The sequence below is a fragment of the Oryzias latipes genome, chromosome 1 (genome assembly GCF_053564925.1).
Source record: "Oryzias latipes strain Hd-rR chromosome 1, Olatipes_Hd-rR_3.1".
NCBI lineage: Eukaryota > Metazoa > Chordata > Actinopteri > Beloniformes > Adrianichthyidae > Oryzias > Oryzias latipes.
This window is the reverse complement of record NC_136237.1, coordinates 6,766,276-6,838,364: the sequence shown is the minus strand read 5'-3', so window position 1 is coordinate 6,838,364 and position 72,089 is coordinate 6,766,276. Positions and strand designations below refer to the sequence as shown.

Below are 72,089 nucleotides of genomic sequence, written 5' to 3'. Positions count from 1 at the left end.
GGAGCACATGTTTGAACTGCAGCTTCCAGCTACGAGGAGGAAAATAAAAAATACATCAAAACTAACTTAGATTTGCTCCCACTGTTTTTTCTAACATACATCGAGTGTTTGTGTGTGTGCTTTAAGCTGCTCTGATCATTTTAACGTTTGAATGGTGTCTCTAGCTAAAATTGTGTGGAAGTTGTAAGGGTTGGAAGAATCAAAGGTTGTCAAAGATTGAATGCAGTACTGCTTAATGAAAGCTGAACTTGCTGATGAAATGGCTGAACTGTCCTGGAAAATCCCTAAAAGTTAAAGGATAAAAAGTCAAAACTTATGAGTAATACCACCTGAAAGAAAATTCTTCCATGTAACGAAATATATTTAAGTGAGTGGAACTGAATCTCATCAAGAAAGGCAAGGTAAAAAACCATGCAGAAAAAGTCGAATGCCAGAATCGAACTCAGAACCTCAGTATGATAAACCGTTCACCTTAGCCACTGAGCTAACACTTTAGTTACAATACAATGCAGCCGGTGTAAATAAATAAGGCTTGTCGTGTACAGTTCCAGTGGGCAAAGCCGAGTTGAAACGGTTTCATGCCACAGTTCGTATTTTACGTGGAAAAACGAACAAAAGTTTTCCCTTTTGAAAGGTAAAAGGATTTGAATGACCAAAATTGATGGTAAAAAAATTGTGGAGGTAAAAAAATTGTAGAAGGAGATGCATTTCCAGAAGAAAATACAGGATTCAATGCTGTATTGCTAGAAGAAAGTTTAATTTGTTAAAGACATGGCTGAACTGAGCTGAAAGAGCTCAACATTTTAAAAGTAAAATGGTTAAAAAGGGTAAAAACCTGTAAAAGAGGTTAAGCACAAGAATTCCCTATGTATTTTAATGGAGCAAAAATCCTGGAATATCTTAAAAAGTTCAATGATTTGAATGACCAAAAGTAATAACTGTAATAAGTTGAAAGAGTTGAACATTTTAAAAGTTGGTTGGAAGAAAATTTTAAGGGTCCAAACCGGGTGTCGAACAGGGCGCCTCGTGCACCATAACTTCCCAATGCATTTTAATAGGGCAAAAATTCCCGGAAAAACTGGAATATCTTAAAAAGTACAAGGAGTAGAAGTACCAAAAGTCATAGCAATAATGAGCTGAAAGAGCTGAACATTTTAAAAGTTGAATGGTTAAAATCGGTTAAAAATTGTAGAAGGAGTTAAGTGCCGAAAAACGGCGGAAGATGAGCGTAATAAAGAATAACTAGAAGGAGCTGCATTTCCAGAAGAAAATGCAGGGTTGAATGCTGTATTGCTGAAAGAAAGCTTAATTTGTAAAAGAAATGGCTGAACTGAGCTGAAAGAGATCAACATTTTAAAAGTAAAATGGTTAAAAAAGGTGAAAACCTGTAAAAAAGGTTAAGCACAAGAATTCCCTATGTATTTAAAGGAGCAAAAATCCTGCAAAATCTTGGAATGTCTTAAAAATTTTAATGATTTGAATGACCAAAAGTAATATCTGTAATAAGTTGAAAGAGTTGAACATTTAAAAAAGTGAATGGTAGAAAAATTTCAAGTGTCCGAACCTGGTGTCGATCCGGGAACCTCTTGCACCATAACTTTCCAATGCATTTTAATAGGGCAAAAATTCCCGGAAAAACTGGAATATCTTAAAAAGTACAAGGAGTAGAAGTACCAAAAGTCATAGCAATAATAAGCTGAAAGAGCTGAACATTTTAAAAGTTGAATGGTAAAAATAGGTTAAAAATTGTAGAAGTAGTTAAGTGTCAAAAAACGGCGGAAGATAGTATAAATAATAATAATAATAATAAATAAAGAGAAACAGGAAAACAAAGGGTTGAATGCTTTACAGCATTCAACCAAATAAAGAGAAACAGGAAAACAAAGGGTTGAATGCTTTATAGCATTCAACCAATAAAGAAATAAAGAGAAACAGGAAAACAAAGGGTTGAATGCTTTACAGCATTCAACCAATGAATGCTTTACAGCATTCAACCAATAAAGAGAAACAGGAAAACAAAGGGTTGAATGCTTTACAGCATTCAACCAATAATAATAAATAAAGAGAAACAGGAAAACAAAGGGTTGAATGCTTTACAGCATTCAACCAATAAAATAGGTAATAGTAAGATAAAAATAGTAGTTAAAATAGTAAACATGGTAAAATAAATAAATAAATAAAACATATTAATAATAAAATAGGTAATAGTAAGATAAAAAATTAGTAGTTAAAATAGTAAACATGGTAAAATAAATGAATAAATAAAACATATTAATAATAAAATAGGTAATAGTAAGATAAAAAATTAGTAGTTAAAATAGTAAACATGGTAAAATAAATAAATAAATAAAACATATTAATAATAAAATAGGTAATAGTAAGATAAAATATTAGTTAAAATAGTAAACATGGTAAAATAAATAAATAAATAAAACATATTAATAATAAAATAGGTAATAGTAAGATAAAAATAGTAGTTAAAATAGAAAACATGGTAAAAAAAATTCCAGGGCGGCTGTTCCACGGCGAGCCCCACGGTGCTGAAATGAGGCCTCGTCGTGGGTTTTTGTCCTGACTTTTGGGACCACCAGCAGACCTGCACTTGCGGACTTGAGGGCTCTTGGAGAGTCACAAATTAAAAGTAAATCTAATAAAAATGAGGGGCCAGTTTCATTTAAATTATTTAAAAAATCATTAAAGTCATAAACGTTGTGGAATGGAAGACCAGCAAATAGAGATAACATTCATGTCCTCAAATAACAAATACAAACAATAACCTCACAAATTGGTTAAAGCTTGTGGATTCGAGAAAATTTCCCCGATAGTCATATTCTACAGCACTGTGATGTTGGAAGGCGACTCAAACCCTTAGAGAAGAAAGATTTAGCAGGATGATATGTCAGCACACAGTGTGACATTTGAACCTTCCAGTGGAATTCGGGAAAATGCCAATGATTTTTCAGCAACAGAAAACCAACTTGTCAACGGCTTCATGAGAAAGTTTGGACTTGATTGATGAAGCGTTTTAGCCTTTGCGAGAGTCAAAGTCCATGAATCCAAGAATTGTCGAAACAGCCCGAGGAAGTGCAGCAAAAACAGATTACTGCCCTTTGTTTCTCTGATGCTGTTTTTTCTCCTTTTGAATGAATCCCGTCACTTTTTCTTTTTCATCCATGGCCCTGGAACAAAATGACCTTAACCACTTGTGCTTTATTACATTTCTAAAGGTAAATGAAAAAAATAATAATAATATTGAAATAAGGATACTTACATCCTAAAATACAGCTTTTGTTATGCTGTCAATAAAACTAAAAGCTTCTTGAGAACTTGTTTTACAAACACTATTTTGTTACATTTGTCTTTTTGTAATAAAAAGCTTCAAACTTCTTTGTGTTGAGGTAAGAGTGTTGGGTGCGGAGTTGCTGTCAGTAGCCGCGGTTACGTGTGCAAAACATCTTGACTGAATCAAAGATCGGATTAAAATTTAACCGTGTACATGGGCGCAGAAAAACATTTTCCTATTAGAAGAAACGTTTACATGCGCAGCACTTTCGGTCGGAATCAATCGTTTTGACATGTGCAGAACTGTTTAATAAACTGGAAATGGGCGTGGAATAAGAACAAGCGGATATCTGTTGCCGTTAAACAAACATGGCTGTGGTTGGCCTGGAGCGTGACGAGCTGCTGAGCGTTCTTTTGGTTTTTCTGGACATAATTTAACATGCTCAAGCTAAACATTATTCATTTTAGCATTTTTTGATTTGGGCAAGAGGATAATTTAAGTCCTATTTTTTTACTTGTCCTGTCCAACAGCTGAGCAGACAGATGAGAGCTGAAAGCCTCTTGTGGTGGACATATGTTATGTTATTGGACCAAAGAAAGGAGGGGAAGAAGATAGAGGGATGCCCGGGGGGGGGGGGGTAGGAGGGTGATTAAAGAGGAGGCGGGGTAGAACCGTGAAACAGCATAAAGCAACAAGTTGCTGGATGTTTACAAACATTACAGTCAGGCTTTTAAGCAATGTAAATCCAAAAGGGGGCGGGGCCCGTGCACACATACACCCAAATGCCTCATCCATACCTGTGGGCTCCAGGAGAGCACCGCCAGCCCCAGACAAGCAACCCACCACCACCCAGGAGTTCTGGGCATCCCCCGACCCCTGTTATGTCCAGACCCCCCCAAGAGAGACCCGCCCCACACTCCGGACAATCACCCACCCAGTCCACGGTTGGTCCAGGTGAGAGCAAGGCAGGGGCCAGCCACCCCTGCCCAGGAGGAAGACGCCCCAGAGCGGTGGGGTCCACAAGGAGTGTTGTTACCATGGCCCAACCAGGCTCACCCATCGATGGAACTTGGAGAAGGCCAGCGCTTGAGAGTTAGGACCAGAACCCACACCACAGAGACACGGACACCCCCAGGCTCAGATGTAATTTGAACTCCGGCCCCCTGTCTTGCCAGAGAGCACAGGGATCCCTGTCCCCACGTGGGGTGAGGGTCGCCGGGCTCAGGAAGCCAACACCCAAGGAACACGGCCGCCGTTGCCCAGGGCCTGGTACCCCTTACCAGGGATGAGGTAGAGGACAGATGGTCCAAGGGCCCACCTCCCTTGTATAATGTATATGTGTGTGTTTGTAAGCATGTGTGTGTGCTCGCATGTATGTGTGTTGGACGGTATTAAAATTCGGATAATTTAATCCACCTGCTATCACTTTAGTCCACCCTCCTCTGCCACAGACAAGGATCAACTGGATGAAGGTGAGGAGTAAAGACTGGTGGGAGGGGGTGGTACTTCTAGAGATCAACAATGAAGAATGGAAGCAGAATTTCCGCATGACACGGCTGTTGTTCATGAAGCTTTGCTCATTAATGGAGAGTCATTTGGCCCCAGAAGACTTGACCGTGCGAGCTCCAGTTCCTCTCATCATGCGGGTTGCAGTATGGCTGCATAAACTGGGCAGCTGTGCAGAATATAGAGTTGTGGCAAACCAATTCAGAATAAGCAGAAGTAGCGTCAAGAAGTTTGTTTTTCTGGTAAAAAAAAGACTTTATATATATATATATATATATATATATATATATATATATATATATATATATATATATATATATATATATATATATATATATATATATATATATATATATATATATATATATATATGTATATGTATATATATATATATACATATATATATATGTATATATATAAAGTCTTATATATAATATTATTATGTATGACTATGCAAATTGTAGATTCACATTGAAGGCATCAAGACTATGAATTATCACATGTGGAATTATATACATAACAAAAAAGTGTAAAACAACTGAAAATATGTCATATTGTAGGTTCTTTAAAGTTGCCAGCTTTTGATTTGATTACTGCGTTGCACACTCTTGGCATTCTCTTGATGAGCGGTAGTCATCTGAAATGGATCTTCCAACAGTCTTGAAGGAGTTCCCAGAGATGCTTAGCACTTGTTGGCCCTTTTGCCTTCACAATGCGGTCCAGCTCACCCCAAACCATCTCGATGGTGCAGCCCCCCATCACTCTCTTTCTTGGTCAAATAGCCCTTACACAGCCTGGAGGTGTGTTCGGGACCATTGTCCTGTTGAAAAATAAATGATGGTCCAACTAAACACGTACCGATGAAATAGCATGCCGCTGCAAGATGCTGTGGTAGCCATACTGGTTCAGTATGCCTTCAATTTGGAATAAATCCCCAACAGCATCACCAGCACAGCACCCCCACACCATCACACCTCCTCCTCCATGCTTCACGGTGGGAACCAGGAATGTAGAGTCATCCGTTCACCTTTTCTGTGTCGCACAAAGACACGGTGGTTGGAACCAAAAATCTCTTTGGACTCATCAGACCAAAGCACAGATTTCCACTGATCTAATGTCCATTCCTTGTGTTCTTTAGCCCAAACAAGTCTCTTCTGCTTGTTGCCTTTCTTTAGCAGTGGTTTCCTAGCAGATATTCAACCATGAAGGCCTGATTCACACTGTCTCCTTTGAACAGCTGTTGTAGAGATGTGTCTGCTGCTAGAACTCTGTGTCCCATTGACCTGCTCTCTAATCTGAGCTGCTGTTAACCTGCCATTTCTGAGGCTGGTGACTCGGATGAACTTATCCTCTGCAGCAGAGGTGACTCTTGGTCTTCCTTTACTGGGGCGGTCCGCATGTGCGCCAGTTATTTGTAGCGCTTGATGGTTTTGTGACTGCACTTGGGGACACTTTCAAAGTTTTCCCAATTTTTCAGGCTGACTGACTTTCATTTCTTAAAGTAATGATGGCCACTCGTTTTTCACCTGTGAAGTGAAAAACATTTCAGGTGACTACCTCTTGAAGCTCATCAAGAGAACCTAGAATATGACATTTTTTCAGTTTTTTCACACTTTTTTGTTATGTATATAATTCCACATGTGTTACTTCACAGTTTTGATGCCTTCAGTGTGAATCTACAATTTTCATAGTCGTGAAAATAAAGAAAACTCTGAATGAGAAGGTGTGTCCAAGCTTTTGGTCTGTACTGTACATTTCCTTTTTCTAAGAACATCCCATGCTTAATAAAGCTATGTTACATTTGTTTCACCTATTTCATGCCTCTCTATATGGCCGCTGCGTTCCCACTCCAAGGCACGAGCACTAAATCTTTCTTGCTTTCACGTTCACCAAAAAAATGTTCACCTTACTTTCTTTGGAGTTCTTTTCACAAATGCAATTGAGGGTGTTAATAATCAGGTTTGTAAATATCAGCAATAAAAGAACAGAGCCTTGTTTTGTGCATCAAGGAAAGTTTAAAAAAATGAAATTCAAAGAAATGAACAATTTGATTTTTTGTAGATGTATGCAAATGTGTGGCTACAACTGTTCCACGTATGTCTTATGGACTTTTCATGCATGTACCACCAATGTGTAACTTTATATTGCGTATATGGCACACATATTCCATTAAAATGACGTAATTGAGGCATAAATCACTACTGAATTGCATACAAAAGGCGTTGAGATCACGCACACAATTCATGTTCTTTGTAGATTTGCGTGTTCTTTTCGTGGTTTATTCTAATTCTGTGGTTTTAGGGTGGTTCATTCGTGATAAATCTGAAAATTTCCTGTAAAGACAACAACTTTTGTTGCTTTTTCAACGTATATTCACATATGACTCATTTTCACCAATATGTACTGAATGTACGTAGTGGCTGTATGACACAACCTTTAGAAATGACAAAGTTTACATCAAAAATCAAAATGTTTGCAGTCTGGATGACCAGAAAACGTGTTTTAATGTTTATTGCTATACTTTAATTTACAGCAATTTAAGCACAATGATGACTTTTAAGCCAAAGTTGTCTGTTTATCTGAGCCATGCTTGCAGATGAAAGATGTGGAGCATTTTTATGAAGCTTTATTTCCAGATAGGTTTCAAAAACAAAGAAATTCTGAACCTTTTGGTGACTCAAAATCAAATTCTTGTTGGTTTAGCCAGTTTTATCGGGGTTCGGTGTCGGTAATGCGGTATTTCATATGGACTGGTTCTTTATCCTCCCTTTTCATTCAAATACCTAGAAGTCCATTTTTCATCTTAAGTCATGACCCGGTCATGTGTTGAAGAAACACCAAAGGGGAAGGAAAACAGTGTTACTACATCCCTTCCTTCAGATGAAACGTCTCGTTTCAACAAAAAACAACAAAGAGGAATGAAAATGGTCTGTTTTATTATAAGAATGTTGAAAATGCCAAAAAAGTGCTCTTACTTAGACGGAAGCATCACACAGACTTAGGTATCTTGTTTTTGGTGGAGGAAGAAAGAATTGAAGTAGACATCTGCAGGGATATTCTGACAAATATGACTGACTAATAGTTGTTCATTTCTCTACAGAATTCTAAGATTTTCCCTTCTTGGAACCAGCAGGTTCTTCCTGTTTGGAACGTGAGGGGAAGGGGTCAGTCACTCAGTCCAGGAGGACAAAACACTTCCAAATGATCAATCTTATGCCATTTCAGGGATTTGGGGTGTTAGGCGTAACAAATGAGCACTTGGAGGAAAACGACAGATATTTGATTATCATCAACAGTTCTTATCTAATAAAATACACAGATTGAAGGGCCACGACATGTTTTCATCTTTAAAAAAGAAAAGAAAACCTTTTTAACCCTTGTGCTATCCATGTCCATGGATTACATGAAATCCTTCCACCTTTATCCACCTTTGTCATGGTAGGGATAACACGTCAATGTAAGGGTGGGGTCATCTAAGATAGCACAAGGGTTAAAAATGAACTGCTTCAAAAGTACAATAATGAACCATGTTGCTTAATTCCTTGAATGACATAGTGGTGGCTGGATAGCACAGTTGGTTAAATGCAGGACTGGCATAAAGGAAATCAGGATCCTTGGGCAAGACCTAAAAATCTACTACCTATACCTCCCTATACCTATAGACCTATAAGAACAAGTAGACAACATGGAGCCAAAGCGTGGTACCCGGTGGTCATCTGACTATAGACCACGTCAGGAGGCAATAGAATGCATTCTCTGCCCTTCTCTGCCCTTTTCACTTTCTAAAGCTCATCTCGACAGGCCGGCTATGACAACCTAAACCAATCCTTGTCTTCGCTGGCTTTTTTTTCTCCCACAGATGTTCTAACCACCTATGTTGAGTCTTTGCAGAGTTTAGGAACGGTTCCTTCTAAACACGTTCCTCTCAGATCCCTTTACCCAAAAAGGAAACTAAGATACTTTTTGAGGAAAGATGATGTGAAGTACAGCCTTGTCATTTTGCTCAGTTCTCTGTTCTCACCAACACTCGGCCTGCGTGTTCTGCTGCTCAACGGGAAGTGGGCATCCTAACCTCCTCTGACTCCCAGGGATGAGGTTTAATTTAGAAACTGCCAAATGGATGACTGGACTATGAAGGAGATTTGGTTGTGGGTAAAATCCTTTGCTTTGTAAAAAGCTCTCCGACATGAATGGACTTTTCTATCTAACGAAATATGACCATCTGGACATGACAGAAAAGAGACGTTTTAACTGTATGTGTGTTGTTTTCCAAGCAGATTTTTTTTTAATTAAACCATTGTGATATCCTATGCGTCCCGGTGACCTGATCCTTATATTGACGTGTTCTCCCTACCATGACAAAGGTGGATAAAGGTGAAGAGGATTTCATGTAATAAATGGACACCAGTGAAGATTAAACACAAATCATTGAAGAAAAAAGGTTTAGCGCACTGTCTAGTGGGTCTAGATGACCCAACTCCCAACGTTAAAGTGCCTAGGATAGCACAAGGGTTCAAAAGAATATTCATTTCAAAGATTTTTGATGAATTTCACACAACAGATAAATTATTTCATGTTAAAGGCAGTGATTGTGTTCCAGGAACAAAACAATTTTTATTTTGGCTTAAGTTTAACAAATAATTTTTCCTCCATTTGAGAGTTGTAGCATCATTTTTTTATTTTATTTTATTTACGTCTTTACAATGTTTTAATTTGGTTTTATGCTTTGAATTCTTTTATGTTTTGTTCTTCATGTGTACAGCACTTTGGGTCTCCTTGGCTGGTGGTGGAAGGTGGTTTTTTAAATAAATAAATAATGGTGACGATTAAAATATATATATTTTTTAATATAGCTACTTTTTCACACACACTAGAATGAAGGAGGGAAGAAGAGGATGAATATAAATTGTAAGGTAATATAAACCAAGTGGCCTCATGTTTTAAATCACAGTTGCATTTCTCCACTAGATGGTGGTAGAATCCAGTTTTTAAAGGAGCAGCTGCAGGTCGTGTTGATGGGCTGCCAGAAGAGGGTGAGTCACTACCATGATGCTGACCTTCATAAGATTTTGCCACGAGAAAAAAAAACTGACTTCAAGAGAGAGCATAGAGCTCATAAGTGTGACTTTTTTTAAGTTTTTTTTAAAGATCACACATTCAGTTTCATCACACAAAAACAAAACGAAACTAAACAGCAGAAATATATATCCAAACACAGATATATAAGGATAATTAGTCATTAGAAAATACATATACATACGCATATACTTGTAAATAATTGCTACTCTTAAACATAAAAAGACGCGATAAATGTTAATATTAATATTTTATATTAATATTATAATAATATTAAATATAAAGTTTCTCAAAAGGAGTTTCATTACAGTATAATTGCTTGAAAAGAGGTGGGAGGAAGCAAATTAATATAAATACACCCCAATTGTTGCTTTATTGATTATAAAGGTTGTTTAATCAATTATTTTTCTGTATTTGTCTTTCTTTTTCTCTGAGTGTTATTCATTTTATAAATCTATTGTATTGTCTTGCTATTCAAGCCCCGTCTATACGTGTATACACAGTCATCGGCATTACCAATGAAGCATGCAGTCCGGTTCCTCATGCTTTAAAATTCCTATTACACTGAAACATCAGCCTGATGGTGTGTTTGCATCTTGACCTAAAATCTGTGGCGTTTCATGCACATCGCCATGTTTATACAGCGGAAACCACATGATGTGAATCAATTTGTACCAGAAAAAGACGAATTTCATTAACATTAGCCGACTGAATGGCTCTGAAGCGGTGCTGCTTCTTTCCCCGCTCCCTGGGCCGGTGCCATCCCATAACAGATTTAATTCCATCTCCAAAATCCCAAACTCATTAAAATGAAGATCACCCAACCAGCTTACCCTGCTTCTCCATAAACTCTGACTCCAAGCACGTGTGTTTGGTTGTGGACGTTGGTCTGCACGCGTGTGCTTGAATGTGTTTCTGTGCTCGTGGCGTTATTTTTTATTAATTCACCTTCCACTCATTTTTTAACTTTAGGCTTAATGAAGAAAATTACACTTTTCTCTGTTTTTTTTAGCTGTCATGTAAATACAGTGTTCTTTAAATTCTATTGACCTGTTCCACTTTACACCTTTCTTAAAAACAAATGGAGCGGGTGAATTTTAGAAAAGGAGTCAGCTGTGCTCCTCTTCCTCATGTCTCTGCCCAACTTGTCAGCCTCCTCCCCTCCTCTCTTTCTGTCTCACGTGGATGCAGCATTAGCCACATGAGGAGGAACGTAAAGGAGGCTCATCTCTTCTGTTCTGGGGCATTCGCTCCCGCTTGCTCTGCCCCATTTGTCTCCGTCCTGCATTCTTTCCTTCATACATCTCTGTTCTTGGTTTTTCTTTTTTCTTTTAAATCAGTGTCTTCTTGCTCTTTCCCTCCCCATTTAGAGGCATCTCCTGTTCTTTATTTTCATTTCTTTTGACCGTAAAACAGATGAAATCATATATTTCTGGGAAATGATTGTATCATACTGTTTATTACTGTAACTACTTTGTTTCTCTTTTCCATTATATCAGCGCTGCAGTAAGTTATGATCCATGTTTTTCAGGTTGTAGCAAGATTTTGTGCTTTTGTGCTTCCCTTCCCAGTTGTTGCCACAGAGCTTGAAGACATTTACAAAGACGGTTATCCTCTCCTGATATTTGGACATTACATTTCTCTGAGAAACACAGCAAAGCTGCTGAACCTTTCTTTGGAAAGACTGTTGTCGTGCAATAGGAGCAGCAGCAAATCTGGCTCCCACTCAGTCCACCGAGAAGATGTCTGCTGTTATTCAATCCTCTCCTCTTCCTCTCTCCCCCAGTATTAAGTCCTTTGCGCTGCCAAAAATAGCAGTGGGTTCCTCTTTGGGAATTACAGCTCAGCTTTTTTGTAAGAATCTCAATGTCTGTGTGTGGTTAGGAGCGTCTCTCCATTACATGACTTCACAAAAATCAATTTTAGTCTAAACCTGAAACTATATCTTTCCTTTGATGCTTTGCTGCAACAGTAAGAACAGGTGTGTCCTGCACCCGGAGACATCTTTAATCCTTATGGAATATGAATGAAAATGTTTGAGTCCCAGACTGTTAGAAATGAATGAAATGTATTTCTGAGCCCAGCGTGGAGCAAAGAGATAGCTCCGTGTTCTGTGGTGTGTACCGGTGTATGTGATGTGTGCATGTGTGTGTGTGGGGGGGGGTGTTGTATGATCAACTTGCACGGGCCATGAAATAATGCTTGATCAGCAGAAGCAGAGAAAAGCCTATGGGCAGGAGAAAAAAAAAACAACCGCCGCCGCAGCAGAAAGACAAAAAATGTTGGGCCCAGCTCATGCAGGACCCAGCCTGAGAAATGCAACAACACAAAGGAAAGGAATATTTCACAAACAGAAGTCAGCATATCTAAGCTTCAGACCGTTGTGGTTCTTTAAGCAGAGGCCGAAACTGTCAAAGAAACAAGACTTTTGTCAAAACCTATTGTCTAATTTTGTCCATTGTTCTGTGATGAGAGATTGCGATTACAGTATATTCAGTCAAATCTCAACAAGTGCCCCTGACACACACACACGCAGACACAATAAAGAAGCACTTCTGCTCACAAGCCCCCACTGTCATCAGCTGCTTCGATATCAGAGAGCATGTGCCACAATCTCCCTCACTTGTTATGAGTGCGCTGTTACATTCGGTCCTTGGCTGCAACACAAGTCACATTCCCACATGAATCTCTCATCTCTCTCACTGCTGGGGGGGGGCAACCTTCATGCCTTTTCTGTGTGAACTGTGACTTATTTTGTCTCCTGAGACTGAAAAAACAAACCTGCCCACATTTGTAATGCAATAGATGAAGGACAGCGTCAGAGAAACACCCCGACACCACAAAAACCATTTAGAATCTGCTCACTGGACACAGTGTTTTCTCAAAATAACATCCATGGTTGTCTTTCTAAATTGTTACGATCTATTCTCCTTCTTTTACATCGAATCCGGCTTTCAAAAGTATGATACCTTTTTCAATTCTTTCACAAGTTTATCCAAAGAAGCATCTTTAACAAAATAATAAAAAATAAAAAAAAGCTGTGGGAGTGAACAGAACAGCAAAAAGACAGTTGGAAAGAATTCACAGAGTCAGCATGGCCGCCAGCTGTTGGAAATGAATAGACCATTATGGTGAACAGAGGGCAGCAGATGGCTAGTCAGCACACAAATGCACTTGCACACAGATACAATTTCAAAAGGTTTGCTAAGGTCAGTCATATGACCAAGCAAGGAAATAATCTGCTTGGATGATAAGCTCTCATTTCTTTCGACTGGGTAATGATGACTTCATGAGGGGGAAACCTAAATGAAACCATTTTAAGAATATTTCAGGCTTTGTTGATTATGTTTAATCCTTGTGCTATCCTATGACATTGACATGTTTATCCCTACCTTGACAAAGGTGAAGAAGATTTCATGTAATCCATGGACACCAGTGAAGATCACAAATCATTGAAGAAAAAAGGTTCAGCGCACTGTCTAGTGGGTCTAAATGACCCAACTCCCAATATTAAAGTGCCTAGGATAGCACAAGGGTCAACCATGTGCATGGATGTCTGCATGTCAAAGACATTTTTAACTTTTTTTAAAAATCTTCAGTTCTTACGACAGAGTATTAGGGCCACAAGAATAAAATATTAATAGATTTATGTGATTAAAGTCATAAATTTATAAGAAAAAAATGTGTAGTTTACAGAATAAAGTTGTATCACCAAGAATTTCCTGAATCGATTCGATTTGATTAACCAGAGCCTGGATCGATTTGATTTTTCGATTCGTTTGATCTGCTCAATTCGATTGGATTTAAGTTTGAATTTACACAGTTTATGCATTTAAAATTTATTTGTATTGAAATAAATGATTAATCTATATGTTTTGAAGATATTCATCTTTGATCAGCATAGTATTTTTAGCGCCGTCCTGTGGGAAATTCCATTATATGCCAGCATCAAGTGAGCATACTTCAGCTTTCCTGTTACTAAGCGTTAGGTCACCAGAAAAGGAAAATCAGAAAAGATCAATCTCTACTTTAATAGATCGATTGTTGATTTATTAAGCGCGGATCAATTCAGATTGATTTAAAAATTTTATCAACCCTGCCCTAAAAAGTTATGAGAAAAAGTTGCAATTTGACAAAGGCCATGCCTTTTTTAATATGCTTCATAAATGTAAGAAATTAAATTTGTAAATTCTCAACTTATAAGAAATTATAAGTTTATCATTGTAAAATATCGACTCTTATACTACAAGCTTATCTCATAAAATTAAGACTTTTTTGTCATAGTTGTATGACTCTATTCTCGTAAATTTATTATTTTTTCTATTTTTATCGGGACCCTAACTCCGTCGTAAATTCTAGTTCTGTGACTTGCTTTGAAAAAGTACATAAAATTAAAGAGCAAATATTTAAGAATATTTGCTATTATGATGTATTTTTTTAATCCACAAATGGAATACCATAGAAACCATCACAAACGCGTCACCAGGCCTTTCAACATCATTCCGTTTATTTAAATCTAAAAGATATTCAGGTCCAACAAAAACACACATTAACCTGCCCCACACAAACAACACAGGTCCCTTCAGGCATACATTTATGATGTCCTTCCACTGTTACATGAAAGGGTGTTACGCAACAATCCACGTTCAAAACAATTCTGCTAGTCAACACTGTTTGTTTTGGATCCGGTCCCTTCAATTCCTTTGTTTCAAATCACTCCTGTGTTTTGGGGCTTTAGTTAGAGCTACTTGCGATGCGCAATTTGAGATAGTAGAACAAAGGGATTTCTGTCATGATCCTGCCTCCTGTCTCTACCTGTGAGGAGCTGAAAGGTAGTCTGCACAATCAATCCTTCCCCTGTCACTGTCCATTTATGCAGGCTCTCTCCAGAGGCCCTCTGCCAACCATTTACAAAGACACCATCACCAAGTATGAATGAGGAGTGAATAAGTAATGGATACAATGGAAGCGTTTTGAGCGTCTGGAAAAGCGCAGATGAATCCAATACAATATTATTATTATTATTATTATTACTCAAGATACACTGGGATTTACTGGAACTTCCTTCCTCTCAGCCTCAGATCTGTAGACTCAGTGTTTTCTTTTGAAAAGCAGCTAAAACATATCTTTTTAAAATTGCTTTTTCAGAATCATTTTTTATATTCTGTGTTTACTGTGAAGCACTTTGTGATTTTTATCTTGAAAAGTGCTAATAAAGTTTATTATTATTATTACTATTATTATTATTATATTATGTAGTCAAGCTGCTTATGATTTTTTTATAAACAAGTTGGGCATAATTTAGGTGCAGGATTAAAAAAGGTATTATAGGGCTTAATATATTTAGGCCTAAACTCTAGTATGGGACATAGTATAGCTCTCCTGATCCTCACTCCAGACCAGGTGGTTGCCGTATCTGCACCAACCAGTTGTTTGCCAACTGCCAAATAAAAGCTAATAAAAATTCATCTGCTGCCGGTGACTCTCCAGCTGCCTGCTTTCAAGCACTTGTCGGTTTCCTGCTTTTGAGCTTTAATTCTGACTTTGAATCACGGTTATTGCCAGCCACGTCCCTGCACCTGAGATTCTTCTGAAGCTCCTCCCCTCGCTGTACACCTGACAACCTCTTTTGGATCAAAGACAGATCATACCAGATTCATTAGTTTGAGACTCTTAAATAAACCCTTGTGAACTCCTGGGATCTGTTTCTCACACCCTGACAATTTCCTTTAGACGTTTAAAAAAACCTCTTTGTCAGATTATTTTTATTTGAACTGTGTTCTCAGAAAATACCAGAATGTTCTATTTTCTTTAGCTCTACGTTCAGTAAACTGTCACAAAGGTTCTGTAACCGCTACTCTGGGGATTATTTTGATTATCATTCCTACTTTTATTCTAAATGCTAATATTTATTTTTAATATTAGAGACTGACATCATCTTTTCCAGAAATTCATATTGGCAAATTAAGGATTTGCATTTCCTAAGAATACGTTTGCAGAAGTGAAAATCGTTCAGCTAGCCCAAAAGAAAAAATGGGCGGACAAAAAATCAAATCAAAAGTCTGAAGCGCATTTGACAGACACCGGGACATTTCCAAGACAACATCTGCAAAAGGTGTTAGGTAATCATTATCTCATGCACATGTGAGTCACATCCACAGCAGAAACTGGTCATGTGCTTGAGTCTTATTTGAGTTTGAAGAGAAATAAAATGCCTTCCACAGCTTGTGTCAATAAAGCTACAGACTTTAGATGATATTGTTGGTTTGAATGGTGTGTCGTCACAAACAGCTACAGTCATGTGTCTTTGGCGTGACTTTGTTAATGTATCCCGTGTGGCTTACATGAATTTCCATCAGTTTTTGTGTTTGGTTGCACTTAAATTATTGCAAATTACATCATCGTCACTGAAATAAAGCTAAAAAAAATTAAATTCCATAGGTTGGTGAGTTTTTAAACATTATCCATATATTTGTTTTGTTTGCGGATTCAAACATTTTCACACCATAAGGATCTTGAGATGGCCTTCAAAAGAAGACAAACTCAGTGGAAAACAAGGTTTATTAACGACTCAGGGAAACTTCTCAGGGCAACTGGGAATAGACCACTGCAATAGGAGTAGGAGCAGTCAGTTAATATATGTACATCAATCCAGGGAGCATGAGGTGGACGTCCCAACGGGAGACTTAAATTAGAGCAGGAGGGCGGAATCCAACCAAATCCAGGCTCAATAAGCTTAGCAGGGGCCATAACACACATCCACCCCAAGAGGCGATTATTTGATCCATAATTCAAAAACCGGAGCAAAGTGCAGACACTTGGTCAGGACGTGAACAGGCAGGCTTGAAGACAGACAGGTGAACTAGTCTTTGACTAATAGTTTACTGAACCAATCTGGCAGAGACTGAATGAATGCAGACTCAGTATTAATCTCCCAGGTGTCTCTTATATGGCCTCAACCAGAACCAACTGATGAAGAAGAGCAGTTAATGAAACACATGGCCTTACATCAACATGGATGTCTGTTGTTTAAAATGTAGTTAGGTATTTTCTCATATATGCATGCTTAACCGAACCTCAATTGATTGGTCTTGTTTTTTTAAATTGGTACTGGTCAAAAAAGAACACTGTGTTTAAACAATATTTTATTAATAATATTTAAGTAAGGGTTAATGGCCGACAAAATATGCATTATCACTTTTTAACACACGTCGTGGAAGCCTGAACCGTCCTCCGTGTGCTTCTGCGAAGTGCGCTAACCCTTGTGTTATCTTAGATGACCCCACTCTTACATTGACGTGTTCTCCCTACCATGACAAAGGTGAATAAAGGTGGAAAAATTTAATGTAATCCATGGACACCAGTGAAGATCACAAATCATTGAAGAAAAAAAGGTTCAGCGCACCGTCTGGTGGGTCTAGATGACCCAACTCCCAATGTGAAAGTGCCTAGGATAGCACAAGGGTTACAAAGTGATGATGCATACTTCGAAGGCCATTAACCCGCTTATACCATGGTCACTTACAAAAGAAATTAATAGTAACCACTTTTTGGTCCTTAATTCTTGTAATTTTTTTTATTGCTTTTTTCACGAAAAGCAGACAATTTGTTAACGTGGTGCGTGACAAGGCACAGCACTACCGCTGCAGTCAAGATTTGGCAATATAAAGCGATGTGTATATGCTGATCTTTCTGATGGGTTGAATAAAGCATCAGTTCAGAGAGAAAGTTCACCTCTTACCGCTTGTTTTTGTCCAAATGATGAAGCAAAAGGATGTTTTAAAGAAGCTGGCACAGTGATACAGTACATAAGATTTAAGATAGGTAACCGGAACTTCTTTTTGGGGCATTCGGGTTCTCACTGTGCCTCATCACTTTTTAATGCACACCCAGCAGCCAATCAGAATCGAGTATTCCCCCGGACGATCGTATAATATTAAATATTTAATATTAACAACAAACACATCTCCTCTGTTTCAGTGGTTATTGCTTTGTCCTCCAACAGTTGCAGGACTAAGTTGAATTCAAATGAACAATACTGTGAGGATTATGAATTTTGGTTGGGTTTTGTCATCTATCTTGTGGTTTTGATCATGCTCTGTTTTAAATTGTCCTTCAGTCACACCAGTTTCAGGTTTTTCATGATTCACAGCTGTTTTCATTTCAGTTAATTACCCTCAGTCTATTTCTGGTCTGGTTTTCAGTTCTTCCTTGTCTGGTCATCTGCTCTGTTGTTGCTCCCAGGGCAATTTATTTAAAAAATTATTGTATTAAATGTTATAAGTTTCTGTCACCAAGCCTGGTCTCCTGCATTTTGGGTTCTCCAGCAGTTCCTGACAAACTTGCCCTGTTTGTCATATAACTGGTGCTATTTTCAGGTGATTATAGGATTGGGTGCTTCCTCTTTGTCATTTCCATTCATTAATTCATTCATTCATTCATTCATTCATTCATTCATTCATTCATTCATTCATTCATTCATTCATTCATTTTCTTCCGTTTTGTCCCTTACGGGGCCGAGGCCTAACCCTGGTCACTTACGGGCGAAGGCAGGGGACACCATGGACAGATCGCCAGGGCTGTCATTTCCATGGTAACTAAATTTACCTGTCTTGCTTGTAACAGATATACCTTTTCTTTCTGTTTTTGTAATGTGGCTGCAAACTCAGGAAGTCGTTCTAATTGAGAAATGGTTCTCAATCAACCTACCTAGATAAATGAGAATTCAACAACCAGTGTTTCTCAGTTTCTCTTTTTAATGGCCCCTTAGACCCCTGTCTTGTTTTTATTTCTGCTCTATTTCATCAATGAACCACCAGAGGCGGTCCTTCAAACACTGAAAAATCCGTCATGTACATGCGAAGTTTGAGAATTTACTGGCAACAAAGTCACCTGTGACCTCAGTGACCCACATGAGGCTATAAAGTCATGTGGCACCTGTGGCGTGGCCCCTAACTCTTCTCATGAGAACGCACGAAACCCAAGGAACTGGGAACTCTGGCGGTCATCTGGGATTCATGGAACTGTAGTTGTATACTGTACGTAACTCTTGTGTCCACTCTTTCCTTTTCACTGTCTAGTCTAGGGGTGGGAAAACTGGGGCCCAGTCAAACTATTTAATTTGGTCGCTAAATTAAAATAAATTACATTGAAGATCCTAATTAATGCTTTATTTTCCCTGTAATTCTAGTGTCTCCCTATAGATGGTGCACTACAGATAAATTGGCCTACGTTTAGATGCAAAAAGTTATTCTGCATTCATATGGTGTTGGAAGATTTGTTGTTTTTCTGACGTTTCCGTGTTCATCCGATAATTCCAACACCACATGAAAGGAGCATTTAACATATGCATTTTCCACTGAGGGACATCAACCCATTGGTGGAATTGGTACTATGAGAACAAAAGCCACAGTTTTCAAATTTATTTTCAATCAAAATTAAAGCATGTTTTCATCCAAATACCATGTTATTTCTTTTTATTATTAGGTGGTTCTTGGTGGTTGTTCTTGGTCCGGCCCTTCTGTCAAATTTTAGAATCCATTGTGGCCCAACGAATCAAAAAGGTGGCCCGCTTAGGTCCAGTCCAAGGTACTTTGACACATATGGGCGGGCAGAGTACAGAGTCCATCTTTGATCCCCTGACCAAAGGTGGACCGCTGTACCTCTGCGCCAAGCATTGTAATTCATTGGTCACAGCAGTCATAATTAAGCCACTCTGGCCTAGTTGGAATAATCTGGACTGAACTGAATTAGAATGAGCTGGAATGTTTGGAATCACTTGAGGATTTATAATGGCCAGACTTGATCTTTCTTTCTATGCAGCACATTGAGACCGCCTTGGATGTGAATTGGCGCTTTATGTTTAAAAAAATGGAATGGAATTGAACAGAATGAGTTCTCCTGGTTTCTGCTAAATCAGATGTACTTTGCCTTAATCTGTGAGCATTTGGGTATGACTAAAAGAGAGAGTACCTCACTCTTTTTTTTCAGGGGACCGTCAGAAAAGACATTTAGAGAATACTGGTTTACTGGTGCAGCTTTTGCATGTTTTTTTAGCCTCATTCTGCTGACTTACTTGTTGGCAGCAAAGCTTATCAATCCTGCTGTGACTTAGATTAGACTAGTTGTCTAAACTATGAAGAGAATGACCATTGGAGCCATTTAGTGCACCTAAACAGCTCAGACTTTCCCCGCCGTCTGAGGCTTTCTAGGAAAAGTGTGCTGAGGCCCCAGGCTTAACGGGACATACTTGATGGATTACAGTTGACTCGCCAGAGGACTCGTTATGAGTAACTGAAGAAAACTTAAGAGGCGTTAAAATCTGATGCTTCTCCCATATTTCAAGTGTTAAACTAAAGCCCTTTTCTCTGTTGGCTGAACTAGGTTAGCTTAGTTCCTTGCGTTGGCAGCTTGCAACCTCTGTGTGTGAGACGATTTGTTGGAACATTGAAAAATTCACATAAATCAGTAAAGTTGATGATCTTTATTCCAGGACCAAAGACTAATAACCATTAATTCATTCATCTTCTAAACCTTACAGGGTCACGGGACTGCTGGAGCCTGTCCCGGCCACTTATGGGCGATGGCTGAGGACAGGTCGCCAGTCTGTCGCAGTGCCACAATCGCACACCCACGCACTCTCACATTCACACTCACGGACAATTTAGACCAGAGTAACCTAAGCGTGTTTTTGGATGGTGGAAGGAAGCCGGCGTCCTCGGAGAAAACCCAAGCCTGCACGGGGGAGAACATGCAAACTCCACACAGAAAGTTCCCCCATTGGTGTTTTGTCCCCCAGCTTTGACTTGAACCGGGGGCCTTCTAGGCAAGAGCGCTAATCACTGTGGCACCATGCAGCCAAGTAGTACCGGTACTAGTTAAACTCTTAAAAAACCCTTGCAGCCTTAAAGAAATGAAGAAACCAAATGAATAAGTCGTACATGGCAATACAACATTAACATGACAGAAAATGAAACTAAACTATAAACTAAGTGAACGTTTGCCCTCAGGAAGGAACAGTGAACGGCTCTAGAGCAAGTTAGTTCACTCGCCTGAATTCTTGACTGTCACCCAGTCCTAAACACCGCCGCACCAGCAGCAACAATAACATCAGGGAACATAATGTGTACAGTTATGACATTCAACTTCACTAACATCAAAGCAGAGAAGACACAAAATGGGCTTTAGGAGCACTTTGTGCAAGCCTGTTTAGGTTTCCTCTGTCAGACATTAGAGCAGGAGTCCTGTGGGGAGGAATACCAATGGACTGAAATAGTAAACATTTCAGTATTTAAGGTCATAAAACAAGGTCATAAAGATGGAAAATGTGTTCTAAGATAGGTCACAGACGTGTATCTGCAGGGCTAACAGCAATGCTCTCATACACCGACTGCAAGGATCTGGGTCACTTCTATGGGAAGAGACATTCATCGCTGGCTCATGGGAAATCATTATTCACTGAGGGCTATTGCTCACACCAGTGATGTGGGCAAGGTAGAACAACTGCCACAGATGTAGAACTGCTGGGAGCATTAGATTTATTCTATAAAAAAAAAACCTTTTAGTCACAAAAGTCCAAACATTTGAAGTCATCTACAGATTTCTCTCAATGTCCTTCTTATAATTTAGTTTAATTTAGTTTAGTTTGTGTTTTGTAAATACAGACGTCACAATCACTTTTGTTCTTTTAGATTATAAGCAATAACCTTGATCATTTCACAAATCAGTTTGAGATTTTTTTCGAAAAACTAATATTTTTATTACTAGTTCTAGCCACAATAAGTTAGATCTAAAAATGTTACACAAAATTAAGAATTATTATTATTGTTTAATAAAGGTCTTGTTTAATCTGGGACAGCATTATTCTTTTCAGAAGAACAGTTTTTCTTCATATGGATCATACAGTATAAATTGAGAATCAATAAAAACACTTGTATAAATCGTTTTCTTAAATAAGTCAATGTGAGACATCACTACAGGAGTGATGCTTGAGCCTTTTAGTCCATATGACGGAAATCAGGTTTTCTTCGTCAAGCCTTTTGCTTTCTCAGCAGATCTTCTCTTTCTTGCCCTACAGATTTCTCGCAGCTTCCGCGCGGGTTTTGCACTCAGACAGGCTGTGACATCATTCCCCTTTCACCCAGTTCTCCGAGGGCTGCAGCGCGAGGTAACTCGCGGTCAAACCGTGCTGCGTTCAAAGGCTCCTACAAAGTTCCGTTACTCTAAGAACTACGGCAACATGAGAGAAAAACCGTCGGTTGGCTCTCTTTTTCTTTGAAATATTGTTACTATTCACCTTTTGATTTAACATTCAGAGTTAATCTGGGTAAAAAAAAAAAATTCTATAACGTTGTTTAATATTTTGTATTTTATTTTATAAATATCTCCGACTAGATGAACGCCACAGCAGTGTCGACGTTGCAAACTGGGTTGGAAATGTTTGCATGACACCTTGTCTGTATTCTAGAGCTTCAGTTTTTCTTTTACCGTCTTGATATTTTTATGTTGTTTTTTGACATTCAGCCAGTTCTATGCATTAATCTGTGTTTTCATATTTAGTGTTAGACTATTGAATTAGCCAAAGGAAAAATGAACCGTCACGACTCAAGAGACTGACATGGTGTTAAACCAGATGTGCCCTGAGGACAAGAACTTCAGTGTTCAGATGTAGGTCTAACACACTTTAGCAGTTAAATATAGGTGGTGTAATCTCTGCACAACCTCCCCCTCCCAGCTTGCTTTTCTCCTTCGTGCTGAGGTTACTATCGGACAAAGCTTCTCCTTCTCAGCGCGGGGTTACTCTAGGGCAAAACCATCCATGCTGCCCCCCCACATTATTCCTGCTGATCCACATCCACATTTCTCAAAAGGTGCAGTGGCCCACATATGATCACATAATACCATGAAACAGTGCTGCTGTTGTTTTACAGTTTGCTCCGACAGCTGATGCTCCTCTGCAGCTTTCAGAAATTGCTCCACATACATTTCTAGCAATAGCCAAAAAAAGTGCTGCGGCTTAATTAGCCTCGTTTCTCATTTTTACAATCTGAAAAGTCAAACCTTCTGATGTTTAAAAGGTCTCTGCAGCAGCACTGACTGAGCACAGGACCACACACAGATTAGATTCCAGTGGCAGGCTTTATCTTACGTTTCCTTTTGGCCAGCGGTAACAACTTCCTCTTTGCAAATTCTGCTTACATTTCTGCAACTCCATCTCACGATATGTTAACTCCAAAGGCAGTTCAACGATTCCATCTGAACAAATCTGTCCTCCCTCTCAGCAGCTCCGTGCTCATCAACAGGGTCAGTAAAACCAGCAGTTAATTGATGAAGACCAAATGTTCGTCTTTTCCCACACTTTTCACAAACACTTTTCAGATCCCACTATCTAATACAATATATTAAAAAATAATAATATGTTACACAATTTCTGTTGTTTGTTGTTTTGTTTCTTTGAGAGTACACAACGACACACAAAATGCATTCAACACAACCTCCAAAGCTGGCCCTGGGACAGAATGTCCTGTTGACGATGGATGGATGGATGGATGGATGGATGGATGGATGGATGGATGGATGGATGGATGGATGGATGGATGGATGGATGGATGGATGGATGGATGGATGGATGGATGGATGGATTATCAAAATGACTAGTTTCTGCAGTGAACACAACAGCATTACATTGGTTTTATAGGTTTTACCCTACACTTCTACTCAAAACTAAAACAAGGCAACATGACTGAGCAGCATGCTATTCTTATTGTGTAACTAGATAGAAAAGAGCGTGTGAAGCAATGTACCCAAAATGTGGAACAACCACCAAATGAAGGAAGGGGCTGTAACAAAGACTCCCTTTCTGCAAACAAGTGTCAGCGTTTCATCAGGAAATTTGCTGCAGAAACGACGGATGTGGAGAGTGCAGATGTACAGTTTGATTCGTGGTTGAAGTTTAAATGAAACTGTGTCTGAAAATTGCCACTTCTCTCTTACCACAATCAGATTTATGGATTGCTGTGTGGAATTAAGAAAAAACAATTTAAATAAAAACTAGACTTTGACAGACAACTAAAGACTATAAATATACAATTTATTTTACATTACGATTGGAATATTATAAAACGTTTTATATGTTTAGCTTTTTAAAAAGGCATGAAAACATTGAAATCATCGGTTTTCCCAAAGGAATCAGTGGTGCAAGAAGGCATTATTTTCCCTGGTAAAGGAAACAATCAGATAAAATATCAGCAAAAAATAAATTTGAAAGAAATGAAGATTTCAAATGAGTCATTCTCATTTTCTTAATGCTTTTAGAATTTCTCAACCAAACCCAATTTCTTCATGAACACAAGCAAACTTACTTACAGTGACCTAAAGGGTTTCAATTCCTCTTTGTTATTTGATAAAGGTTATAATCAAAGGCAAAAAATGTTGCAGCTAAAACACATAACTGAAGTTCTCTTATGGCATTTGTGGTAAATTGAAAACCTTTGAATTTTGTGTAATCGTCTTAAAACAAAAATACTGATGAGCAACATTGTTTTGTTTATTTTTGGAATTGGCAGGAATGGAGACGTTTTTTTTTTCCCCTTAAAATTCAACCTTTACTTATTTTGTAATGCCTTGTAGTTACCTGGACCAAATTAGTTGTATTCAGACTGGAAAAATGTTCTGGATCAAGTCCTGAACCTCGCATGTGGTCTGTAATCAGGCTGGGATCCAGTGGCCCATTCTGATACTGATCAAATGTTGTAAACAAAACCACGTGACTAAAGATCTCTTCAGTCATTGGCCAGGAACTATGAGGGTGGGTCAAAAGAGAAAGACAGACATAATGCACTTTGCAATCCTTATCAGGACAGGTAGCTGACCTACTTTAACTCAGAGGATGCTAGCAACTACAGTGACGATGAGGCGTCGGGGAAAGGTACACTGTTAAGTATTTATGACGTTGTCAGAAAAACGTTGTGTGGCGCAATAAAAATTGTTTTGATGAGCCCGCATTCATCCAAATTTCAATGAGTTGCTGTGTCTCATCGTTGTGATGTTATGGGATTATTTTGGAATTCTGTTGAGGAACTACAAGGTGGCTTTTACGGTGTTTTCAGCTGTGTTAAAATAAATGTTCTAACAAGTAAGGAGTTGGACTCTTTTTTTTCTGTTTGATAACACGACAATCGTTGCTTTATATTTGTCTGCGGCTCATCTCTTCCTTCATTCCTACTCTGTTTACCTCGGCTACGGTGGCCGATTTGGTTTAGTTGCTCCGCTCCGAGGACTAATTGTTCTCAGACTGAGGAATCTCAGAGCGAACCGAAGCTCAGTCCGATTGAAAAGAAACTGAGAACACCTTGAAAGATGGGTCCGAGAGTGGTTCCTGGTCCTGGACCAGGGTCCACTTGGCTGTAAAATTTGTTCCAGACTATCGGGGGAAAGGAACTCTGGTTCACTTAAAGCGGACCAAATGTGTTCCATCTGAGTCCACCCTTAGATTTTATTTTTAACTATAGAGCATTTTATCGAATGCTAATTCTAAAGTGAATGTTTTAGGAAGTTGGAAGAAAATAGTTTTCTGAGTTTTAAATTTAAATTTGAGACAGTAGACAGTAGATTAGGTCCAGATATAATGAGCTCAGTGCAGAGCTTAAGTATGCTGTGGTTGATTGAGTGAATTAGAGTCAGGTATGTGGCTAGCAGGAAGTGCATGCTGGGAGATGAAGTGCTTTCAGTACTCTGTAAACTGCTCCTGCCAGTGACCAGAGGGGGTGACAGAGTTCTGACTTCTGACAGAGCCCCCCTCTTGCGACCACCTCCGGAAAGAAAGGGCCCTCCGACGGCGAGGTCGGTTCGAGGTGCCGTACCCCTCACAATCCACCAGATACTAAAGACGGGAATTTAGGACCTCCCTAACGAGGTAGCGGCCTTGTCTTCGACCATCAAGGGAGGCGTGCCGACGTCAGAGGGCGCAGACCGCGACCCTCTATCTGAAGATCCACTGGCAGACTTCAGCAATGAGACGTAGAAGGTGGGACAGATGCGATATTAAGGGGTAACTGCAGATGGTAGGAGACAGGGGTGATCTGTTTAATTATCTGGAACGGACCCACATACCTGGGACTGAGTTTCTTGCGGGGGAGTTGTAGACGGAGGTCTCGGGTCAAAAGCCAGACCCACTGACCGTGACCTTATTGGGACCCTCTCGTCTGTGCCTATCAGCCAACTCTCGTGTTAGGCAAACGGCTTGCCGGAGCTGCTCATGAGCAGCCTCCCATGTCTTCTCACAATGACAGAACCACTTGTCCACTGCTGGCAGTGGGTTCACCTGCCCAGGGAAAGAACGGGGATTGAGCCCCCAGCACATACTGAAAGGGTGAAAGCCCCGTGGCCACCTTCTTTAAGGAATTCTGGGCATATTTGGCCCAAACTAGGAATCGGTTCCAGTCCTCCTGATGTTGACTGCATTGGGTTCGGAGGAAACGAGAGACCTCCTGGTCGAGGCGACTTAGCTATTTGGCAGGATGCACACTGGGTTACAACCTGACCTACGTCAGCCTGTAGCGTGAGCCACCAAAAAGAAGATGACGTTAGTGTTTGTGTGCTGGCCATACCTGGGTGTCTAGCTGCAGGTAAATTGTGCACAAAGTGGAGAACCCATTGCAGATAGAACAGGGGAACGTATACCCTCTCAGCCGGGCAGGACGGCGGGGATGGCTCTGTGGTAGTGATTTCAGACAACTCTATCATTATGCCCCACTGAACAGGAGCTAGGATCAATGATGAGGGCAAGACGGGTTCAGGTGCGATAGGTCGATAGGTCCTTCTGTAGAGGCAATGAGACAGGAAAATGAGACAGTGCATCAGTCTTTCTGTTCTTGGACCCTGGGCGATATGTGATCTGAAAATTGAAGTGTGAGAAAAACAGGGACCAACATGCCGGTCGTGGGTTCAACCGCTTGGCGGATTTAATGTACTCCAGGTTCTTGTGGTTTGTGAGAACCAGAAAGGGTTGAGCCGACACTTCAAGCCAAAGTCTCCACTCGGAAAATGCCCCAACCCCTGAGTTGGAGGCGTTCACCTCCACGATAAATTCTATGGGCGGGTCTGAGTGATGGAGGATGGGCGCCTGGATAAAACGGTGTTTAAGCCTCCGGATTGCTATTGTGGCTGCTGGAGTCCAAAGCAGGCATTTGGGAGTGCCCTTTAGCAGGGAGGTGAGAGGAGCCGCCACCATGCTGAAAGCCGCGAATGAAACGCAGGTAGAAATTGGCAAATCATGGAAACGGCTGAAGCTCCTTCACTGTGGTCAGCTGGTGTACTGGACCCTTGGCAACGGCGGCCGTCTCCCCTGGGTACTGGTTTCCTGGGCCCGGCGTCCCTCTCTCCACGCAGGGAGGGGGATCCCTGCGTGGGGGTGGGGCTGCTCTCCTTGTTGGGCTGGGGCAGCGCTCTCTTTCCCCCCATGCCTCCCTGCTCTCTGACTCTGGGGGCCTCGCGGCGTTCCTGCTGGCCCTGGCCTGGGTGGCGGATGTGGTCGCCCGGGGGCCGTTGTTCTCTGCCTGCTGCTGTGTTCCCTTGGGGGTTTTGGCTGCGGCGGCTGCGGCGGCTGCGGCGGCGGGGTTCTTTGTGTGGTGGTGGCTGGGCACTCTCCTTCCTTATTTTCTCATTCCACCATCCATTTTAGAAGAACATAAACAATCACTTAAGCACAGGTGTTAGCTCACCTTTGCACTAATAGTTTGCGTGATTGATTGAATAAAATATCTCACACTAGTTGTTTTGAAGGCATAAGTATGCATGTGTGGACACTATCTGAATTGTGTACATGTTGACATGTGGACATTTTTGCAGCTAGCAGGTGTGTTTATAACATTTGAGTGTATGTGTGGACAGGCCTTGCCCTTTGAGATTTGTATTACATCTGAACCTTACCGTAATGATAAACATCCAGTAGCTTGTTGCTTTATGCTGCTTCATGGTTTTATCCCCCCCCCTTCCCCCCTCCTATTATCATCCTCTTACCCCCCCCTCTCTAACATCCCTCTCTCTTCTTCCATTCTTTACTTTTCCGTCCGGTCCAACACAAAAGATTTTCAAATATGATTAAAATGAACAAAGTTTGGCCTCGAATACAAAAGGGGTTTATTCAGACATACCTTTGGTTTGTCTGAAGATTAATAACCCCTGTTGTTAAAGTAAAATATGTCCAACACAAGAGGCCTTTAGCTGTCTGCCCAGCTGTTGGACAGGACAAGTTAAAAAAAAGTATTTAAACCCGTGGTCCACAGCCAATCAGGTGCTCCAGAAGATTTGGGATCCAATCTGCACACCACTATAGGAGGGGAAGAAAAGGAAAGACAGAACCTCCCACTGCATCAGAAAACAAAAGAAAACAGACAGAAAAACATTCAAAAAATACAAACAAAACAATATTAAGGCCATAGCCGTAACATACAGTCACATCATTAAAGCTGCAGTAGTCAACACACGGCATCAGACCACCATCTTTCTTCTTGGGAAAGAAGAAGACGGCTGAGGCTGGGGATGTAGATGGTCTGATGAATCCCTTTGCTAACTCCTCTTGGATGTAGGCCTGCATGGCCTCAGACTCAGGCTGAGAAAGCGGGAACACCCGACCTCGGGTGGGCATAGCTGATGTTTTTATCTTTCTGAATACTTTTGCTTTTAAAAACATAAAAAGTCATGCAATACAAGCATAAAAAACAGTTGTTTCTAGAAATTTTAATGTTTTTAAATGTAAAAAATAGTCCAGACATTATGCAAGAGTTAACAATAGACGCTCACTGCAATTAATTAAAAGGAGTGGATAAGCTGAAAAATAAATGGTAGACTTCATAATCCTTTGCTGAACAAACATGGCAGAGGATGCAGGAAAATATTGCCTTTAGCAGGAGCCTTTTAGTGTAAATAAACTGTACCAGTTATTTGTGAAACAACTCGAAAAGAGTCATAGAAAAAAAAAGCTGTTCCAGACTTTTGCAGACAATGTTTTTGGCCATAGCAAAGCCTGGGGCAATATTTTCTTTAGTTTTTGTTAGTGTAGTAGAAACATATTTTCCAATTTGATGACTTGTCATTTTGTTGTTGCTTTCCTCTTGAAAACTTCAAATACAAAATGTATCACAGAAGTGTTGTTGTGGGCAGGTGAACATCTCTTCCAGAAATTAAACAAATTTGTTCTTTGTGGCTGGGGAAGGAAAACAAAAACAAAAAAACATTAAAAAATGAGTTACTCTGTTTGAACTTTTAAGTTGAATCAGAATTTTCTTTTGCATGTTTGCTCATATTGTAATTCAAATGCAACCATCAGACTCTTACTTGAACAGCATTAAACATTACAGTGACCTGCACAAGTGATTAAAGATGAAGAATTGTAGAGTTCTGTGTTTTCTTCCAGCGTCTGCTGCATAGAAGGGATAAAACGGAACGAAATTCGGCTCGATGGAGTATAAAACATCTCATGGTGGTCAAAGATGAACCAGTTTTATCTGCAGTGTAAATGTAGCCTTAAGCCCTTTAAGCAGATCCCATTCATTTCACTTCTCAGACCTCACAAACCAGAAAATTGTTCATTAATGGAAGAAAATGTTGCAAGACAAAACAGTCAAAATGACAAAAAAAAAAGTCGAATTTAATGAATCCAAGCAGAATACTGGGACCTTACAAATCTGTTATACAAAAACATAAATATTTGCTGAAATAAGAGTTATTTTCACAGCCAATTTTTCTACCTGGAAGTAAGATGACTTCTTTAAAAGATGGCTTCTTTTAGAGCAGGCCTCTTTGAGGCTCCAACTTTCCCTCCTTGTGGGTGCTGCCCAAATCATGACGTCAACTTAGATCCAACCTCTGCAGCGTGTCTGCGTTTTGCGAACAAAAACAAACAAAATTCAAACTTTTGCAAAGATGTTTGTGCATATAAAAGTAAAACGTTGAGCCAATCACCGTTAGGCTCGTGGAAAAATTACGTGTGTTACCCTGGGGCGGTGCTGACGACGCAGACTCTTCCTGGGTGGGGCTGTTCCTCACTTTGTGATGTCACAATGTGAGGATCCGGTAATTTTCGTGGATAGGGAGGGGCTGGTGCTCAGAGAGCAGGGTTTTAGAGGAATGCTCAGAGATGCATGAGTGGATCAAAATACCGCTTTGGGGTTGTTTGTAGTGAGAAATGAACATTAAAATACACTTAAAAGCCCTAAAAAGTTGGTTTTGCAGGACAAAGGCCCTTCAGATAAGTATGTTGTGTCTCTCTCCACATTTACTTTGTGCTGATGAACCCCACATTCACCATTTTCTTCCAATCCAGTTTTCTGTTTCATATATTTCAGTTACAACTCCTGATTTAGGAGAGTTCAAAACATTTAAACTCCCGATTGGTTTTAATCTAATCATCACATCAGGCCTAAAGACTTGAGCCGGCTCATGCTGCGCTAGCCATAACAAAAGCTTCTTCCTCACTCGGTGGGAATAATGTCTCCTGACAACTGGCTGCTCATAATTAATGTAAAAGTTCTGTCCTTCTAAATGCCATGATAAACACAGATGTTAACTTTTTACATACTTTTGCTATTCTGCTCCAAGAATGAAGCTGGTCTTTTAAAACTTTCTTTTAATTCTATCTTGGGAAATAATCAAGTTTTGAAAATGTTTCTTTGTTTAGATAATTTTCCTTCAAATAATTACTTTATTCTTGCAGTCTCAAAGTAAAGAACATTTTTAGTATGCCACTTGATGCTACAATTAGGAACCTGGAAAAGATGCTGTTAAAGTTAGAGATCACAGAAGCACATTTAATACAATGAAACATTTTTCTCCTGGCTAATTAATTGCAACCCTTTAACATGGCTCCAATGGCGTGTTTTGTTGCGTTTTTCCCCTCTCTTCATTCTTTAGTCTTAACTGAGTTAGATTAATTTTTATATGTAATCATTTAAAACATGCTTTTTTCTAAAGTAATTTTAGTTAAACCAATTTCTAACACAAACATATTGCAGTTAACTTTATCTCCCTAAAAACGTGTTTTGTAACTGATATTAATATTTCACTTTTTTCCCCTTTTAACTAAATTTGTGTCTCTATTGTCTTAATAAAAAAGTATAACTTCAAATAAGTTCACTCTCTCAAAATGAAAAAGGATTTCTCTGCTCTCAACTGACAATAAAGCTCATGGCAAAAGTGAAAATTAAACGCATTAACATTGGTAGAACACTAAAGCAGGCACTAATTGCAAGCAGTCAAAATCTGTCAAATTAACTTCTTAGGTTGGCACCAGTTAAATGATTCACTGTTCTGGTGTGGGAATTATTTGGAGAATCTTTAGAAATTCAAAAATAACTGGATGCACACTTACCAAGAATTTTATGAATAATCTTCACTGACTGTGATAATGTGCCGTCGTTTAAGTCGTAAACTCTGATTGACATAGCTTTGAAGTAATTATAAAAAAAAGAGGAAGCATCACTGCAGGTCGTATGATCGATTTACTGACTAATTCTTCTGATGACTCCTCAGTTTTAATGTGACCTCCTGCTGTGAAACTTTACTGTACATTATCTTGACTGAGCGAAAGAACAATTCTCAGTGAGCGACACTAATCTCTACATCAGTTGAAGTTAGCGCTCTTGCCTTACAGCAAGAAGGCCCCTGGTTCAAGTCCTGGCTGGGGGACCTGAACCAGAACACTAATGGGACTTTTCTGCAGGGTGTTTGCATGTTCTCCCCTTGCATGGGTGGGTTTTCTCCGGGGCATCCGGCTACATCCCACTGTCCAAAAACATGATTGATATCATAATTGGTTACTCTAAATTATCCTTAAGTGCGAATGCGAGTGTGTATGGATGTGTGAATGTGGCCCTGTGACAGACTGGCAACCTGTCCAGGATGTCCCCTGCCTTCACCCACGGGTGGCCAGGATAGTCCTGCAGCTGGACTGCAGTCCTATCTTCATCACATGAACTGGTAAATAGGAGTCTGGGAAAGATGTGATTGCACCTTTGGGTCATAAAAACGCTAATATATGGTTTTTATGTTCATATTTTTAACTCATCCAACAAATTAGCTCTGAACTCTACCAGTCAGCTGTGTAGATCTAAAAAGGATTTTGGCATTATTTGGTTGAAAAGATCAGGTTGTCTGGAGTTCTTGAGTTGGATATAAATTTCACATGCAGTACATGTGTAGTGCATATGTAATATACATATAGAAACAGCCCCCCCCCTCCCCCTCCGCAGGTGGTTACTCATACAAGCTCGGGTCCTCTACCAGAGGTCTAGGAGCTTGAGGGTCCTTCGCAGTATCTTAGCTGTTCCTAGCACTGCGCTTTTCCGGACTGAGAGGTCTGAGGTCTTTCCAGGGATCTGCTGTAGCCACTCCTCCAGCTTGGGGTTTACTGCCCTGAGTGGTTCAGTTACCACGGGCACCACTGTCACCTTCAACTTCCATGCTTTCTCCAGTTCTTCTCTGAGTTCCTGGTATTTCTCTTGTTTCTTACGTTTTCTCACCCCTTCTGTGTGGAGTACCTTACCATTCTTTGTCACCATCCGACTGCATTTCTCGAGCCCGAATGGCATCCCACTGTCAGTGCAGTAGATCCTGATGGTGTGAATCAGGGAGTCAATGTCACGCTCACGTTTAGCGTATAGCCTGATGTCATCCATGTAAAGGAGGTGACTGACGGTGGCTCCATTTCTGAGTCTGTATCCATAGCCGATCTTGTTGATTATTTGGCTGAGGGGGTTCAGACCTATGCAGAACAGCAGTGGGAACAGAGCGAGTTGGTGTTTGGCTCTCTGGTATCTACCACTGCCCATCTGTGCGTTGCTCATATTTTGATCCATGTGCCTATTTATCTTGGTTGCAATGATGCCTGACATGAGCTTGTGGAGAGACAGGTAATTGGCCGTTGAGCGCACACTTTCGCAGGTTAAGTTGCAAACAGCCTGTTTATTCGTCTGGCTTCATTGTCTCTTGTGTACTTCTCTAGGCGGCAACTCAAGGCCAGAAGCCTTTGTTTGGCAGTTTCCAGTGCTACAGGTATAGGCATCTGCCTGTATCTCTTAGGTACTTGCTTTTTCCTTGCACTTCTTTGAGCCTTTGTCAGCTGACTGACATCCCTCCAAGCTGCCTTGATTTTGGCCTCCAACCGTTGCTTCCATGGCAGGTATTGTTTTCTCCCATGGTTGCTTTTATAGCCTACCATCTTAAGGGATCACTGCTGCTGAAGTGTAGACCAGTTTATTGGTTCCTGTGATTGTTGTGGTAGGGATTGCCTTCAACGCTTCATTCACAGTTTCCAGGAGACCTTTGGGTGGTACATCACCTAATCGTTGTAGGTGGTGTCTGGGTTGCCTGGTGTTCATTCTAGACAGGATCTTGTTTTTCAGGTCAGTTGCTGCCTCGCTCAGCGTATCTGTAGTTATTGGGGCTGTATACCCAAGCTCAGGGTTGGAGTGTGGTACAGCCTCCTTTCTGACCTGGTGTTCTGGCTCTCACGTGGTGTTACAATTGTGTTGTACGGCTTCAATCTCAAGTTGTGATAGGAGTTGCCATTTGTGGATGTTAGAAGATTGAGCCACTAGTTGCTTGGGAGTTAGCCTTGACTGCGGGTTTCGAAGCATCCATTTACTACACATTCTCTGCATGTAACCTCTCTGAGTAGGATTATCTGAGTAGCATTCCAACAGAACCTTATTCTTACAACTAGTCCATTCCAGTCGTGTTGCAGTAGCTCAATTTCCATCAGGGTGGTCTGGTTCCCCAGCACCTGACACAGACCTTGTTTGGCGATGGTCTGACCCATGAGTAGGGCAAGACTATTGGCTGGACACACGTGAACCAGGTAATCACCCATGAGTAGGGCAAGACTATCTGGAAATCATGCAGACACACCGGCCCTCGAGGCCTGGAGTTGCCCATCCCTCGTGTGTGTGTGTGTATATATATATATATATATATATATATATATATATATATATATATATAATATACATATATATACATATATATATATATATATATATATATATATATATATATATATATATATATATATATATATATATATAATATACATATATATATATATATATATATATATATATATATATATATATATATATATATATATATATATATATATATATATATATATATATATATGTATATATAAAATGCCCCTCTCACCCTCCGCGGGTGGTTTCTCCTCCAAGCTCGGGTCCTCTACCAGAAGCCTGGGAGCTTGAGGGTCCTGCACAGTATGCGCTTTTCTGGACTGAGAGGTCTGAGGTCTTTCCAGGGATCTGTTGCAGCCACTCCTTTAGCTTGGGGGTTACTGCCCCAAGTGCTCCAAATACCACAGGCACCACTGTCACCTTCACTTTCCAGGCTTTCTCCAGTTCTTCTCTGATTCCCTGGTATTTCTCCAGTTTCTCATGTTCCTTCTTCCTGATGTTCCCATCGCTTGGCACTGCCACATCCACCACAACGGCTTTCCTCTGTTCTTTATCCACCACTACAATGTCTGGTTGGTTCCCCATTACCATCCTATCATTCTCTCTCCCATTTTGACCTTGGGGTTTCCAGTTCACATTCTGCACACATGTTCCTGTATATTATTCCAGCCACTTGAATACTCTCTATGATGTAAATTTAAAAATAATTCTGGCATTTTTTAGTTGAAGATATCAGACTTTCTTGAGTCGGCTATAAATGTTGCATGTGTAGTAAATATACATTTTTATATCTACATAAATACATACATGTGTGCATTGTGTTAGACTTAGAAAGGGTTTATGAAAACACTATATAGGTGATGTTTTAAGGAGCACAGTCAAGAAGCCTGCTACTAGTCTGTGATGGCTTTAGAGGACTGGGTTTTTCCAGTCAGAAAATCTACTCAAAATACTGTTTTAAATTGATCTGAAACTTTTTGAAGATCTGTAAAAGGAGGAATTGGTCTCTCACTTTTAACTGAGAATTTGCACAAATATGTTAAAGGTCATATCCATGTACATTCTTGGAAACTGAATAACTAACAACGTTATTAAGGAGGGAAAGGTCAAGACCACAACAACAGATATTTAGCACTTTGGAGATAAGACAAAAACATGTTTTTCTTTGTATTGTTTTTTCTTTTTGTTTGATTCTTCTTGCAATCCCCCCCTTTAAAATTGAGTTGGTTGTTTACACTTTACTCTGTTTCGAACTTCAAAAAAAATTGTCTGTATTTTATAACTCTTTAGTTTAATTGATAATGTTGTCACCACAAAGTGAATCAAACTTAGTAATTTGTGCTGCAAAAACGTTAGCCATTTTATTAACAAATTTTATTTTCTATGCAATTTTGTTAAGACTAGTTCTACATGTAATTTGTAAATGTGAAATATGAAAGGAAAAAACAAAACAAAAGGACAAACATGCACAATCATGAGATACCTGTTTTTTCTTGGGGTGAGGAACAGTTAGAAAATATTAAATTAAATTCAATTGACCTTATCATGACAGTATGACCCACGGGTCACTAACTAGCAGACCTCGGTCCGGATCCAGACGCTAGGTCATGTGGATCTGAACTAATACGATGGGTGCCTTTGTTTTAAATGGTGCAGCTCTTGTCATTGCAACCAGCACATTCTCTCTCTCCACTCATCATATATAGACGTATTTTTGGGGCCCCTTCCGCGCCACTTTTTGATGTTTTGGTGTCCCCAACTCCTCGTGTTTTGACGTGCTGCCTGTTCTCATTAAATTGGGGTCCCCAATCCCCGGCCCGCGAGCCAGTACTGGTCAACGGTCCGAGGGTCGCTTGTTACCGGGCTGCAGACAGGAAAAAAATGCATGTCTAACTTTGATTCTTTCCGTTTTTTTGGTTACTGATTCAGCAGGAAGATTTATTTTTGGATTCTGTTCACCACATCTGCCTGTCTTCCCGCATAGCGTGACATAAACCGGCTTCTCGCTCGGAGAGCTAGCTAAGTTATAACCCCAAAGCTAAAGGTTAACAAAATTGGGAAATCTTGTCATCACGGTCTTTGGAGAGAGGAGTTATACTCCCCAACACTGTCATATAGAAGTGGAAGCATCATGAAGAAATCATGGAGAAATTGTTTTTATAAGAACTCAATTGGTCAGAAAAGGCCAAAGAAATATTGAAAATTTCAACAAAATAACCAGATTTTTCACATGAACGTAAAAAGAGGATTCATAACTGACTCAAGATGTTATTTTTTCACTGCAAGGTTTTTTCCAACCTCTTTGGCTTCTTTTGTGACCCTGCATCTGCTGTGAATTTTGCTAAGTTGCAGAACTGAAGTACACAAAAGAGGTCTGCAAAGAAATGACAGGAGATGACTTTTTAGGATACAATAGGAATACTCTCAATAAATTAGGGATATTACTATTTGCTCATTTTCCTACATGGTCTGAATTTTAATTAAATACATAAATGTTCAATTTGAGTACTAATAATGAATGAGAATACATTTTCATTAGTTTGATTAACCCCAAAATTAAGACAATATTAAACATATTCCCAAATAGCAAAAATAGACCATGCCAATAGCAGGTATTTCCACCATTTGCTGCAGTGACAGCTTGACAACAATGCTCCTCACTAATCTCATAAGGTTGTTCTGAGGCAATGCATCTAACTCTTCCACAAGTGTCACATGCAGTTCTGCCAGGTCACTTGGGGGTCTGATCATCCAGTCTCTGCTTCAGCTGATCCCAGACGTGCTCTATGGGGTTCAGGTCAGGGGTCATTGCTGGCCGAACCAAATGAGGCACTCTGCATTCTTAAAGTCCAGCTGTGACAATTCTGGCACCATGTGGTGGAGTTTCATCCTCCATGAACAGAATGTTGGGTCTGTTCTGGTGGAATTGGGAGATGATGATGGTATCTATGATGTCTCTGAGGTGAGAATGTGCAGTGACTGGGCCATCTACCCTAACCAAATCGGTTTTGCACTGACTGGTGTTGCCTGTCCAGATCCCTGAGGGCCATGTTGACCTCTGCGAATCACTCATCTCGCCTTCAATGCTGACGACCATCATTTATGGGCAAGGTGACTCGACAGTCATCAGTAAACAGGACAGTGGGCTATTGCTGCATTGTCCAGGTCACATAGTCCAATGCAAACTTCACTGCAGTGTCTTGCTGTCAGTGGAGTCACCTGCAATGGTCATCTGCCATTCAAGTCAAAATGCTAGAGTTGGTTGCAAATAGTGTGGAATGACTTACCAGCAAAAAAACGGTTTTTATACACACAGAATCTTGAAACTAATGCCACACTGAAAAGGTTTTTCTTTTAGAATTCTTTGGTTTTGGCCTGCTGTACACATTAAGACCATTATGTTGAAAACACAAAATGAGATGTGTGTATCACCGCAATACAATTGCTTGTTGTTTATCCAGTTAAGAGTCGTGGAAAGCTGTGAGCCACATGTGGACAGGGCCTTTAATCCCTGCTAATAAATAATTTAGGAGTCGGCAAGAGAAGAAACTTAGCTCCATTTGTTTTCAGAGGAATCAGAAAATAGAACAGCATTTCAAAAATTAGGTATTCGATAACATTTAGATGTTTGGAGTGAATTGAAGTGTGCATCCGCTTCACATAAAACACGTGAAAAAATAAATATGTAGAGCACAGACTGAACAAGCAGCTGGGGAAAGCAATGGGCATTTTATCAGCATGAGTGGCCTTCAAATGGCCTTCTTCTTGTACAGAAATAGCAAGTTCCGTTGTAAACACACGAAGCTGCTGCAAAGAGCGAGATGATCTTCTAAACGTGATTTTAATATTGTTATGATTGTTATGATGTTATGAAGTGCCTGTTCACCTATGATTTTCTTAATATGTGCGGTCAGTGCTTTATTCTTGGCCGCACGTACCCGGAAGAAGTGTTAAGCTATCATGTGCCAACAACATTTAGCCGAGGATGAACTTAAAATCCATGCAATGTGCAGTTTGGCTGCACGTAAATATGTGGGAATGACATCAGCCTTTATTTTGTCTGGACACGATTAGAGACACACAAATTCACGATTCCGCAGGACTGTGCTGAGCGGCATTTCTGCGTTCAAAAGCCGCCTCCGGCAGATAACACATTGTCCCAAAGCCGCTGCTCTGCTTGGAGACACAGTTCTCCCAGGAGAGATGACGGACTGCGAAGTACCCTCCTTTGCCCGCTATCACGAAGCTACGAGTCCGGGTGCTCCGCTCAGAGACATTATTCGCTCGCGCGGAGCAGCCGGTCGGTGTCTGTTGGTGCGCCAAAACCTCCTCTGGAGCTCCAACACCATCTACGCATGACGTAAAAGCAAGCACAATAGTGACCCACAATTGGAATAAACTGTTTATATGCACGATCGGATCAATAATTGGCATAACTCACCTATCTCGATCGGAAGGAAATTTTGATCCGAATGCGCCTGATCGGGGCAGAGTATTCCGAACGGCATCTTTACATGAAACATTTTTCATTCTGATTAGCCGTTTATTCTGATCACTTTTGTCCATTGAACCCCAGCTATAGTTTCTGACACTTTTAGAAGACGAGGGTATATTCCTTTATATATTTCCAAGAGAAATGTTTTTAACGCCGTTGAGAAGATTTTAAAAAAGTAATATTTTCCCTGGTGACAAAATTTTGATTCATTGTTGGATTCTGGTCTTTTGAGCGAGATATACGATTATTATCTTTTGGGCATTAATGTGCATTTATTGACATAAACTAAACCATTTTAATGTCTTTTATTTTATTACTGGTGTGTTTTTTTATCAATTAGTTTTTAATGCCATTGGTATTAAATCCTCTTCAGCTTCACGGAGAGTTGAAGGAGCAGAGAGCAGCTGAGGTGGCGCTGGCCCTTTAAGAGATGTTTTTCCTGCGCACGTGCTTGCCTAATATGGGGGCAGCAACAAACGATGACCGTTAGTTACCTCTGCGCTGCTGCTCTCCGCATCGAGCGGAGCTATAAAACCTGGCGGAGGAGAAAAAACTGTTTTGTCACAACACACTGAGATAGACGAGCGAGACTCACCGCGAGTCCCGACAAGGGAAGTTTATTCCTCGTTTTTCTGGGACACCCTATGACACGAACAAGAGTGGATAGAAAAAAGGTAAAGTGGCTTTTTTGAAGGTTTTGTTTTGTTTTGGTTTTTAGAATTGTGTATGAATGTCTTTGTTAAACCATGACTTGTCTCTGAAAAAAAAAACATTTAGAACGTATTAACAATACTGTTATACGTTTTAAATCCGATTTTCCCTCTTTTTTTAACAAGCAAACAATGTCAAGACATTATATATTTTGGATAATTTCAGTATCAGCCAGTTGTCTAAAAAACAAACACAACAGTCATATTTGCAAGTTTTAACAGAAACAATATATAGCAGTTCGTTTACTGATATGTTTTTGGTTATACTTTTGTGCTAATAGACATCTAATGATGATTTTCTTTGTTTTTGCCTATTTTTGTTCTGTCTGGATCGGGCTGGTCTACTGATGGCAGCTAAGCTAGCAACTGTTAATATGTGAGCTTCCGGTACAGGTTAAAAAAATAAAAGTCTGCTAGTTGCAGCAGCTTCTTGTGCCCATGAACTAGAATCGTATACTTTTAGATTAAAAACAAATGTTTTCGTACAAATAATATTATTGGATTTCTGCGTATGTGAGTACCACAATAACGCGTAAAGCTGCAAATGGGTGTTCAAGCAGTTGGTGGGGAAGATTGTTGTAACAGAGCCTGCTTTTATTCTGAAGGTCTCTTCCAATTGTTGGTAGTTATAAATGTGCGGGCTTGACTCCTGCTCTGTGTTTCTAAAACGAATGACCGATGGTAACCCCTCATCAATAGAACAATGAAGCAGGATGAAAGTCAGACTCGAGGACTTTTAACAGCTTTTAGATGAAGTTTGATGCCCACGTTAAACAAGTATCCTAAAAAACAACAGTTGTCGCCCTGGCTTGTCGTGCATATTGTCTTGGTGAAAATGTTTTGCGGTTTTTTTTCAAATGTATTTTTAATACACATTAATACATGTCAGGAGACATCTATTGATGTTGACAAAATATCCCTTTCTCTCTTCATTTCAAATGTAAAAGCATTTCGTGCGAAAGACTATTCTTTTTTAAAGCGACCTTTCTTTGTCATGACTGCAGAAATGTTCTGCGCATTTAGTCTGCAGCTCATTTTGGGTCTAAAAAGCGAAACAGCGATGCATTTTGAAAGAGAAAGGAAGACAAAAGAGTTGAGGGGAAAATGGACCTGAGTGTGATGTAACACGTGAGCCAGAATTTGATAAACAACTTCATAAATGGGATTTTTGTGATTTTGCCACTAGGGGGCGCATGTGGTACTCTGCACCATTTGACTGGCTCAGAGAGAACCCCTTGTTTTCTGAACGTAGTGTTCAAATTGATCATGTTGTCCACATTCAGCAGATCTTGTGATTTATTAGTCCACCCAGCTTATTAAATATACATATAGATCTATATGATTGAAAATAGATATAGGTCTAAATCTATATTTAGTAACTGGACAATTGTGTTCATTTAAAATGTGCGTTTCCAAACGAGTGAGAGCATCTCTCAGCAAGAGAGAGGTCGTCTTACTGCTTTGTTTGCTGCTTGCTGCCAATAAATGGTGTGACTCACAGAGAAAACAGATGTACTTCGGGGTATTTGCAGGGGTCAGGGTGTTCTATGCTTATCCCAGCCCCACGCTCTTGTTCCAATTCTATTTCGACATTTTGAATACTCCAGTTAGGTTTGTTGCGCAAAAACATGTGTTGGGTATTAACTTTTTTTTTTTTGCGCAAAATCCCAACAGGCAATCTTTAAAAAGAAGATGCTTGCAGAGTAAAACCTAACCCAACATCTAGCAGCTTGGTTTTGAGGGAGATTGTTTAACTTCTTTGGTATTTCAGGGAGGTGAATAATTAAATTCCACAGCAGCTATCCAGGCAGCCTGGAGCCCGTGAAATGGGATGTTTAGACGTATCTTTTTAGGGTAAATGTGGTCAGAAGCCAAACAGAACAGGACTGACTGATTTGGGTTTTGTTTTTGGTACGGATGTCGTGTTTGAACATCACACTCCTTGACTTTGTTGCGTTCTCTCGTCTTCCCACGACGACCCGATCCAGAGTTTGTCTGTATAAAGGTCGTTCAGGGTAGCCTCTATTCTACTTTTCTTTCTCTGAAGACACTCAGATGCTTTTCAGAACCATTTCACTACATGGTAGAACATTTTTAGAAAGTAATGTTGCCTGATATTTACGTGCTTTTATGCCGCTGCAGTCCCTTAAATCTAAAAAAGCTTTAACAGAGACCACTGCTGAGGTCTTAGCAATTTTTAAGGGTGACACAGTTCTTTCATAAAATTAAGTATCTGTAATTGCGTTATCTACTGTCTTGCTGGAGTTAGTGCAAATGAGTGAATCAGCAGACACTTTCCCCACATCAGACCTTGGCTGCCCACGTCCACCCAGATGAAGTGTAGCCTGAACTTTGGCCAGATTGCATGAAGCTGCTCTGAATTGGTTGCAGTCGTCCTCAGTCAGAAGACAACTTTAGTTGCTGAGTGCTGCCGTTAATTTGTCTCGTCTGCAGTTCAGATCCAAACACTTTAACAGGTGAATATCATACAATTGTTTTTGGTAGTTTTTTTTATCCAAGGAATAATTCTTTTTCCTGAAATTACATAGGAAGCCAAATAATGGCTTTTTGCATGATGCTTTTACCGTTTTTTGCTTTAAAAAGATCTCATTGACTCCTCGTTGTATTTGCCACTATATTTGGCGCAGTTTTACTTGGTTTGGGTTTATCCACGTCACCAGTTTCTGTTCTGTTTTCAAATAATGTTCAGATGCTTAAGAAAAACCCTTCTGCCAACCACAGGTCAGCACGTCCAGAGGGTTGGGTCTGTGGCTTTTGCCCCACTTGCGTGGAGCAACTACTGATCTGGTCTTTTTGGGCTTTTCAGTGAGGATCAGGAGTTTGCTTGTGAAGGTGGGGAGAAGACAACATGGCAGTCTCCACTCAGTTGGGTTTGCTGCTGTGGAAGAACTTTACCTACCGACGGAGACAAACTGTAAGTGATCATAATGTTCCTTTAGCCATAACTGATCTGCATTTGCCATGTTGATTTCTAGAATGGTTATTTTTACATAATAATTAAGTAATTCATCTTTTTTATGTGCTTTATTGATACCTAAGGATTCTTAATTCTGTCTGATAAAAGCTAGGAACCGGATATTGATAAATCATGTAATAAAATGGTTACGGTATGACGGGGTGGGATTATATAAGTTCGCTTCCTTCCACTCCCTTTCAAGCAATATTTATTAATCAGTTTGATTCGTCATTGTATGAATGTATAACTGATGATTATATTGTTTTTGTGTATTACTCTTATTTGATTGCTTGAAATAAACCATTTCAAATCAAATAAAAAAAATCAAAAACTTACAGATTTGTATATTTATTTTTGAAATATTACATGTTTGTGGAACAATATTGTTTTATCTAAACTTTTTGCTGGGGGTTTAAGGTTTCATTTGTGGCCCATATGTCAGAGATTTAATGAAGTTACTGTCCTCCTTTGTGTTTGTTCTCCCAGTCAAAGTGATGCTAATGACATTCAGTCTGGCACTGCAGCACTGGGCTTCTTTATGTGTAGCTCATCTGCATACAATCAGGCTGTTTGTCCTCCAAGTGGTTGCGGTTCCTCAAAGTGACGCTGTGGCTGCTCGACTTTCAGTCTAGTGACTTCCAACCGAAGGACACTGAGAGTCTCTAAGACAGTAGCTTTATTCTTAATCCCCCACAATGCACGTCTGTCCTGCTGTTTCAGGCTGAGACAGGGTCAGCAGAACTGCACAGACGATGAGAAGGTGCAGACGGAAAAGCTTGTAATCATTTAAACCCAGCAGATCCGTCTCACTCGGTTACAAGTCCTTCACCGAAATGCTTTACCCAGAATTCACATGGGCTCGCGATAGGGCCATTTTTGATTAGTAAAACATTGCTACTAAAAAGTGTAGCATTCAAAACATTGGAGTAAATAAGAAAGTGTTGACTTTAGTGCACTAATTCTTGTGCATTTGATGCATTTGTGTGTCAAGAATGTTGTGTAAATCAGTGTTTCTTCTCCTCTGTGCCACAGATCCAGCTGCTCATTGAGATCATCTGGCCCCTGTTCATTTTCTTTATTTTGATATCAGTCCGGATGTATTACCCACCCTATGAACAACATGAATGTAAGTCCTTGTGTTTCAGAAAACAAACCTTTTTCAGTAGAGATTGGTAGAAACTGATAGAGTTCCAATACACCATCTATATTTAGGCGCAGTGTTTGGCACAAAGTCTCAGGAAAGATCAACATGCTTTTTACCAAAGGTCCTTTTGACTGACAAACAGTGTTGATGTGTTGAATTTGTCAATATTAGAACTGTGACTTAGTGATATCACCTCACGTCCTGGAAAATGATTTTCTGGTGCAGCTGGTTTGTGCAGCGCGCCTGCGAATGGCAACTTATTTGTTTTGAACCCGAAGGGCGTTATGAAAACCGGATTCTTCTCTGTTTTTCCAGGCCACTTCCCCAACAAAGCCATGCCCTCTGCAGGCACCCTGCCATGGGTTCAAGGCATCATCTGTAACGCCAACAACCCCTGCTTCCGTCATCCCACTCCGGGAGAGAGTCCAGGAGTTGTGGGGAATTTTAATGACTCAATGTGAGTGAAATGCTTTTTTCATGGATGAATATTCACGAGTTCCATTCTGTTCTAATCATCGTCATTTTGGCTTTGAGTCATCGTTCTCTTTTTGCATTTACTCAGGTAAACAGGTCTGAAACAGAAAATGCACAAAGCTGATACCAATGTTGTGTTTCAGGCTTCAAAACCAGAGTAGAAACAGGCACCTATTCCAGGAGAAAAAATCTAGCTTGTCTAAATCAAAATGAAACAAAACAGCTTTGTGAAACCTTCTGCTTGATGAATTTCTTCTTTTCTTTCTTAACATCACCAGAATCTCTCGTTTATTGACTGATGCCAAGAAGATCCTGCTCTACTCTCAGAACGATAAGAGCTACGAAGGCTACAAAGGACTGCTGAGGGCCCTCAGGAAACTTCAGAAGAACACTGCCCGTAAGAACAACCCTTTCAGTAAAACTGGAATTCTCATTCAGTTTTCTTCACTTTTAGCAAATTTATCAAATAAAATAAAATAAAGGAAAACAACAATAGAAAAACAAAAAGTACAGTACACACAGTACACACAGTACACACAGTGCACACACACTTTAAGAAGCTAGAAAAAAAATCCTGCTCATTTAAAACATGCTCAACCGTTCTGCTTTGTTTAAAGCGTCACTCCAGTTGTCTTTTGAAGTGTTCCCAGTGGTTTTTTAATTATGATTATGCCAGTTTTAGGCAAAACCCAAAAGCCTGTGTCGTATTCTAGGACATAGTTTCTGCAGAGCGACAGGGAACCCGCCTCTGAAATGTGGGCGGGGACTGTTTTGTGCAGATTCATGAGACTGGAGAACTTGAATGATGTTCCATGTTTTTACGTAACACTGCATGAACACATTCAGGTGCCATAAAGTACAGCATGAGGTTTTGCTGATTCCTTGATGCTGAATCCAGATATAGTTTGTTCTGTGAAAGCTAATGTCGCTCATCTTATCAGCAGTTAGGAAGTGATAAGATGGCGTCCCCTGTACATGGCCTTTGTGATTAGTTGCACAAGATGGGAACAAATGGGGTTAGCGCTGGTAGAATCAAAGAGACGTTTTTTATCTACTGCCTGTTTTTCTGGTCCTGTATTCAGACGTTTTCTCTGTATTTCAATTGTCTTAAGTGATTTGCCAAAAGGTTTTAGTTATTTTATTTCAGGTGCAGAGTTGTTGGGCAGTAATTTCAGATCCTCAGACCTCAGGTGGTAAAATGCAGAGAGTGTTGAAGCAAACAGCTGACGTCTCTTCAATACCGGCTTGAATTAAAAAGCTGAAAATGGACTCCCTCTTGTGTTGCTTGATAATGTGGTGATTATCAGGATGAGCAATGAGGTTTAAATAGGAAAGCCAGGGGAGTTGGTGCAGAGAAGGCAACCTTTACATAGGCAGAGAACCCAATGCACGTCCCTGCTTTATCAGATGAAAGAGGGCAGAGTTCATATAGGTAAAAGTCAGCAGAAATATGGAGAAGGAGAAGTCATTACTTGCTTTTTGCGTCCATCACAGCATCATGGAGGCGAGATTCCATTCCTGCAAACTGCAGCCGCAGCTGACACTTGCTGATTTGAATGTATGTCAGCACTTCCTGTTCTTTGGGATAAAGTTGCTGTCGATTCTGGAATTTTCAGCCCCTTGGGCCAGTTTTCCCAGAGATCACGCTGGTGTCTGTTGTTTGTCACGTCAGGATGGTTAAATGACTAATGACAGACAAAAGGTTGCATGTTCAGACTGGTGTTGATGAAGGGCTCAGCTGTTGACAGACAAGTAAACATGAAAGAATACTGTCCAACTCAGCACAGCTCCAGATGAGACAAATAAGGACATAAAACGCAAACATTTCACACAATCCATTTATTTGTTGCAGTCGCTGCTGGTCTTTCAGTTTGAACACTTATGCGTGACAGTTTTGTATTTCCTCAAGAGGATTTGAGCTCATGTCCGTGGGGCTTTAAAGTCTGGCTGGGAGACTTCTTTAATTCTATTTAGTAATCCCTGCAGTAAAACCCCCTGATAGTTGAAGTTGTATAGAAAACCGCAGAGGACGGCAGACGCACAAAGGTGAAAACAGAATATCAAAACGTCCACGTTTAACTCAATTTGTACAAATGGTTCTTTCCAAGAAGATAAACAAGTGCTGGTATTAAAACCCCCAAAAACAAGCAGCGTGACTTTTGAGCAAACAGAAACGCACTGTTCTCTTTCACTTCCTCCTAAGGGATGTTCAGCTGAAGTGTGTTTCCTGTGGCTGTAGATGTCATCTGGTACTGAGCAAAAAGACACAAGGATACACTTTAATGAAGGGGAACAGCAAGAAAACACCACTATAGCTGTGATAGTAAAAAACTTTCCAGATCTAACTCATTGATGGCAAAGTTAGAGCCCCCTTCAGGGATCCAGAGGAAGACAGTAGTCAGGTGCACGGTTGGAAGGATGCACATTAGATGGAAAAGCATAGAGGAGATTATTGATATTTGCAATTGGTCTTTGTTTGGAAAATGTATTTACTGAAGATTAGGGTCATTGACAGAATGCTACAGTATCCTGGGTCTCAGAAAAATCAATACAGTTCCATGCATCAAGCTGTGCGGACGCAAAGCACATGCGGTCTCTTTGGAACCGCTAATCTTTTTCGGGTTCACAGAAAGTTTAAGAAAGGTTTTCCTGACAGAGATAAAGGATAAGTTGAAGCAAAAAGCAGGTGTGAGACAGATAGGGAGCAGTATCCGGGTTAAGGTTGAACGCTCTGTTGTAACCTCTGCTGACAAGAACAGCTACAGTAACAGTGCAGATGTAGAACTGGAACTGGAACAGCAGCCACTTTATGCAATGGCTTCAGTGCAATGCAGACAGCAGACACGGCTGTTATTAGTGCTCCCAGTGATTCAGGATCCGTCATTTAATGAGACGCTTTATGTCAAACGACTGTGAGACACTCGCACGAAGGGTTTTTCCTCAAAGTGTCTGCAGGGGAGGTTCCAGGGGAAAAAGAAGAATTCTACGATTATTTGGGCAGGTTGTCGGCACAACCTACGCTGAGTTTGGTAAAGCAAGGGATGATGGCTGATCATGGTGTTCGTTATCAGAAATCAACAGACGCCACAGAGCCCTGAAGGCTGCTTTCGCAAAGTGCGTTCATTTCTGATAATGTACACTTCTTATATACCACTGTAACTTACTACAGAAATAAATATTTGATCAATGTTTAGTATTTTAATCTTTTTTAGTTTAAATGGTTTATTCACAAAAAGAAGACTATTTGATATGCGGTGCCGTGCGTTGTCATGGCACGATCTTTGCTGATCGTCATGATGGGTTAAGGAAAGCATCGGTTCAGAAAGAAAGTTTACCTCTTACAGCTTGTTTTTTCCAGATGATGAAGCTAAAGTTTGTTTTATAGAAGTGATGTAGAACATTTAAGCGATGTGACTGGAACTTCTTTCTTAGGTGTACATTATCACTTTTTTTTAATCCACGCCCAGCAGCCAATCAGAATCGAGTTTTCACCTGGACCGTGTTATAATGTCTTTAAAGGGGCTACAAACCAACGACATTTACGACACAACCCTCTCTGCTTGTGTATTGCTGCCCATCAAACACACACTTTGCTAAACTGCAGAAACTAAGTCTGATGCCAGGAATCCATCACTGAAGACGCAGCCTCCTCGTTTGTTCTGATCTTCTTGAAAACCTCTGTTCCTGAATGATTGAACATCTGTTTTTTTTCTCCAGGTTTCAAGCTGAAGGACTTCTTACAAGACAATGAAACTCTTTCCCATTTTCTGCACCACAATGCATCTCTTCCTCACCACACGCTAAGGCACATTGTGGAGGCCGAAGTCAATCTTGAAAAGGTACGAAATTCCATTCCTAAAGTATCTATGGGGACGTATGATGAAATCCTCTGAGGCCTCCTGGTTGTGTCCATTTCATCCAGGAGATAATCGTATTCCCCCGGCCAACGTGCCTGTTCATAAATCTGATGACCTTGGCTTCACAGTCTCTGTTGGACCAAAGGATTTTTCTGTAGCACAGCTAAGCCGTTAATACCCAGCAGTAGAATCACAGAGGGTGGGGGTTGTGGCTGCACACTGTACCGGGCACTGACCCCTGTCCCATCTGTCTTTATATTGTTTGTTTGGATTTTTCCCTCTTTGAAATAACAGGATTTATTGTTCCCAACACATTAGGTGTATTTTTGTTTTAGTCAACTCCTCTCCTGATCATAGAACCTTCTTCTAAACTGACAAAGTGATGGTTTCTACACGGACCCTCCTGAACATTCTCCTTCCAGATGAAGTGTATCACATCCCCACAGCCTCCATTTCATCGCTGCTGCCTTACAGTTTCAAGGCTATCATCCACTCATTTCTCCTTTTTGCACTTCCCCCTCCCCCCCCTCACATTGCTCCTCACGTGCAGAGCCAGAGGCTCCAAGTCAAAAACATGTTACGCCATCTAATGCTGCGCCGCTCTCCCCGTCCGCTGGACGTCTATTGATCAGAGAGCAACATTCCCCCCACCAACATTTCAGGGCAAAAAGGAAAATAATGGGATTCCTAATCCCACTCTATCAGTGTCTTAAGTTAGTATTTTTCATCATTGAGAAAAACACTGACTAAGAATGAATGAATGAAGTTCCATTAAAATAGTTTCTAGGTTTTTATTGAACGAGTGCTTGAAATAAAAATTTGTGTCACATTTGTGAAACAAATAAAGTTGTCTCCTCTGCAAAAGCAAAGGTCGTCAACAAAAAGTGCCTTTACAAAAAGACTCAGCCTTTTTCCTCTAACTCTGTTCTTTCATAGCTTCCAGCACATTGTCATAACCCTGGAAAGTATTTCTTAATGTTTTTTCTCTGTTTATCTACAACCATTTAGGTGCTCACCAAAGGTTTTGGGTTCCATCTTCGCGACCTCTGCAACACCACCTCTCTGGAGGAGTTTGTCGTGATTGCTGACCCTAATGTTTCCCGTTTAACTCAACAAATAATCTGCAACTCATCAAGTGACTGGCTGAACAAAGCTCAAAGCCACTTCCTCTCCAACTTGGATTTCCTCAAACCCATCCGGGTAAGTCTGAGCACAGGAATGGACGGGGTTCACCCTGACAGTCAGTCATTTGTTTGTGGACGCTATCACAAGATGCTTTTGGACCAGAAGTACTCACAACCCTTTCCATTCCGCTTTAATCAAAGAGCGTGTGAACCACTTGTGACACAAACGCTCCGCGATTAACTGTAACTTTGTGTCGACCGGAGGAAAAAAAACCAAAAAAAACCTGCCATAACCCCCAGAGGTTGAAGCGGTTATACATACGACCAAAATACTCAAACGCGCCATCAAAAGTATGATTACATTCTGGGTAAAAGTACAGTTTATCAATAATATTTCCTAATAATTGCAGCATTTAGAGTGAATTATCAAAAGTACAAAAATAAGTTTTTATGCGACTGCGGGGGACTTGATATCAAAATAAATTCAGGAGTCAACCCCCTGCTCTCTGTCTTTGTATTTCAATCGTTCTTTTTTTTTAGTCCCTGATCCTGTCCTGATCCTTTACTAGTCAGGATCCCTGTCCTCTGCATGCATGCTTCTACCCGTAAAACCCATTCGCTGAATGTGAGTCACTGCAGCAAGAGGTGGACAGAATATTCGGAAGCATAAGACTTTCCTGGAATAAACTACCAAACAAAAAAAAAAGAAGACGTCAGGACTTTTCATGAAACATTTGTCTTAACATCCGCAATTTGCTGGCCAGCAGTTCTAATATGTTACAGCCTTGAAGCAATTGTGGAAATTCTCTGCAATCCAGTCCAAAGTTTAGGACTAAGAACTATTGCAAAACTTAGTTCCTGCCTTCTGTCCTGTGTGAGGAGGAGAAATAGTTAGGAAAGAAGTGGATAATAGAGAAACGGATGTAGCTGATGAGTAAATCTGTTCTCTCTTCAACAACACAAACGTCAGGCCTTCCAGCAGCCGACAGCTCAGTCTGTGATAAATGAGAACCCACACAGATAAACACTGACGGACCCACACAGCACTTTGACAAGAACATTGGATATCAACATTTATTTTCTCAACTCCCTCCTACCTTCCAGAACCACAATGTTTTATTTTCCCTCAACTCCCCAGTGACTTTTTTCACTCCACACGTTTATATGGGTTTAGAAAGCTGAGGTTCATTGTGGCATAAGGGTTGCACGAACAGAAAAGAACAAATCCTAAACTCCACCTAAAGACAATAGTGATGTCTGGTTTGTTGATTTTAATGTTTTTTTTTTGTTTGTTTGTTTTTTGACAGAGGGATGTGAAGTCAGACCCCAAAGTTGTTCAGGAAGTCTCCGCTGCAACTGACAACCTTCTGGAGAGCCTGGGAGCGTTGGCCGTGGAGGTAAACGATGCATGCAAATATGTTTTCTAGGGTCATGCCATTCAAAGTTCAGCCACCATGTTTGTGAGGAAAATCAATTCTTTCTCAGAATTGGATACATTGAGGTAATAAAACGTGTTGCATAGCAGGTAGAAGTCCAAGCGGGGGTGCCCAGGGTCAGGGCTTTATTGACTATACATAAGTGCACATACTGTATTTGTGCACAGTTTCACGCCACTTTGCGGACTTTCTGATTTTCCTTTGTGATGCAAGCTGTTGGTTTTTAGAAAAAAATAGACAAAAAAAATTGTTCTGAAATATTTTCTGAGCATTCAGGCGCATTTATTTTGGATTTATACCTTCATTCCACATTTCTAACCTGGTTTGCAGCAACGTAGAAGTTCCTGTTAGTTCTGTTTCACTGGAAGAGCTCATCCATCCATCCATCCATCCATACATCCATCCATCCATCCCTCCCTCCCTCGCTCCCTCCCTCCATCCATCCCTCCATCCATCCATCACAGGGTTGTCAGAGCCCAACCTGGCGTAGTACACCCTGGACGGGTCGCCAGCCTGTCACAAAGCCACACACTCTCAGTCACCCTTAGGGACAATGAAGTGAAGAACTCTTTTGGACTGTGGGAGGAATGGATTGCACAGAAAAAAACCCAACTGTATTTTTATAGATTTTTTAAAATATATTTTCTATATATGTATATAGTTTATATACAAAGTGTGACTCAGGAAATCCCAGTGCAATGCCCTCATTCTTTTCATTTTCACCCGCGGTACATGATCGCACACATACAGTACACACTAACACATTGGCCTGACTTAAGCTAATGTTACTCCGTCTACACTGCTGGAATGCACTGAGAAATCAGAGATGCAGCATTTGGTTGTGTTTCTGAAAAGCACACCACAGCTCCCTCTCTCTGAGGCGGGAGTTTTGATGACTCGGCAAAAAAGAAAAAGATCCAGCTGCATGTGTGTGCGTGTGTGCATGCATGTGTGTGCACGGGCGGCTGAAGGTTTCCTGTCCACATTTCATTTGTTTTCGACCAGTTTTCGTTTTGATTCAGCTTTTCAAAGCCTCAACACGGTTCTGATTGCTGCTGCAAAGTCAGGGCAGCTGTTGGAAAACATCCTCTCACGATAAATCTTCGAGCAAGAACAGAAATCTGTTTCTTGTTCATGTGAATTATTCTTGCCACGCTAAATGGCTGTTGATGATTGAGGAGCAACATGTAATCATGCTCAGATGTTAAGTGAAGCGTTCGGCGAGCGAGCAGCAGCTGGCACAGAGGCTCCGCTGTTTGGTTGCTGACAAAATCCCGCTGGCAGAATGAAAACATGCAACCCCGAAAGGACTGTGTTGGAATCTCAAACTCCTGAGAAGATCGTCAATGGAAGAAAATGTGCATTACCAGAAAACAAGGCAGAGCATAGAAGCTTGATTTTGTGTCTATAATAACATGTAACATATCTATAATGACTACAATAGAGCACGCATGATCTGAACTATGTCGGGTTGAAGTATGTCTGCACATTAGATTCACTATTCACCTAAATTGAGAGTGAACACACCAGCCTGCTTACAGGGATGCAGAACACGACTGGATAAATTAGTCTATTTTCTCTCCAGGCTCCTTTTTTTCTGTTTGTCAGAAGTTGTTTTGTTTTTTTAACATTACAAGTCTGACACTGCAGAGGTGGGAATGTGAATTTCCCTTAAATTTGCATTTAGAATAGTCATCATGCACACATATACGCTGTGTAATAATTCGTTTATATTTTAGCATGATCATAGTCATCTTCATGGAAGAAAATGTAGAAAAAACAGGGCATAAAAATATTTTTGCTTTATCTAAATTACTTGAGCAGTTGCTGAGAAAAGCAAAGGAGAACGTGTTTCCCCTCGGTCTAAACTGTACTGCAAATAAGTCCTACTCCAAGTGTTTGACTATCTGGAGTTTTATTTCCAAAAGAGAAAGCATGCATTAGGGAAAGCACGCACTTGGTGTAAACTCTTGGTATGTTTCTTTCTGTAGCCAGCTTACAACAGGCTCTGAGCAGAACAGCTGTGTGTCTCAGCAGAGACTTGAACTATAGTAACCTCACCTGGCTCTGCTGGGAGGTTACCCACGGCCAATCCTCTTCTACTGCCTGCCAGCGACTGTGTTACAGGAATCGGCTTGTCTCACAGGTTAACTTGAGGGAAAAAACAGGATCATCTCAGGACAGAAACCTGTACGATTCATAAACTCGGCGTATTTGAGGCAAGGCTGAGAGTTAGAGGAGATGGGGATGAACAACTTGACTCATTCAGCACAATTAAAGTATCACAAGACGTTTATGCAATGAAGACACACATATCATTAGAGTAGAATGATAAACAAGAATGCACAATGAAAGCCTCACAGCCAAACCTCCCACACAAAGAGCTAGCAATAAACACCACTGTGCACACAGAAGCCCTCAGATGTTTGCAGAGACAGCAGGAAAACGGGTCATAAATGCAGCTGCAACACGTGAAAGAAAAAAACCCACGCATCTCACTTTTCTGTTTCAAAACACGGCGAGAATCCTGCATTTCATTGATGTTCAAGAGGAAAAACTAAAACTGCATAGTTGAAACGACACAATGATGTTGTCCTTCAGAAGAAGAACAGATGGACCTGCTCTGAGGCGGTCCTCTCCTCTGCTGTTTGCGTGTCATCTTGCCTGTTTACGTCTGTATTGTCAGTTAGGGCGTATTTACCTTTAAATGTCGGAACATCGCCTCATTAGCTGGAGCATGTGTCAGCTTTCCTGGCACGAGAACGACCGATGATCATAACCCCTCTCTGTCCTGGCACCCTCCTCCCCCCGTTTACATTTCCTGCTCTAATTTCTAACTACAGCAGCCGCACAAAACTCTGCAAGTCCTTCAATTTGAGTTTTCCTGTTTAAGTATGCCATTGTGTCAAGGAAAGTAATAGAAATCCATCAAAATCTGTGAATTATGTTGGGGAAAATTGATATGTCATCAGGAAGAAAGCACCGAAAGCTACAAGTTAATAGTTTTCTCATCACTTTACCTTAATTTTGGTTAAATATTCTTACTGTTTCATGGTCTTCATATGTTTGACCAGCTTATGCTTACATTGCACTGTATTCAGAAAGGATCTTCTAGTCCAAACTCATTTTCACAGAGGGCCACATCAGCATAGTGGCTGTCCTCAAAGGGCCAGATATAACGTATACATGTAACTAAATGTAATGAAAATAAATGTAACTACTCCTTGATGTTGAATAACTCATTTATTTATTAATCTAACTTTTTAAAGTGACAATTACGGTTGCATAGAAAACATATTTATGCTTGTTACTCATATTACTTGTTACTCTTGTCACTCACTCTGCATGAATCCTTTTAAATTTTGTCTGCTTATTAAAACCCACATAACTCCATTAATGAAGGATCAAACTGTCCAAGTGAATAAAGAAAAATAACTTAAACTGAGCTGCAAAGAAGATGTATCACACGTGTAACATTTGACTAAAAAAGGCTGCACACAGCTTTGCATCCAACTGATGTTTTGATGACAACAATGTCTGCATACACACATAAGACCTGCAAACATTGAACAATTGCAACTGCAGCTACACATAAGTAATATGTACTCAACTAAAAAAAATGTATTTTAAGAAACTAAAAACTTTTATGCTCTCGCAGAGTCGTGGGCCACATAAAATGGCATGGCGGGCCACGGGCCTTGAGTTTGACACACACGTGTCTCATCAGCCTAATAAAACAAAAGCATTTTTTGTGACCCACAGTTTTTAAGCCTTGCCTCTATAAAAACAAAGCCCCCCCTCCTTTATTTCTCTGCTGTCACAAAGTAGCAGCACATTTGCGTAGATGTAACGTTCTTTGATAAAGAACTTGTTTCCTGACCGCCATTTACCTTGGTTTGAACCGCAGTAAACTTCCTCAATGATGTCATCATTCATATGACTGGAATCACAAAACCAGCCGCACAATTCCTCCTTTTTGCTGGTTTCTCTGGAGAGAAGAAGGAAATGGTCAGATGTTTTTTAATTCCTTCTGGGGGCATCATTAAATCCTAAAACAAAGAGCAGAGCTGTGGGGAGTTGTGTTGCTAAAAATCATTGTTGTGTCGACTCAAAGTGTGGCCGTTTGTGTACAAGGATTTGACCTTTTTATTACAAATTTCAAACAAAAGCGCTGCGACTACCCAGCAGCCACTGGGGAAAAGGGTTGGGCAGGGCATCCTGCTGCTCCATATGTATGTCACACGTGAGAAGCTGCCTCCTCTGCACTGTGATGCCCCCCCCCCCCCCCCCCCCCCCCACACACACACACACACATACGCACTCAGAGGTAGAACAACAGGACTGGGATCAGCAGTTAAATTTATCTTAGTCTAGCAGGCGCCAAGTGCTAAGTGCCTCCACCCCACCAGAGCAGCGCCTCACTTCCACGTATAGAATATCACTCGTGCCACAGATGTCGGCCTTGAATTTCTTCAGCGATCAAGGACTTTGTATTTAGTGCCAAAGTAATTTGCTGCTATTAACACAAGACACCCTTTCCCTAATTAAATGAGAATTCTAGAATTTCCTAGAAGAAGAAAAAAAGTTCCAAAGTGAAATCCTTCATACCTTCATAAAAAAGGAGATACTTCATAATATTTGACTTTATTATTTAAAAACAATATTCAATATTAGTAAGACTTTTTTGTTGCTTTTATCTGCTTTCAGCTGTAGTAACAGAGTTTTTTTCTACCTTTATCTTAACAGTTTTCCAGCATGAAGAGTTGGAAGGACATGAGGAAGGAGATCCTTTATCTGACTGCAAACCCCACGGGGTCTCCAAACCAAATGTACCAGGCCGTGTCCCGGATTGTGTGTGGACACCCAGAGGGAGGGGGCCTCAAAATCAAGTCTCTCAACTGGTACGAAGACAACAACTACAAGGCCCTGTTTGGAAACCACGGCAACGACAGTGACATCGAGCCAATGTCCATTTACGATAACTCCTCCAGTAAGCACCCAACAATCTGCAGCTTTTGCAAAACAGCATTTTTTACTTGAGTTAACTCTGGTCAACACTCTTATCCTTTCAGCCCCTTACTGTAACAACTTGATGAAGAGCCTGGAATCCAGCCCCATCTCCAGAATGATCTGGCGAGCACTAAAGCCTTTGCTCATGGGGAAGATTCTGTACACCCCAGACACTCCAGCGACACAGAGGATCATCCACGAGGTACAGAGAGGCCCCACACGGCAGAAAGCATCTTCACCTTATGACGGGAGAGGAATTATTGAACGTGTGTGTCTTTTTCAGGTTAATAAGACCTTCCAGGAGCTGGGCGTTCTGAGGGACCTGGGGGGAATGTGGGAAGAAATGAAGCCCCAATTCTGGAACTTCATGGAGAACAGTGAGGAAATGGACATGGTCAGGGTGAGTGACGTCATTCCATCAGACTAAACAGGACTGTGCTTACAGTACGGATCCTGTTTACATGGGAGGTTCACACGAGGGTGTCTTTGTTATGCCATCACTTATCAGAAGCGACCCTGACGAAGACAGAAAATTGTGTGGCTGATAAAAGTTCAAGGAAGAGACGAGCACAAACAGATAATTCAGCTTTAACCGGTCAAGATTTTTCTTGAAGAATAGGTCGACTCTCTTTATTAGAAAACGCAGCAGGAACAAGCACAAGACTGCATTAGTTGTTTGGGTTAAGGAGGCCTTAAAACACTACCACCTAGTGGTAAAGAACAGTTACTGTCAAACTGGAGACGTTTTGGTTTCCTACGTGTAAATTTGACCTTAGGAATGATTGTTTTTTGAGAGAAAAGCAGAAAATCAGAAGATAAGATAACTTAAAGTCAGAGAGAAGCTTTTAAAAAATGTGACAAAGCTATAAAATTAGGTCAAACCACTGGGACACTTCACCACCTCTGATATCAGTCAAAAACCAAACTGCACTGCATGCAGGTTTCTTTCCGCCCAGTTGAATGATTGACTTTTAATTTAGACGTTGCTTTGTTTTGGGCCATTTTTTCTTTCGGTGTCTGTGTAAACAGAGACATAAGAACTGGTGTTTTGATTGCAGAACTTGCTTCAGAGTAATGTCGGCGCTGCGTTCCTGAATGCACAGCTCAGTGGGACTGAGTGGCGCGTCTCAGATGTGGCAAACTTCCTGTCGAAAGCCTCAGAGGACAAAAGACCTGCAGGGACTGCATACACCTGGAGAGATGCCTTCAATGAGAGCGACCACGCCATCCAGACCATTTCCCGCTTCATGGAGGTTAGTGTGCGGCTGAAAAATATAGAGATTACCCAGAAGAGTTTCTGCCTTTGACTGTTTGCATCTCCACTGATAATAAGAGAGAGAAAAAACTGTGGAAAATTAGGATAAAGATTACTTGATCATCTAGGTCAGTAGGTTCCAATCCTTAAATCAAATGTTCTTTCTCTTTCCATGCTTAATATGTTTAACTTGTTGACATTCTGAAGTGCTTCGTTTCGGTCCAAGAGAGAAAAGGAAAATGTTCTGCTGCTAATTTTTAATCTATCTGTTTGAAAGCGTAACTTCAGAGGATTCTGGAAGAAAAGCAGGATTCATAGATCAGTAATTAGCGTTGTTATGTACATTAATGTCAAAGGCAAATGAGATGTTTTCATTTTGACAAACTCATTAGATCAAAAGCCGTTCTGACACCAATAGAAACAGACTCATATGATCAGATTTAAGTGGATTATGTGTTGTACAAATCTACTAAAAAGTTCAATAATTTACCAACTTCACAGAAAAACCAAACACTTTCAAACGTCTAACTAATGTTTAATAGACAACTACTGATGGACTTGCAGAGTAAGGACATCATGAATGTGTAAACCGATGTTTAAATCAGTGTTAAATCAGCATTTCTGTTACTTTTCTGGCATTTCCCGCATTTGGCAGCCAGTATCTCTCCTCCTCCCCCCGTTTACAACGCACCAACCCATCGGAGGCTCGTCTGTGGGAAGTCTTCAAATGTCACAAAAACAAGACCAGATTGCTTACTCCTTGTTCTAACTAGAACTGTTGGACTTTTTTGTTTTTGTTTGGAACAGCTTTTGAAACAAGTAAACGCTTCTTCTCATTCCGATTTTTAAAGACATACTCGACCCTCTCTGTCCTCTTCAGTGTGTGAACCTGGATAAACTGGAGCCGGTGGCAAACGAGGAGCGTTTGGTCAACAAGTCCATGAGTCTCCTGGACAACCAGAAGTTCTGGGCAGGAATTGTGTTTCCTGACATTGTGCACAGCGACAACAGCGACCTGCCCCCCAATGTCAACTACAAGATCCGCATGGACATCGACAACGTGGAGAGAACCAACAAGATTAAAGATGGGTAAGTGATTGCCCTCTCTGTCAATCCATTGTGGACCAAAATCTGCTCTTTTACCGACATTGGTGTCTTTTCTGAATATTTGCAGATATTGGGACCCCGGTCCCAGGGCAGACCCTTTCGAGGACCTTCGGTACGTCTGGGGCGGGTTCTCGTACCTGCAGGACGTCATAGAGCAGGGAATCATCAGAGCTGTCACTGGCTCAAAGGAGAAGACAGGCATCTACATTCAGCAGATGCCGTACCCGTGCTACGTTGACGACATGTAAGCCGGCTCTTTGTAGAACGAAACGTCTTTGAGCACAAATACCTCTGGAGGGTCACCCAAACATTTGATGGCCTTTTCAGTTTCTTGCGAGTGATGAGTCGCTCCATGCCGCTCTTCATGACTCTGGCCTGGATGTACTCGGTGGCCATCATAATCAAAGGCGTGGTGTACGAGAAGGAGGCCCGCCTGAAGGAGACCATGAGGATCATGGGGCTGAACAACGGCACCCTGTGGCTGAGCTGGTTCATCAGCAGCTTAATCCCGCTGCTGATCAGCGCAGGGCTGCTGGTGATGCTACTGAAGGTTGGTCTCAGCTCTGCCATCATGTGAGAGTGTCTGTGTTGGCTTTGGTATTCATGTCAAGTGTTTCTCTGTGACTTCAGCGAGTGAATTGTAGCTGTGGAAAACAGGTGATCTCACTCACTTTGGCCCCACTCTCTTCTCAGATGGGCAACCTGCTCCCGTACAGCGATCCTGGAGTAGTTTTCCTGTTCCTGGGATCCTTCGGCGTCGTAACCATCATGCAGTGCTTCCTCATCAGCACGCTGTTTTCTCGTGCCAACCTGGCGGCGGCGTGCGGTGGCATCATATACTTCACTCTCTACTTGCCTTACGTTCTGTGTGTGGCCTGGCAAGACTACGTGGGATTTGGAGCTAAAGTTTTAGTGGTATGCTCAAGAAGTTACATCTACACACAGTACATGTACGTACGTCAGCACCATTGCATTCACTAAACGGCAGGTGCTCTGTTTTTCTCCCAGAGTCTGCTGTCTCCAGTGGCTTTTGGCTTCGGCTGCGAGTACTTTGCCTTGTTTGAAGAGCAAGGAGTGGGAATCCAGTGGTCCAACTTGCTGGCAAGCCCCTTAGAGGAGGACAGCTACAACCTAACCACATCCATCTGCCTCATGCTGTTCGATGCCGTGTTGTACGGAATCATGACCTGGTACATTGAATCTGTTTTCCCTGGTAAGTCATTCAAATAGATCACAACATGTTTCCTTGCTTTTTTCAGACGGGTTATCTGAAAATTGATTTATAAGAAGGTATTTATGGTTGGTTATTTTTCGTGAATTACAGGTCAGTATGGGATCCCCAGGCCCTGGTATTTCCCTTTCACCAAATCCTATTGGTGTGGAGAAAAAGAAAATAAAAACATGTCTGCGTTGCTTTCAAAGAAGGGGAATGCTGAGGGTAAGAATCCTGTTTGGTACTATGAGTGTGTGCATTGGCATTTTCTGCTTATTGCAAAAACTGATTTTGCTTTATATTATGCATAGCAGTGTGCATTGAGGAGGAACCCGGCCACATTGAACCTGGTGTTTACATCGAGAACCTTGTGAAGGTCTACAGTCACGGAAACAAGCTGGCCGTCGATGGGCTGAGCCTGAAATTCTACGAAGGACAGATCACCTCCTTCCTGGGTCACAACGGAGCCGGCAAGACCACAACCATGTACGACAAGAATCATGCCATCAGTGATTACTCACACTTATTGAATCGCACCACAATACAGTGAATGTCATGTGTTGTCCCGCCTGGTTTCTGATAGGTCTATTCTGACTGGGTTGTTCCCACCCACCTCTGGCACCGCTTACATCCTCGGGAAGGACATCCGCTCCGAACTCAGCACCATCCGACAGAACCTGGGCATGTGCCCACAGCACAACGTGCTTTTCAGCATGTACGTTTGCAGTGTCAGCATCAGCTGTTAAGCCTCTTACTTCATTCGGTAGCTGGGAATATCTGATGGAATTGGGTGTGTGTGCTTGATCTAATCCAGGTTGACAGTAGAGGAACACATCTGGTTCTATGCTCGCCTGAAAGGGCTCTCAGAGGAGAAAGTAAAGGCGGAAATGGAACAGATTGTGAATGACGTTGGCCTTCCTCACAAACGAAAGTCTCGCACAAACACCCTGTCAGGTCAGAGTCTTTACCTCACTTTTTCTTATCACACAACTCTCCTTGTATGTTAAATTGTGGGAGATTTTGAATTTGCATTTGTGACTCTGTTTCCGTGTTAGGTGGGATGCAGAGGAAGCTGTCAGTGGCTCTAGCTTTTGTCGGGGGCTCCAAAGTTGTGATTCTTGATGAACCCACAGCTGGTGTTGACCCCTATGCTCGGAGGGGAATCTGGGACCTGTTGCTAAAGTACAGACAGGGTAAAGAGTCACAGAAAAATCATTGTTCCTTTCTTTTATTTGAAACCTTAACCTTTTTCTTCAATGTTTTGCCTTAACTCTTTCAGGCCGTACAATCATTCTGTCCACTCATCACATGGATGAGGCTGACATACTGGGGGACAGAATTGCTATCATTTCCCATGGTAAGCTCTGCTGCGTGGGCTCCTCCCTCTTCCTGAAGACTCACCTTGGTACAGGCTACTACCTGACGATGGTTAAAAGGGACTACGACTTGGCTCTGCAGTCCTGCAGGAACTCCGCCAGCACCGTTTCCTACAGCAAGAAAACAGAGAAGGTAGGACAGATTCAGCAACATCAACCGTAGCATTGGAGAGAGCATCTGGTGTCAGATTCACTGAGTCTTTCTGTTCTGTAGGAGGACAGCATATCCGAGAGCAGTTCAGATGCAGGCCTGGGCAGTGAACCTGACAGTGAAACCACCACTATTGGTGAGAAATGACATGTTACTGGATTAAAAATATCCTTTAACTAATTTTTGGGAAAACATGGTGTGAGCTTCAGAAATTCACTGACACCTTGTACGCTTTATCTTCGTTCTTTCCTACAGACGTTTCTCTCATCTCTAACGTGATTTTCAAACATGTCCGGGAGGCTCGCCTGGTGGAGGATCTTGGACACGAACTCACCTACGTCTTGCCCTACCAGTCAGCTAAAGATGGAGCCTTTGTGGAGCTCTTCCATGAGCTTGATGACCGGCTTACTGATTTGGGAATATCGAGTTATGGAATTTCCGATACCACTCTGGAAGAGGTAGGATTCCCATCTATGATGAATGTAGTTTATGTTGAAAAAAACAGGGAAAAGCAGTTTTCTGTTGAATTTTTTGTTAGAAAGCGGCAGACTTGTGAGTGTGAGTGTCTTCTCTCCTTGTGTGTTGCAGATCTTTCTGAAGGTGGCAGAAGACAGCGGAGTTGATGCTGTTGAGCTTTCAGGTGAGGTTTGGGACATTTTGAGTGTGGTGTTGGCTCCACCATCGCTTACCTAAAGGCCTTGTCACACAGCCACTACGTACCTTTTGCGCATTTTCTGCGTAGGAAATTTCTGTCTTTGGTGACACATGCGTGATATTCGTAATTCATGTTTTTCTTACGTTCGTCTTTCCTCGATGTGCGCAGATGCCGGTCGAGGGTTTTGGTCGACGGGTCTTTACATGAATTTGGTTTTAGGTTGTTGAAAACTTTTGGTCGGTTGAGAATTACGGGGTTCGTGCGTATTGTGAGTATTTTATACACAGTTGTGCGTGATTTTTGCAAGATGCACACGCACATTTATAGCTTTCCACGACTGTTCCACATTTGTATAACAGACTTTTCACGGACGAACCACCGATGTGTAACTGCACAAATCACAAATGAATTGCATAAAAACAGCTCAAACAACGGTTTATGTTCCACATTGATTTACTTGTGCTTTGCGTGGTTTACTTGCATTTCTTTTGTGGTTTTACCGTTCATTCCTGATACACTTTTGTCACGTATATTCACATATGACAAGTTTTCATCCATGCAATATGTGCAAAATGTACGTAGTGGCTGTGCGACACAGTGCCTTAGCCTCTGGTGCTATAGCTTTATTATTTAGTCTATGCTAGTTTGAAAGCTCTTGAAAGAGTAGCTGCAGACGGCAAAGAGGAAAAAGGCAGACATGAAGTCTTGTTGTTGTTTTCTGTTTGCAGACGGAGTCGTACCGACTCGGACTCGTCGACGTCATGCTTTTGGAGATCACCAGAGCTGCCTGAAACCCTTCACTGAGGACGAATTTGACTTCAACGACTCTGAAGGTGATCCAGGTAGAGCTGCACCACCTGCCATGCAGTGCAATGACAACAATTGTCTTATTGCTGTCATTCGTGGGGCGTTACATTTGAAAATGGAACAGTGAAACCTAAAAACCTGAGCGGCTCATTGTGTTGCTCATTGTGTTGTGTCGTCTAGAATCCCGTGAGACGGACTGGCTTGGTGGGGCAGACGGCAAAGGTTCCTTCCAGGTTAAAGGCTGGAGTCTGAAGAGGCAGCAGTTCGTTGCTCTGCTGTGGAAACGCTTTCTCTACGCCCGGCGCTCCAGGAAAGGCTTCTTTGCTCAGGTGTGACATTGCTTATGGTGTATGTGCCTACAGTCTTAGCCTGTCTACACTTTCATTTTTTTGCTTTTCAATAATAATACTGGAGGCATGAAATTAGGAACTCATTGTGATTGTGTGTGTTTTTTATGAGTTATTTTAAAAAAAGGTATTTTTTTCTAGATTGTCCTCCCAGCAGTGTTTGTGTGCATCGCCCTGGTATTCAGCCTGATCGTTCCCCCCTTTGGAAAGTACCCCAGCTTGGCTCTGCATCCCAGCATGTATGGAGAACAATTTTCTTTCATCAGGTGAGAGTCTTCTCTTTGGCCTCTTTGTTCGTTTTTGATCTAAAAATGTTACTAATCTTTAAAGCAGGTCTTTACTGGGTCTAACTGTCTTATGAAGAATAAAAAAAGACCTTTATTTTGGTATTTTTCACACTGCCCACACAGCTAAAGGCAAAGGTCTGTATGTTTTGCAGCAATGACATGCCTGACGACCCTCACACCAACAAACTGCTGGGAGCTCTGATGGAAAAACCCGGCTTTGGATCTCGCTGCATGAAGGGAGAGCCCATACCGTAAGTACTCAGGAGAAGTTTGACTTATTTTGATTCAAATAAAATGTCTTTATCCCTTTTTGCAATCTTTAAAAATCTAGAAAAAACAGTCAAGATCTTTTCTGAAATTATGCTTTCACCCTCAGCAACACCCCCTGTACTGCTGTTGAAGATGAGTGGGCAGTCCCTGAAGTCTCTGAGAGTTTGAGGGACATTTTCGCCAAGGGCAACTGGACCAGGGAGAACCCTTCTCCCTTGTGTCAGTGCAGCTGTGAGGGGCGTAAGAGGATGCTGCCGGAGTGTCCTGATGGGGCTGGTGGACTCCCACCACCACAGGTCAGTGAGTCTAATCAGAACCCAGGTGAAGCCATATCCCTTGTGCTATCTTGTGGGGTCCAGATAACCCAACGTTCCCAACGTTCACGTGCCTCCGAGGCACGTGAACGTTGGGAACGTTGGGTTATCTGGACCCCACAAGTCAGTGCACTAAACCTTTTTTCTTCAATGATTTGTGATCTTCACTGGTGTCCATGGATTCCATAAAATCCTCTTCACCTTTATCCACCTTTGTCATGATAGGGAGAACACGTCAATGCAAGGGTGGGGTCATCTGGACCCCATAAGATAGCACAATTGTTAAGAGTGTTCACTACAACCTGACGCAAGCAGCGTGGCCCTAGAAAAAAGAAACATTTTCCGGTTGTCTACGATCCTAAATCTTGTATTCTGCACAGATTTGCCCACTTTTCAGCCGCATAAAGTCAGTATCCCCCCTTAAAGGCAGTTGTGACTAAGGTTTGATCAGTTTCCTGCTTTGGTCTCCAGATGAGGATCAGTGACAAAGACACCCTGCAGAACCTGACGGGCAGAAATGTATCAGACTATCTGGTTAAAACCTACGCACAGATCATTGGAAAAAGGTATTCCTCGTCTAAAGTTTCACTTTAATCCGGTGCAACATAATGTTTGAGTTCCTCACCTTCCATCACAGTTACCCATGTAGTGAAATGTTTCTGTCTGTTTTCCAGCCTGAAAAACAAGATTTGGGTCAACGAGTTCAGGTCAGTGTTCACGACTCACTCTTAGTTGTCCATCAATAATCTTCTGGGTGCTTTTTTCATCTCTGACACTCCACTATGTTTGGCTCTTCAATAGGTATGGTGGATTCTCACTGGGTGCAAGGAGCTCCCAGTTTCTGTCTCACAAAGATGACATTGATGTTGCAATTGCTCAGCTGAGGAGGCGCTTCCATCTTGAAAGAGTAAGACATCTGTTGTTGGGCCACTCAGAAACATTCACTTGTAGTCGGTTGTGGTGTTATTCCAACTCCAGTCTTACTTTAGAATTCTTGTTCAAAGGTTTGGTTAAAATAACATTTCTTTTCTGTTCTTACCTTTCAGGGAACTGCAGCTGATCGGTTTTTCCACAGCCTCTCCAGTTTTATCCAGGGATTGGACTCCAAGAATAATGTCAAGGTTAGCATGCAAAGACAAATGTACACCACCTGGTCTGTGGAAAATCATCACCTTATAGCATGCTCCGGGGGAATACTCGATTCCGATTGGCTGCTGGGTGTGCATTAAAAAGTGATATACCACAGGGTAACCGCGCGGTGAAAAAAGTAGTTCCGGTCACCTAACTTAAATGTTTTGTATCACTGCGTCGGCTTCTTTAAAACAACCTTTAGCTTCATCGTCTGGACAAAAACAAGCGGTAAGAGGTGAACTTTCTCTCTGAACTGGTGCTTCATTCAACCCATCGGAAAGATCAGCATATATATATATCGCTTTGTATCGCAGAGTCTTGACTGCAGCGGTGGTGCGGCGCGACGCAGACTATTGGCTACGTGATGCACCGCGCCGCACCACATAGCAAATAGGTCCCTTTTGGGGGGAAAAGTGATCCAAATTGGAAAAAAACAAAACAATTAAGTACTAAAAACTGGTTACTATTTATTTCTTTTGTAAGTGACCATGGTATAAGTGGGTTAATGGCCTTTGAAGTGTGCATTGTCACTTTTTAACGCACTTCGCGGAAGCAACGGCGTGCATTAAAAAGTGAAAATGCATACTTCGTCGGCCATTAAACCTTACATAATCAACTCTTACATCATCAACACTGTCAAAAATACAGTTTAAGCCAATTTTCTAATTCAATCCCTAATTTTTGTTTCCTCTATTACTGAGGACAGAGATTCAGAAGAAAGATACCACGGAAAATGTTTTCATTCATAATATCTGTTGTTTGGCACGGTTGAACACCTGTTACAGTTCTTAGAACACCCAGTGGTTCTCCAACCTTTTCCGTTCTTTCATGTGTCTGACATCCGTCCCTCTCATTCCAGATCTGGTTCAACAACAAGGGCTGGCACAGCATCAGCTCCTTCCTCAATGTGATGAACAACGGCATCCTGCGCGCCAGTCTGCCAGCTGGAAAAGACCCCACCAAGTTTGGCATCACAGCCTACAACCACCCGCTGAACCTCACCAAGGAGCAGCTGTCACAGGTGGCATTGTGAGTGTCACAGCCAGTGTGGGCGGTCACAGGACGGGAAATATCTGCTGTGGGATTCCTACGATCACGCCCTCTCTGCTTCACAGGATGACGACGTCGGTGGACGTGCTGGTGTCGATTTGCGTGATCTTCGCCATGTCCTTTGTCCCGGCCAGTTTTGTGGTCTTTCTCATCCAGGAGCGAGTGAACAAGGCCAAACACATGCAGTTCATCAGTGGAGTGCAGCCCTTCCTCTACTGGCTGGCCAACTTTGTGTGGGATATGGTGAGGCGTTTGTCAGCCAGTTTGACTCCCTTTTCTGATTGAATCTTTGCAGGAAATTCAAATTGGAGGAAATGTTGGAAAATCTCTGTATTTAGACCCGCCTTTCCTCCCTCCTTTGCAGTGTAATTACATCGTTCCAGCCACACTGGTGATCATCATATTTGTGTGTTTCCAACAAGACGCCTACGTCTCCTCGACCAATCTGCCAGTGCTGGCCCTGCTGCTCCTGCTTTATGGGTAATTTGGACAAATTCTTTGTTTTTTTTCTTGTGATTCCTCCATGTGTGTTCACAAATATAAACTGTTTCGGTTTTTTTGCAGATGGTCGATCACCCCTTTGATGTACCCAGCCTCTTTCTTCTTCAAGATCCCCAGCACTGCCTACGTGGTTCTAACCAGTGTCAACATACTGATAGGAATCAATGGCAGCGTGTCAACGTTTGTCCTGGAGCTGTTTGGAAGTAACGTGAGTAGCTCCTCAGAGCAGCAAGCTGCGTTTCTGCCATTTCTTTGATGAAAGAAATACAGATCAAAACCCAGTTTTTCCCTTGTAGGAGATCGGAGGGATCAATGACATCCTGAAGAATGTTTTCCTCATCTTCCCTCACTTTTGCTTGGGCAGAGGACTGATCGACATGGTGAAGAATCAGGCCATGGCTGATGCTTTGGAGCGATTCGGTAAAAACGGAATTTCCCTTCATTGTCACACGTCATTGCTTCAGTCGAGAGTGTTTTTTTTTTTAAATGAATCGTAAATTTTTTGTGTTGCAGGTGAAAATCGGTTCCGCTCGCCGCTCGCCTGGGACATGGTGGGAAAAAACCTGTTTGCAATGGCCGTAGAAGGGGTGGTGTTCTTCTGCATCACAGTCCTCATTCAGTATCGCTTCTGCATCACCACTCGGTTTGTGAAACATCCACCTTCAAACCCTCCTCCGCTCTCCTCAAATGTCCTGTGTGGGATGTGACACCGTCTCTCTGTCTCCCTGCAGGTCTTCCATCAGCCACCTGAAGCCCATTGGAGAGGAAGATGAGGACGTGGCCAGAGAGCGCCAGAGGGTCCTGAGCGGGTCGGGCCAGTCAGACATCCTGGAGCTGAGGGAGCTCACCAAGATTTACAAACGGAAGCAGAAGCCAGCCGTTGACCGGCTGTGCGTTGGCATCCCTCCTGGAGAGGTGAGCTCACCTTCTGCCTGAACACCTGTGTCACGCAGCTCTGCGTGCAAACCCATCGCTTTACCTGATGAAGCAGATTCCAACGGCCCCTTAAACATTAATCTTGCCTTTTTGCAAATGTCAGCAAAAAATTCTTTTTGTAGTTAAAAAATTCTGTTTCCAAATAATATCAAATGAATGCTTTATTCTGTTTTTAAAAGGTGTCAGTGTTTAAAACACTCCTGCAATAAACTCCATTACATTTTTGACTAAATTAAAAAAATCGATGGAAAAAGTTCTTAGACCACATCAAACCCTGGAGGGACTGACAAACATCTGTAATTTCACACCTAAGCGTAACGTTTCTCCCCCACATTCAATAACCTTTTTTCCCTCCTTCTGTCAGTGTTTCGGTCTGCTTGGAGTGAACGGAGCAGGAAAGACGAGCACCTTCAAAATGCTGACGGGAGACTCCCTGGTCACCAGTGGGGAGGCGTACTTGGCAGGCAAAAGGTAAAAACAACAAAACAGAGAATAACGGAACGGCACTCGGCGTCCAAAATGTAATATTTGCCGACCGTTACACTTATAAACCCTTACATCTGCTTTCTTTCATTGCAGTGTAACTACTGAGATAGATGAGGTGCATCAGAACATGGGCTACTGTCCTCAGTTTGATGCCATCAACGACCTGCTGACCGGCAGAGAGCATCTTGAATTCTATGCCATTCTGAGAGGAGTACCCGAGAAGGAAGTCTGCGAGGTAAACACCTGAGATGATATGAATTCAACTTATGTTTTGGTTTTTGGAAGTCTGCAGTGGAAGAGAAGTACATGGGATTTTTTCAGGACATGTATGTGATGGGACTGAGTGGGGGAAGGGTGCAGGTGGGATGTGTGACCACTGAGTGTCAGCGAGAATGAAGCAGAGATGAAGAAGACTGTGGTGAGAGCAGCCATGTTGTCTAGAGCTGGAGGTAGCAGAGAGGAAGATGCTGAGGTTCTCCTTAGGAATGTATAGAACCAGGATCGATAGGTCAGAGGAACAGATCTGGTGAAAGGATGCTGAGGATGGAGCTACCAGGGAAAAAGAGGAGTAGAGGAAGACCAAGGAGAAAGTTCATGGATGTAGTTTTCCTGTCATTCCAAAGTGGTTGGAGTGAGAAGAAAATGATGGATGGAAACAGTGACAACCTGGAAAGATCATCATTTTGTTGCACTGAAAACATTTTTACATGCAAAATCTCTCCACTAGGTGGCAGAGTGGGGCATCCGGAAACTGGGATTGGTCAAATATGTTGACAAATCGGCCGGGAGCTACAGCGGAGGAAACATGAGGAAGCTGTCCACCGCCATCGCTCTCATTGGAGGACCTCCTGTTGTGTTTCTGGTCAGCGAGACTCCATCAGTTTCAGGTCAGACGAGGCCAGTTGGGCGCAGAAACTAACTTTTTGTTTCTAAAATGTTTTCAGGATGAGCCCACTACGGGCATGGACCCGAAGGCACGCCGAGCCCTCTGGAACGCCATCCTGAGCATCATCAAAGAGGGACGCTCCGTGGTTCTGACGTCTCACAGGTTAGACGGCATTTTTTTCCCGCCCGGCCTTCTGCTCCTCCCCCTTCTCCACCCGTCACAAACTGGTGTGCTCCTGTCTTTGCGCAGCATGGAGGAGTGTGAAGCTCTGTGCACCAGGATGGCCATCATGGTCAACGGCAGGTTCCGCTGCCTGGGCAGCGTGCAGCACCTGAAGAACAGGTAGGAAACCTTCCAGAGACAAAAAAAAAAAAACGGTGCCTTCATGTCAGAACGTCTGCCGGAGCAACAACCCTGCACTCTCCTGGTCAGGTTTGGCGACGGCTACACCATCATCCTGCGAGTGGCGGGGCCAGACCCAGACCTTCGGCCGGTGATGGGCTTCATCGAGCGGGAGCTTCCAGGGAGCACGCTGAAGGAGAAGCACCGCAACATGCTGCAGTACCAGCTCCCCTCATCCCTCACCTCCCTAGCCCGCATCTTCTCCCTCCTGTCCAAGAACAAGGAGACGCTCTGCATAGAAGACTATTCTGTGTCCCAGACCACCTTAGACCAAGTAAGCAGACGTCACCGGACAAAGAAATGCCTTTCCCCTGCTCAGTCTTTGACGGCGTCTCTCCTCTCTGTCTTTCTAAAGGTGTTTGTAAATTTCGCCAAGGACCAAAGTGACGAGGACCACTTGAAAGACGTCCACCTGAGCAAGCGGGACGCCGTCGTCGTGGACCTTTCACAGCTCAACTCTTTCCTCGTAGACAGCAAGAGCAGGGAGAGCTGCGTCTGATTCCACCAGTGGGAGGTGCTTCACCCACTCCCCCCACCCCACCCAGTTTGAAAAATATGGACCACAAACGTGTGGGGGAGGGAGGGGGGAACCATTTTTTTGTTTGTTTTAGTCTTTTATTCTTCTCATTTTTCAGTGAACCTGCACCTGAGCGCACAGCCTGAAAAGGCAAAAGCTGCAGGCTTTGTGAAAGACACTGACTAAATGAAAACTCAATGCAAATCAATGCAAGAAAACGTGTACACATATATTTAAGAGGAAGATGAGCCCGCGGGTGTTGGAGACAGTTACAGATGCAGGCTCTGTGTTCCACTGGAGAGCAGGAAGCAAACGTCTTGGATTCGTTATTCCCATTCCTCGGAGGATCTCACTGCTGTGGATCATTCACTGCCAGCTTTTGAAACATGGACTGACCACTTTTTTTATTCAGGGTCAAACTTCTTCAGCTTATCTTTGTTACCAGCGACAGTTTTATAATCAAAACGAAAGTTGAAAGACAAAAAAAAAAAAAGATCAATCTCAGTGACAAAAGTGCAATCTATGTGATTATTTCATTGACCAACGTAGACCTGCGTTCCCTCTACAGAGTTCTTTTCTTCTGTTTTAACATGTGGGACTGCTGTCCTTGCTGGTTACCTTAACATTGTTCAGCCCAGTGCCTGCAGACGGGGAGCACTCCATCCCAAACCCCAGCACACGTATGCTGCCAAGGAATGTAGAGCATGGACGGCACGCATCCAGAGCCTGGAGAGAAACGCCCGGCCGCATCCGCGCCCAAACAAAGAGGCCGGATGTTTGTTCCGGTTCTTCAGCCGGTGGTGTTGCTCTGCGTTTTCCTCCCGATCCCAATCGGACGGAGGGTTCTCGGAGGCTGTTTCGGAAAGATGGCTTTATGTTTGCGACCGCATGCTTCCTGCCAGCCACGCACTTTGAACATCCGTGTCCGTGTGTGTAGACCAACGCATGCCAGTAGATCTGTGTTCACTGCAGTGGAGACAACTACCGTCTCCTTCATTACTGTTGGGTTGTTTTGCATGGCGTCAAATGTTGAGATGAAAAAAAAACAACTAAAAGTGGAGATAAGTTATGGGACTGATGGGATTCTATCAACCTATTTCTGTGGATGTAATGTACAGTAATTCGATGTCATCAGTAATCTATCAGTATCTGTGCCAAATGGAGACGTATCTTTGATCAAACTATGTAATCCTACTGAGGCAAAGGATTTTTCCGCTTTTGCTCCGCCACTCGATCGATCAGCTGCTGGAAACAACGCAGGCTCACATGTGAGGTTTGTTCCATCTTTACCTTTAAAGCTCTGGTGACTTTGCCAAATCTCAAACTTGTCACAATCACAGGCGTCAAGACAGAAATATTCCGTTTGGAGTCAGCCAGACTGAACACGACGAGCTGCTTTCTATCTACAAATCCAGGGTTTGAACTGAAGACAGAATCTGTTCAAAAGTGTTTTATAGTTATTCAAGAACTGACCCTTCAAAACCTTTTTATTTTATTTCCCCCCTTACCTAAAAGAATTTTGAGCACTTTATGGGCGTAGCAGCCTTTGGTTTTCACCGTGTAGGATTAAGCTTTTTCAAAACCCAAACCAAATGTCTGCACTGAAAAACAGACACATACAGCTACATCACTGCAGATTTGTTTGAAACTTGAAACCGAGATCAAAGGCTCTTGTGAGTTAGACAAATTAGTCAAACTGTGAAAATATTAGACTAGAAGTTGTTAAGAGCAATGCAGGACATTACTTAAGTGGTCATTTTCTTCTCTTCTCGATCTCAATATTACTATTTGTTTACATTTGAAAGTATTACAAATGTTTGTGTTGGTTAACCGTTGTGTATAAATATTCTCTACATTGATAAAAATTCATACATTTTCAAATAAAGGACTTTGGACTGAACTATTTCCTTGTTTTTAAACTGGATATTTAAAAAAGCAAGTACAGTTGTGTTATATGGAAAGCTTAATCCAGTGTGGGTCCTTAGGTAAGAAGACCCTTCCTGCTGCGGCCTATTCGGGTCTCCCTGTGCCTCAAACATACAGGATTGTGTCAGGAAGGCATCTGGCCTAAAAACGATGGGTGAACCAAAGTCAAAATGATAGAAAATCCTATGCTGACAAAACCTGAAGTGAGATTTGGATAATATCCAAAGAGAACTTATGGACGACACTGAAGCGTGAACTGTCCGATGTGTAGCAAGATGTAAAGCACCACCTCAATCATCTTTGGATTGGTTGTACAAGGACTTTTGATTATGATCATGTTGTTTTAACCAAAATCCAAAAACCTGTGTTGTTTTCTAGGACATAACACTTTATATTAAGATTCCTTAACAAGCTTTGTTAACACATTAACAAGCATTATAAATGAATTTATAGGGTGTTAGTAAGACATTTATTAGTACAATAAGTCTAATGAGGTTTATTAAATTACTTAGTTAACACATTTACAAGCATTATTATTAGGATGTTTTCAAGATGCTAATGATGCATTTATTGATATTATAGGTGCCTAACAAATGTGTCAGTGTTAATAAGCTTAATAAGATTTATTAACAACCTTTGTTAACAAATTAATAAGTATTATTATTGTTTGGGGTTCTAGTAAGATATTTATTAGCATTATAGATGCCTGACACAAGCCTAAGTGTTCATAAGCTTAATAAGTTTTATTAACTAACGTAACAAATTAATAGGCTTTATTAATGTGTCAGATGCTAGGAAGATATTTATTAGCATTATAGATGTCTTGCAAATACCTGAAAGTGTTAATAAGATTTATTAACATCTAAAGTCAGACCATTGTCTTCTAAATCCATATTACTAAACTGCTTATAAGCTTTACAAATGTATTAATTAACTCTGTTAATAGTTTATTAATTGTTTTGCAGCACCTCAACTAAAGTGTGGATGTTTTTTAGCACAAACAACCACAAAGCATAAAGATTGTAAAAAGAACTTTATGACATTAAAACAGACTAAACATACACAAATCGTTCTGTAAAAGATATATAATAATTTAATTCAGATAAATAATTTTTTTTTAAAAACAGACTGCTGTTGGATGACTAGCATCATAGCTAATAAGGATAAAGTATTAGCATCTATCCTGAGTGAAACATTCATTGCAAATCCCATCACCAGCAGACAGTTCTCTGCATTCAATGCCAACTGCATTCAACCACTGTTGCCTTGCTTCAAAGTCCACAAGAAAGTTGCACAAGCCAGTAATTTTTGAAGAACGAAGACAATAAACCCACAGGAGCCATGCTAAAGCTAACACGCTAACGACCGACCGGTACAGAATCAAAGATGGGCGGGGCTTTTTTCGTCACCTGTG

General features: G+C 41.4%; 1 protein-coding gene across 6 annotated transcripts; it reads left to right on the top strand.

Annotated features, from left to right (window-relative positions):
* The first annotated feature begins 38,755 nt into the window (after positions 1 to 38,755).
* On the top strand, positions 38,756 to 70,649 carry LOC101163147 (phospholipid-transporting ATPase ABCA1). Of its 6 annotated transcripts, none has more exons than XM_078949639.1 (50): positions 38,756 to 39,000; positions 41,864 to 41,971; positions 43,046 to 43,139; positions 43,473 to 43,614; positions 43,910 to 44,028; positions 47,349 to 47,470; positions 48,497 to 48,688; positions 49,920 to 50,009; positions 54,795 to 55,038; positions 55,121 to 55,260; positions 55,342 to 55,458; positions 56,117 to 56,311; positions 57,194 to 57,402; positions 57,488 to 57,664; positions 57,748 to 57,970; positions 58,114 to 58,335; positions 58,429 to 58,633; positions 58,745 to 58,858; positions 58,948 to 59,119; positions 59,217 to 59,348; positions 59,448 to 59,587; positions 59,689 to 59,826; positions 59,913 to 60,142; positions 60,224 to 60,296; positions 60,416 to 60,618; positions 60,749 to 60,800; positions 61,544 to 61,648; positions 61,803 to 61,951; positions 62,111 to 62,235; positions 62,409 to 62,507; positions 62,633 to 62,822; positions 63,312 to 63,406; positions 63,515 to 63,547; positions 63,642 to 63,747; positions 63,887 to 63,961; positions 64,831 to 65,000; positions 65,087 to 65,264; positions 65,386 to 65,501; positions 65,586 to 65,730; positions 65,819 to 65,942; positions 66,036 to 66,165; positions 66,254 to 66,437; positions 66,823 to 66,929; positions 67,038 to 67,179; positions 67,672 to 67,806; positions 67,889 to 67,992; positions 68,080 to 68,172; positions 68,263 to 68,506; positions 68,588 to 68,746; positions 68,868 to 68,967. In XM_078949639.1, exons 2-49 carry the CDS (start codon positions 41,906 to 41,908, stop codon positions 68,729 to 68,731), a joined length of 6,804 nt encoding a protein of 2,267 aa, XP_078805765.1. In that variant the 5' UTR covers positions 38,756 to 39,000; positions 41,864 to 41,905; the 3' UTR covers positions 68,732 to 68,746; positions 68,868 to 68,967. The 6 variants fall into 6 exon arrangements, with proteins under 6 accessions (XP_078805765.1, XP_078805760.1, XP_011478552.1 ...); XM_078949622.1 differs by having other exon boundaries at positions 38,757 to 39,000; positions 58,945 to 59,119; positions 61,544 to 61,657; XM_078949634.1 differs by having other exon boundaries at positions 68,588 to 70,649.
* Positions 70,650 to 72,089: the final 1,440 nt, after the last annotated feature.

Bases quoted from the DNA above. Each gene is read 5' to 3' on its own strand.
- LOC101163147 (XM_004066268.5), top strand. From the start codon at position 41,906: ATGGCAGTCTCCACTCAGTTGGGTTTGCTGCTGTGGAAGAACTTTACC. The intron at 59,120-59,216 runs GTACGACAAGAA...GGTTTCTGATAG, and splicing joins GCCGGCAAGACCACAACCAT to GTCTATTCTGACTGGGTTGT. The intron at 60,619-60,748 runs GTAGGATTCCCA...TGTGTGTTGCAG, and splicing joins CCGATACCACTCTGGAAGAG to ATCTTTCTGAAGGTGGCAGA.